At 30.8% G+C, this 62715-nt stretch overlaps 3 protein-coding genes and 1 pseudogene across 3 annotated transcripts; 2 read left to right on the top strand and 2 right to left on the bottom strand.

Moving 5' to 3' along the window:
- LOC130808530 (formin-like protein 14) overlaps positions 1 to 492 on the top strand; it is a 5229-nt pseudogene extending 4737 nt beyond the window's left edge.
- An 11605-nt stretch (positions 493 to 12097) lies between these two features.
- Positions 12098 to 15827, bottom strand: LOC130807455 (transcription factor HHO3-like). The gene is made up of 5 exons (XM_057672660.1): positions 15315 to 15827; positions 14472 to 14770; positions 13637 to 13916; positions 13410 to 13486; positions 12098 to 12623 (listed from the first exon to the last, which is right to left on the bottom strand). The coding sequence occupies exons 1-5, from the start codon at positions 15436 to 15438 to the stop codon at positions 12330 to 12332; spliced, it is 1074 nt and encodes a 357-aa protein (XP_057528643.1). The 5' UTR covers positions 15439 to 15827; the 3' UTR covers positions 12098 to 12329.
- A 13212-nt stretch (positions 15828 to 29039) lies between these two features.
- On the top strand, positions 29040 to 37037 carry LOC130807454 (THO complex subunit 4D-like). The gene is made up of 7 exons (XM_057672659.1): positions 29040 to 29222; positions 29880 to 30138; positions 30954 to 31097; positions 31178 to 31246; positions 32105 to 32295; positions 34118 to 34165; positions 36255 to 37037. Exons 2-7 carry the CDS (start codon positions 29929 to 29931, stop codon positions 36424 to 36426), a joined length of 834 nt encoding a protein of 277 aa, XP_057528642.1. The 5' UTR covers positions 29040 to 29222; positions 29880 to 29928; the 3' UTR covers positions 36427 to 37037.
- Positions 37038 to 44543: 7506 nt separating this feature from the next.
- Positions 44544 to 54202, bottom strand: LOC130807453 (methionine aminopeptidase 1B, chloroplastic). The gene is made up of 10 exons (XM_057672658.1): positions 53899 to 54202; positions 53688 to 53760; positions 52283 to 52511; positions 49443 to 49604; positions 49312 to 49353; positions 47677 to 47748; positions 47513 to 47592; positions 46580 to 46677; positions 45985 to 46032; positions 44544 to 45010 (listed from the first exon to the last, which is right to left on the bottom strand). Exons 1-10 carry the CDS (start codon positions 53990 to 53992, stop codon positions 44865 to 44867), a joined length of 1044 nt encoding a protein of 347 aa, XP_057528641.1. The 5' UTR covers positions 53993 to 54202; the 3' UTR covers positions 44544 to 44864.
- Between the last annotated feature and the right edge of the window lie 8513 nt (positions 54203 to 62715).

Here is a 62715-nt window from a genome sequence, read left to right as displayed (position 1 = left end):
GTTATTAGAAGAGTTAGGTGAGATGTTTCTTGTGGGAAATGAACTTCCAAAGTTGACATATTATGCCAAAAAGCTCATGTGTCCTTTCGGCTTAGAGTAGCAGAAGATTCATGCGTGTCCGAATGATTGTGTATTGTATTGGAATGAAAAGGAGAACTTAGAAGAGTGTCCTAGGTGTGGTTTATCGCGCTACATGCGTAAAGGGGCTTGGGATGCTAAAGGGCCCCCGGCTAAGGTATTGTGGTATCTTCCAATAATACCTAGATTCAAGCGCTTTTTTTCTATAAAGAAAGATGCGTTAAATTTGAGGTGCCATGCAGATAGGGTGAAGAAAGGTCACTTGCTCACACATCCATCTGATTCTCTGGAATGGAAGAGTATTGATAGGTTGCATAAGACTTTTGGGGATGAGGTTTGTAATTTAAGGCTCGGACAGTGTACGAATAGAATGAACCCATTCGGCAATCTTAGTTCTCAACATAGTACTTGGCTAATACTATTAGTGATCTATAATTTGCCACCTTGGTTGTGTATTAAGCATAAATATATTATGCTTTTGCTTCTTATCTCGGGTCCTAAACATCCTAGTAATGACATTGATGTATATCTTGCACCTCTCGTTGAGGATTTGAGAAAGATGTGGGATGAAGGCGTTTCCGTGTTTGATGCATATGCTAATGAGGAATTCTCCTAGCGCGCAATGCTTTTATGCACCATTAATGATTTTCCGGCATATGGCAACTTATCGTTGGTATAAGCACAAAGGGAAGAAATCATGCCCAATATGTATCGATGACATGGAATCCACGTGGATTCCTAAGTGCAAACACGTATTCATGCACCTCGAAAGTTCTTCCCACGAGATCACCAATATCGTAAGAAAAAGAAGATGTTCAACTGGGAGGTTGAGGACTGTGTAGCTTGTCGACCGTTGACCGGTTATGAGGTTTATGAATATGTTAAGGGAGTTGAGACTGTATTTGATAAAACAGGGCAAGTGCAAGGGGTGAAGACCGATTATGGAAAAAAGAATCAATCTTTTGGAAGCTTCCATATTGGAGAGATCTACAGGTTAGACATTGTCTTGACGTTATGCATATAGAGAAAAATGTATGCGATGCCTTACTCGGGTCTCTCATGAACATTCCGAATAAGACAAAGCATGTTAAGGCCGTGCGAGATTGGTTTGAATGTAAGGGCCTTCGCCTGGAGTTGTGGGCACATGTTAAAGTGAGTAAGAAAAAAAATAGAGCTGATGTAGTTAGTGGCAGTAACAAGGGAAAGGGCGGTAAGAAGAAGATGAGTAATGAAAAAGTTTATTTGCCTCCAGCTTACTACACATCGTCCAAAGCAGAGAAGCGGGCCTTTTGTAAGTCTTTGTATGGCATTAAGGTTCCATCTGGGTACTCATCCAACATGAAGAGATTTGTGACCCTAAATATGTTATTACCGAGCTATGTTCGTTTTTCAACACAATTTATAGTAAAGTTCTTGATCCCTTTAAACTTGATGCTCTTCAAGTCGACGTGATTGTAACTTTATGCAAGTTTGAAATCTATTTTCCACCTTCTTTTTTTGACATAATGGTTCATCTTATTGTCCATCTCGTTCGTGAGATCAAGCTTTTAGGTCCAGTTTTTTTAAGGTGGTGTTATCCTTTTGAAAGACACATGGGTGTTTTACAAAACAAGGTGAGAAATCCAGCACAACCCGAGGGGAGTATGATTCAACGCACTGTGAGCGATGAGATTAGTAACTTTATAGCCAAGTTTTTGGCCATGGAAAAGCCTATTGGACTTCCCACCTCTCGACATCAAGGAAGGCTTGAGGGAAAAGGAACAATTGGCTCCAAATCGATCACACCTCTTCGAGACAGTCTTCTACAAGCACACTTGTATGTGTTGCATTATAATACTGAAGTTCATCTTTTTTAGTGAGCATTTAGATATATTGTGTGCAAAATATCCTTGTAAAGGGGATAGGGGATTGATGCAGTTGCATAACAAGACGTTTATTGATTGGTTTCATAATCGAGTAATAAGTGAAGAACTCAAGGGTGTATTTGAAATTGTTAAGTGGTTAGCTTTTGGTTTAGTTTTGTGCGACTGAACCACGGTTCATTCGCCCAGTTTTTGCGACTTTTTTTTATAAAAAAAAACACTGATTCAAATCGATTAAAGTACGTATCGGATCCGATTCATAGTCGCTTTTTCGTTAGCCATAGATAATCGATTCCAACTAACAGCTTGTTTAAAATCAAAGAACGTTTTTAGAGAGATAGTACCGTGTTTGAATTCGTATATCATACAAGGGCGCGTCTGAAAATTCAATATATATAGGTTGCGATTTCGGGATTAAAGTGATAATAGTTTTATGAAGTGCGATTTACTTTGTTAAGCAAGTTTTAAGTCCAGTGGCAAATTCGTAATTTCATTGGGAGTGGCGATAAAATAAAAAAGGTGACGATATTTAATAATACCCATTTTTTTATAAACAAATAAATAAATAAATAAAGAAGAATCCAAATGGTCGGAGTTGGTAGCAATAGTCAACTCAACTAAAGAAGCCACATATTGGTGCAAACCTGTCCTAGTATAAACCTAAGAGCATAGTTTGACATAGCCGACATTGGTAAATATAAGTACAACTTACTCTAGTTGATAAGAGAAACCAGTTTATCTTGCATTAAATATTCAAATAAACAGTTTTATGATAAGATTATTTTTTATTAAATGTATTTTAAAACGAGACGGCTTCATATAAGACTGACTGTTTATTTTGTAGGTCTTTTTATGGTGAAGGGAGGATTAGTTAGAAGCACATTGTTTTTTTCTTGGCTCTTTCAATTGTAACTTCATTTAATTTCTTGTCTTTTTTGTTCATCTCCAAATTCTAATATAAACATGTGTTTTTGATGTAAATACTCCATTCTTTAATTTTGTTGGTTTATGAGTTAAAATATATTCACGAGGATATTGTTTTCGATGTATTGAAATTTAATATACATTTTTTATACTATTTTATGAAAAATATTTATAGATATTAAAACTTGAATAATGCTTTTAAATTTTTGCAAAAAGAAAATAGAATAAATAATATGAAACAGGAGACAATAATAATTAAATTAAGTTTATGAAAACATGATGTAATCAAGTAATTCATTGTCATTATTTTCTTAATAAATTATGCCTCTTATCACGATAGAATTAAAGATTTACTATTTATTGATTTTGAATTGTAATAAACTATATTAAAATAAAATGTTCATTAAATCATGCATATCTCTTTAATAAAGGACATAATTTAATCCAAAGCCAAAATCCCATCATCAATCCATCGCTAAAGTTATTTAGCGACAAACTTAGGCCATTTGCCGTCGCTAAATATCCACATTCTTTCTATTAATTAAAGATCATCCTATAAATATTTATTTTAGTGAAATTGTCAAAAACTAGATAAAAATAAATTATAACGGGTTAATCGTCCTTTTCCAAAATTAAATGCAGTTTTTTAGCTACTATTATTGCTACCCATGTGAATTGTGAGAGTCTACAACTGCTCAACCCTTTTTAGTTTTGGAAAAATTGTCTAAAATAATTCTACTTTTTCATGATTTTTCTACAATAATCTCACATATTGATTAACCACAAAAAATTCAACTTTAGGGATATTTTTCGAGAGTAAACTTAGGTAACTCGTTGATCTACTATAGCAAGTTTTATATTTTTAAAAAAAGATAAATTAAAACAAAATATCGAAAAAAATATTAAAAATGTCCAAAAAAATTTTATTTTTTTATCGTTCAAATTTTTTTGGTAAATTTTCAAAATTCTTCTCTAATTTTACATTAATTTTTCAATTTACTTTTTTGGCGAATTACCTACTATAGTAGGTCAATATGTTACCTAAATTTACTCTAGGCAAATACTTTCTAAAGTTGGAATTATTTGTGGTTAATCAATAGGTGAAATTATTGTAGAAAAATCATGAAAATATTAAATTATTCTAGGTAATTTGTTTATAAATGAAAATTTTGATTTACAAGCTAATGCATATCTTAAAATTCCTAAATGGAACCCTTCTATCGGGAAATTTTTTAGATTAATAAACTATAAGTTTAAATAAAGTGAGGTAAGATCATATTTGATTCGCGGAAATTGTTGTCTAATTTGACCAGTTAGAAGTGGTGGCTTATAAAAAAGTTGTTCAAGCCAGCTTTAAAGAGATGTTTGATAACAATTATTTGTTGGCTATTGAATGTTTATTATAGTAACAGTAGGTCAAAAGTCGAAGCCAATGAAGAAAGCTACTATAAGTAATTTTTAATTTTAACTTTTCAGCTACTTTAAAAGCTGTTTACCAAACATGCATGTTTTTTAACTGTTTGACTAACCAAAGCGTCAAAAGTCAATTAAAATGTCAATAAAAAGGTCAAAAATATACCCTTAGAGTCAAATAAATTTTTTTTGAAAAACTACATATAAATTTTTTTGTTCAAACCTAATTTTCTTATAATCTATATTTTTATACACTCTTTGTTCTTTTAAGTTCTTCCACTTTGGGTTTTTCACACATATTAAGAAAAAGAGAATCTTTGATTATAGTGGGTATTATTTTAATTAAATAGTTGTGTGAAGTAATGATTATATTGAAAGTATGAGAGAGAAAATAATTATAAATAAAAGAAAAGGGATACATTAAAAGAAAAGAGGAGAGTTTTAAAGGATAAAAGTGTGATAAAACTTTCTAAAAAATAGAAAGTATTCTAAAGTAAAAGAACTTATAAAATTATCCGTTATAATAAGGTGGAAGAATTTAAAATAAGGGAGAGAATATTAATCTGACTGAGACAAAATCTAGTTGTCGTTGCGATTCTTTACGAGGCAATGTTCTCTTATATTCTTAAAAGCCGTTTATATAAAGTATTTTGAAGTACTACGGTCTACAATGACTATTTATGAATCATGAAACCATATTCACACGTCCCACAGATCCCTATGAGCTGCCTTTCCAATTTTTGAAATAGTACGGCTTTATTAATAATGGAAACAGGAATCTTATTTTGTTTTACTTTCACACTTCTATTATTTTTTAAAATAATGTTGTGCATTTTTTCTATAATTTGTGAGTGTCCATAAAATAAAAAGAACAAGGAGATGAACGCATGCAGCTTGCAAGTGAAGGAAATTGAAAGATAAGTACTCAACCAAAAATAGTATTGTAATTTATTTTTTATTGAAGACAAGTTAAGTTTTAAATAAGTATAATCAATAACATTATGTTAGCAATAAAAAAAATTAGAGATTATTTGTTTGCAATACAAATTCTATAGAAATTTTAAATTTTATAGGAATATTAAATTATTAGAGAATTGATTTTTAGACTTTGGTTGATTTGACAAGATAATTAAAAACTACATAAATTTGCTCCAATTTACTTTCTTACTTATCCTATTAATTTTGTTATTATGTCTATGACTTTACTAGTATAAAACCCGTGCGTTACATATTATTATTGTAAAATTATAGTAAAATATATAAAATGTAATAATACATTCAAAATGTTTATAACTATATAATAGCTCAATAAATAATTATAGAATAAAGTAATAAAAAATAAGAAAAATTACCTAGAATAATCCAACGTTTTATTGATTTTCCTACAATAATTTCAACTTTTAAATAATCATGAATAATATTAATTTTAGGGTCACTTACCCACGAATATTGTTGTCCAAATGGTAATCAGTTTTTACAGATTAATTGTTAAAAAAAAGAAAAATAAAACAAAATATCAAAAAATAAATATTAAAAGTTAAAATTAAAAAAAATTTACTTTATTTCTTTTTAATTTTATTAAATTTTTTCCATTTTTTTATAATTTAATTTGTATTTACTTTTTTTTATGCAAAATGACATGTTGTGTAGATAAGAGCTTATCTTGGTACATTCTTTGCAAACATCCCTTATATTTGGGATTATTATGTTTTATCGGAAGTTGAAATTATTGTAGAAAATCAGTAAAAAATTTAGATTATTCTATGTAATTTTTCCTAAAAAATAAAAAATATTATTTCATATTAACATTATGAAATTATAGTAATTTAAAAATGTAATAATAATATATTTAAATTAATATAACAACATAAAAACTCAATAAATGATTAAATAATAAGGCAATAAATAAATAATAAAAAGTATAGTTGCATATTATCATTAAGAAATTACAGTAATTTAAATAAAATGTAATAATATATTTAAATTTTTTATAACACAATTACTCAATTAAAGATTTAAAGAACATAAAAAACAAGTAAAAAATAACATTGTGTATTATTATTATGAAATTATATTAGTTTAAATAAAATATTATAATATATTTAAATTTTAAAAATAATTCATTATGAACAAAAAAATATACTGCACTAAATATTTTCATTGCAATTATCAAGAAAATTTCATATTATCACTAAAATATTTATTCTGATTTTTTTATTTATGCTATTCTGTATTAAAGGGAAATAGTGAAATTCTATGCCTTTTATTATAAAAATATCTAATCATTTTGATTGTATGATTTCAATCACCAAAAAATTCATTTTATTATGAAAACTAAACTCTATTATAGAAACAATCTAATCATTCTTATTGTATAATTGCAATTACTAAGAAATTTTCATAAACTAATTATTCTGACTGAATATTTTCTTTTAGGAGTATTTTGCATTAAAGGAAAATAGTGAAATTCTATGCCTTTTTTTATAGAAACAATCTAATAATTCTGATTGTATAATGGATGCTGTAAACATTTTCTCATTGTATAATATATTTTGTAATTATTTTATGGTTTTTATTATAGAAAGTTGAAACAATGTAATTAATTTTGCAAACATTGTATTAATTTAAATTACACTGCAGATAACTATAAAATTGCCACGTCAGCTTTGATTGACCAGTAATTTTGCTTCATTAAACTGCCATTTGTCATTTAATAGCAAAATTATAATATTGTATGATTGTATAATGTATGTTGTAAATATTTTCTCATTGTATAATATATTTGGTAATTATTTTATGGTTTTTATTATAGAAAGTAGAAACAATGTAATCAATCTTGCAAAAATTGTATTAATTTTAAATTACATTGCAGACAACTATAAAACTGTCACGTCTATTTTGATTGACTAGTACTTTTGCTGCATTTGGCAAATGGCTGTTAGATGTCATTTGTCATTTAACAGCAAAATTATAATATCGTATGATTGTATAATTATCTCTTTTTTAGTTTTATTGACAAACTGAATATCTCTTTATTGTTTATCTCTTATTTTTAATTTTATGATCTAAATATTTTAAAAAAACTAAATAAACATATTATAGCAAAATTGGTGTGGTACAAATTAGTCCTTTATCGCATGTTTTTACGATATTAAATTTAAATGAAAAAGCTTTCATATTATTATATATCTTCCGTTCCACTATTTTTGCTATATTTATTTTTTACGTAATTTAATGTTTTCAATTGATAATTTTTATATTGAACTATACACATTTAAAAATTATAAAAAAATTATTATTATGAAAGTATATGATTAGACGATTCAAATAAGATCTCACTTGACTATATTTTTTCTTACCATAAATTATTTATATAAAATAAGCTTGAACAATGAATAGTGTCGATAACGAAAATATAAGAAGTATTTTAGAATGAAGGAAGCATGTGAAATGATGCAAGAATGAAGGAAAATGACAATTAAATATGAATATATGATACCATGGTGTGATCTTGAAGATCTTCCAATACAAAGGTAAAGAAAAACAAAAACTGTCCCAAGTTAGGGCCTACTTAGGTTAGGTCATCTGGATATTCCCTTAGATTCTAAGATTATTTTCTTTATTATCAAAGATGTTAATAACTTTGATTTTTTTATTTTTTTACTCTAATAACATAGGAATAAATACTATCTTGCTTTTTGGAATCCTTAAAGGGCCATTTAACCTTTCATGTTTCCAATAGCCATTTCCACAAGTCATGCCATCCTCTCCAGCATTTCTTTTTTTATTTTATTTATAATTATTTGGGGAATGCAATTTCCACAATTCATGCCATTCTCTCTAACAAGCCTTTCCAAATTACAACCCTAACACAAATGCATGATTTGAAATTGATTTAATTTGGTGTGTTCACATATAATCAAGTTGAGTTGATTGTCTTGTCTGAATTCATCTATTATTTAGTTTCTTTTATAATTTGAAATCCTTATAGGTACTAGCTATAAATGTTTACCTAGGGAGTAGATATATAAGATATTATTTAACCATAATTATTAGTTTAACTTTTTGGTGATTATTATTTCAACGAGAAATTATTCATCATAATAAAACTTTCACTTTAGTAAGTTAAATTTTCAACTATTCATACCATAATGATAGCGTCTTATTTGGATCTTAGGCTATTTTTTATCACTTAGAATGATAGATGGATGAGATCAACCCATGAGTTTTCGCAATCCATCCAACACGACCTAATCATATTTGTTTTCTTATGAAATCTCTTTTAAAGTTTTGAACATGAACCATGGATCAGTGTCGATGTTTTTGAATTTTGTTTCTACCATTTGATTATCTCACAACTTATTTGATAACTCTTCGTTCATATATAGACATTGTATTAGACGTTTAGGTTATGGGTTTAAATATCATCTAGTTCTCTTTACAAGTGGAATAATAAAAATAGAGAAGCTCGTGAAATACTTTTAGTATTATGAGGGGACGTGATAAATAAAGTACTTCTATATTTTAATAACATAAATATTATAGAATTTCAAACATAACTTAAGCTTTTAGTTAAAATATGTGGTTACTTTACATATACTACATTATAATGAGGGTTTTTATATCAATAAATATAACCTAAAAATTACAAATGTCTCAACCACTTTATAAATTTAACCTAAGGCTTTGTATACCATATATACATAGTTAACAATTTACCCTTATTTAATCAATAATCAAATCATAAATTCAACTTAAGCAACTATTTTTTTTATATGTAGTAGCAAGTTAATTTGTAGCAAAATTTGGGAGGAAACACATAAATTATTCACTTTGTGTTATGGGGTTTACTATATTCTTTTTGGTCATAAATTTTACTAAATTATGGTATATGGAAGAAGTACATAGAAATATAATCATTCTCTTGTGAAAAATAGTATAGTAGAGTATCTCTCTAGCTGCTAGTTGAAATGAAGATAATATAAAGAATGATGGAATATACTCCCATTCTACTGGACTAGAGCTAATGGCTATATAGAATAATATTCCAACCACAATGAAACAAAGAAAAGAAAAATGCACATTTAACATAATAATAATAATAATAATAATAATAATAATAATAAAAGGAATATTCGTCTTTAGGGGCTGTACATAAAAATTAATAAATTTTTTTATCATTAATAATTTAAAATTTTTAAGAGAATCTAATTTAAAAATTAAAAAATAATTAATATTTTATATAATGATTTTAATTTCCTAAAAAATAATAAATAATAAAATAATAAAGTAAAATTAAATACTTATATTGCCAAAAAATAATTTAAATTAAATACAAAATTATTTCCTATATAGTCCTTAATTTCTCATAATAAAATATACCCTTTTAGTAGGACACTGGAATATTCCAAAGGTGGGGGCCAGCCCACAATATGAGTAGTAATGTAGAATGTCCCTCGCTAACAAGGCACAGCACAGCCTCTTTCAATTTTTCAATTTAATGAATGGGTTTGACGTGACATGGAACGCTCCTAATCGTTTGCGTTCTTGCTTCTTCCATTCTTTACGCACCACGTTTCTTTTTAAAAATATATATTATTTTATTAACAAAGTTGACCGAGTAAACTAAAAGATTACTACTCTGTATTTTTTATTATATTAAAGAGGAATTGAGTTAATTTTATGAAAGTGATAATAAATAATGAGACAAAATGAATTATGTCGATTAATTAAAAGAGAGTTAAAATGTATGAATGAGATTGAAAGAAAGTAGTAGGTTATTGTCCAAAAACAGAAATATGCGAATTAAGCAAGATGAACCAAAATGAAATATGATGCAAATTCAATGCGACAATGGAAATTAATAAGAATCGAATTCAGGATGTTACTAGTAAAAATCAGTTATTGTTCAACGGAGATGAAACTCAATTTTCCTTTAAAGGGATCCATCCAATTATTTTTAATAATTTATTCAATTTTCCTTTAAAGGGATCCATCCAATTATTTTTAATAATTTATTATTTGAATTTATTTTGAGTTAAGTCGTTTTTTGATTTGCGAATTAAATTACTATACTATACCATCACGTTGATTTTGCATCATTTTTTAAAAAAGAAATGATTGAAATTTAATATAAATGAAGATAAAGATGTGAATAATATTCAAAGAAAAATGTAGATTAAGTTTCAAATAAAGAAACCAGACATATGAGTTGGATAGACGAAAATAGAAAATAAGACATATGAGTTGGATAGACCAAAATAGAAAATAAGACAAATCGAGTGATAAATGGAGTATATTCTTTTTGACTTCTATAGAAGAATTATCATAATTTTTTTTAGTTCATTTCCTTATATTTACTAAACAACTTTTATTTTTACTTATGTGAACATATATTAATTGATTTTTTAATATTTATTAATACTTATCACTTAATTATTCTTATTTTCACCTTAATTATAAACGAATCTTTTATTAACAAATCCACTCAATCAGAAGTTTAAGATAATGATTGAAACCCTAGAGAATACAATACATTTTATAACGTCTTTCATTCAAATATAGTAAACTCCATAATATAATATAGTAGTCAACGTCACAAAAATTACAAGTCCATCAAACTCTAATGAAATATTTAGCACTAAATATAAAGAGAAACAATGTTACTCTATTTATACTTTTAACCCAACAAAATCTCATATAAAACTTAAAAAAAACGCGATTATATAAAAAATATATCTTAGAATCTTCAAACATTAATTCAAATTTTTATTATAAAATAATATTATCACTAATAGAAAATATGCCGCCACAATATTGAATAGGCCAAATTAAAACTGACCCACAAAACTCAAAACAATGGAAAGAAGCTACCCTCAAAAGAAAATTTGTACTCGCAATGAGCTGTAGACCGCAATATAGGCCATTCAACTTCAAAACTGAATGACATAAATTTCAAATTTTCAATAGATACTTTCTCTACTCCGATAAACTTCCTCCCGCTCTTTTTTTCTTATATAAATTTAATTAATATTTTTGAGACATATTTAGAAAATAAATTATATTTATGTGAGATTTTGTTAGACTTATCTTAAAGTATACTTTTTTATTATGTATTTTTTATAATGTTTTATTATGTGTATTTAGAGATATGAGGACATAAAATTTACTTTGAATATTGTGTAAAAAGTAAACAAGAAGAACAAAAAAGAACAAAACAAACGGTACATATAGTTAATATATTATTCAAATTTATTATTGTTAAAATTTATTATTCAAATTTATTTTCTATTTTTATATTTTTATATTACAGTTAATATATTAGAAAAAATATAGTTAAATGAAATCTTATTTGAATCATTTAATCATGTATGTTTATAATATTTAGTTGTGCATATTTTATGATATATATGATCAAAATCACTAAATAATATTTTCTCTTATTCATCCTAAATGTCTCTTTTTTTATTTGGTCGAGTTATCTTAAATGTCTCATTTCTAATTTAGATATGTTAATTTTACCGATTTATCTTTATTAAACTTAACTTTTTCAACCATAGACCTTGACCATAGTTTTTTATGAGCAAAATAGACTGGGTATGGTGATGCTGATGATGAAACTTAACTTTTTCACATCTTTACATCTAGTAACTCTACTTTACCCCTATTAAAATTAAAAAATACTAATTTTTACTTTCACATATTTGACCACCTTTAAAACGATGAAAAATCAATAGTTTACATTGGATAAATAGAAGAAAGTAAAACATAATAAATAGAAGAAAGTAAAACATAATAAGTAAAATGAAACGGAGTAAGAATACGATTATTCCCGAAATGCATCAACACAAACTATCAACAAAAACAAAGGATATACTTCAAGATCGTAGAAAAAATTTAACTCCACTTATCCTTATCTGTCTCGTTATTCTACCATATAATTTCCTCATCATACAAAATATTACATCAAATTTAATTTATTTCCCAGGAATAATAAAAAAAATCGATACAAAATCTCTAGCAACAAATTTTTGTCCACTATGAAAAACAACACTAATGTGTATGAGAAGCCGAAGATGTATGAGTAGAAGACGATGTTGCAGGAGAATTGCTCCTGGAATGAGTCTGTTGTTGGCTATGTGCCGATGTTTGTTGGTGCATTGTGGGTGGTGTGGCCATGGTTGCTATCGGGGCGTATATGCCACTCGGTGCGGCAGTATCCCCTGCGGCATATTCTTGCGGCGGCACCCAAATGCCGCCCACTACTACGAATTGTGGAGCTTGAGGGTTGGCTATCGCATTATTGGTAATGCCTGAACTTGGTCTTCTTGTATGTAGACGATATTTCTGTAATGGACTTTAAATAATTAGTCTTGTAATTATAATTGTTTTATAAGAACATGATTTTTTTAAACGATAGTCAAACTTAATTAGTATAATATGTAGGGGCCGAGTAAAATTTGACAAATTTATTAAAGGCTCGGTGTAAATTTAAACATTATGATATGTTTCTGTTTCTAACAGAAATTATGCATCTCTAAACACTTAACATATACTACTAATTTAATATTAAAACCTCTAACTTTGTGGGACTTTGTGCAGTTAAACAAGTTAAACATGTTCAAAACCTCCTTTAATAATAGGATCAAGTTGTTAATAAAATTTACTATGACAATAATCCCATACTTAAAACATTTAAATTTGGATATATACAACACTTATACTTCCACCAAAATTTTAATCTAACTAGATTAATTAATATAAATACTCTAAACTTGTAAATTTTAAAAAATTAATTTAAAAATTCTTAACTTCATTAATTATGAATATAAATACTTTTTATTATTTTGCCACGGTTTAATAAATTTGAAACTTTTTTTTTGAATAAACTTGAAACCTTAGCTTATGATTGTTAACATGTGGAAAAATTATAAAAAGGTATTATCACTTGCATTTTGTCAAACCTCATTGCTATCATATAGAATTTTCATTTTATGATAATTAGATGTTTTTAGAATATTAAAATTAAAATAATATCGATTAGTAGAGAACTTTAGAATGGAATAAACTTTTTAATTCAATTTTTCAAAAAAAAAAAAAAGCAAAGAAAAAACTCAAAAATAAGAAACAAACCTGTAAATGGCTTTTAACTTCATCATTAGTAAGTCCATCAACCTTCATCAATTCCCTAATTTGTTTAGGAGTAGCAACTGCAACCAAATCATTCAATTAATCAAAACATAGTTCCCATACATATACAATTCAATCACAATACCTATTTAGATAAATAAATTAATTAAATAACAATATAAATTAAATTATATTCTCGATAGCAATCTCAAAAGAACAAAAAGACATACCATGAGAACCACCAAGTTGCTGAAGGGCATGTACAAATCTCCTATGCAATTCAGGAGACCAACATCTCCTAGATTTTCTTTGTCCTTCTTTTTCCTTTTTATTAGCACCATTACTGCTATCAGGTGTTTGTGCACTTGAACATGTTGAAATATTAGTCTGTTTATTGTTTTCATTTCTATTTCCATTGTTTATGTTCTTCTCTTTCTCAAATGGATGAAATGCACCTCCATTACCATTCCTCTTCACTTCTATTACTACCACTTTTTTTGGTTGTTCATCCTATAAGTTTCAAATTCATATATCGTTTTATAAGAAATAACTCAATAAATTAACAAAAATACATCAAAATGATTTTACATAATACGGCTATAATAAAATAAACTATTCGGATAATACACTAGATCCCACAAAAAGGGTTTAGAGTAATTAAAAATGAAATTAAGAGAATTTAATCTTCTTTTAGATAGAGCAACAAAAAGTAAAATTAATAGAATTAGGTTTTGTCTCGGTTGAATTTAGTATTGTCCTTTTTATATAAGATTACGTGTTTAATTCTCACTAGAGTAATTTTATACCGTATTTGAGACTCTTTAATTTAGATATCCTTTAAAAACAATCATTTGTACATATTCAAAATGCATTTCAAAATTTTAAAAGTTAGTAAACATAAAAGAATATAGAGCTAATCTTAGATCGGTGAGACAAGCTCAAAATAAAAAGTGTATATGCTGAAAAATTGTATTAATTTATCTAGATAAAAAGTGCGTCTCATGATTAAACTCTCACATGTAAGAATTTGTAAAGAAAATATGGGGTGATTTAGAGAAAACTAACCTGTTTTGGAGTGGTTGGATCTGGGGTTTGGTTCCATAACTGAACAGATCTAAGCCAATCAGATTTTTTCCCAGATTTCTCATTAAGATTATCTAGATTGTTGTTTAATGATTTATCTGATTCATGTTCATCCTCATCATCATCTATAGAATTACTCCTTTTAATAGGGATAAATTCTTCCAAAATAGGACCATCACTTGTTGTTTGTTCAGAGCATTCAGAATGACCATTCATACACTCTGTTGTTGGTGTTGTAACTGTTGTTGCCTCACACAATTGTTGCTTACATGCTTCTATTGCTGCATCCCATAACAAATCACCAAAAATAATTATTACCCAAATACTAAAAATAAAATATTAATATTAATTAAAAGAAAAGAAAAATAAAATTCAAGGGTCTCCCTATCCGCAACCTTCCTATCTAATTCGATAGTTTTGTTGAGATAGTTTATCCCACATCGACAAATTAAATATGGCATGTACACTTTATAAGATACTAGAGACCTTTTTTCCATTGTCATATGCTTTTAGATGGTATATATTTCCTTGGCACATGAGGTGTATGCATCTTGTTTTTCGTGGACATTCATAACAAGTCCAGTCTAATTTAACATATTTTGACGTCTTTCATCCCACCCCATATTCTTATAATAACATCTATGAGCGGAATATTGGGTATAACATTTCATTTCTACTCGGTTCCTAGACTCTAAGTCTCAGATCATACTATGAGCGGGATGTATCGGGTAAAAAATGTTTTATCACTACTCAGATCATGATCATAATTTATATAAGCAGGATGATAAGGGCTCGAAAAAATGAAAGGAAATAAAATAAAATTACCTTGAGAAACAAGTTCAACACAAAGAGGGAGTTCACGTTGAAAAACTTGAATTTTTTTCCTCTCTTCTTCTAAAGCATTGATATATTGTTGACTTTTTTCCAAATTATCTCTAAAATCCATCATTTTGGTTTAAAAATGGAGTCCAGTAAGCTTGTTTTTAAGGCTAAAATTATGAAGAAAAAAAACCCAAAAATGGTGGGGTTGAAAGTAAAGAGGAAAATAAAGGGATCTAAGTAGAATCGAAAGAATAAACTTCAAAAATTTTTAAAATTTTGTGGTTTTAAGTTGTAGAGAGCAAAGTATCAAAGTCGGACCGTCGCATAATATAGTTGAACACCAACGAATCTTTTATTTTCACCACTTATGTTAATATGGCCTTTGTTTGGTTGTGAATAGAAAGAAAAAGAAAGAAAGGGTAGCTTTATAAGAGGTAGCTGAATATTCCAGGTTTTGATTCCTTTTCGTCCTTTTTTTTCTTTGCTTAGTTGTTCATGACGTTTCTTATGGGTTATGATTGTTGACGTGAATATAGAAATCTATTTTCAATTAATTATCCATTAAGAACATTTATGGAAATTAAGCTCACAAAATAAAATTGTGTGGATAGCAATTAGCGGTTTATATATTTGTAGTCATTGGTGGTACTTTTCCGTCTCATGATATTCGTTTCACTTCTCATTTTGATATGTTTCATAAAAATTTGCTCGATCTCTATTTTTGGTCATGACTACATTGCTTTAAATATTTTTTTTCTATCCACATATTTTTCTCACTATTCCATAAAATATCACCTTATCCATTTTTAATTTTCTTATTCATTGTCAATGGGGCAATTTTCATAGGACGAAGGATTAGTTGCTATAAGATATTTAGATGTTTAGTTAGTTGTCTAAATTTAAATTGTCAATCGGGCAATTTTCTTACTCATTGTTGGAGTAAATTTTGTTAAAAAAATGTACAGATAATTTTTAAAGTATTTTTGATTTTTGAACGCTATTAGTTGTAAATTTCTGAAATAACTAGCTCTACTATTAAATAACGTTACTTATATTGCAACTTAATTTACTAAACAATGATATTTTTTATAAAGCATTTTAGTCTTATTTAAGTTTAACTATTAACAACTACTTAAACTGCTATGCTGAATATAATCGTATATAGTCAATTCACAAGTTCTTCTATGGGATAAATATATTATTTTATTATATTTTAAATATGTGATACCTTTTAGTAGAATTGTTAAGCAAATCATCAAAAAAACACATTCCATAATAGAAAGATTTATAGTAGAAAAACTCTAACGAGATAGTATTGTTTGTTACACTTTGATAAAAAAAATTCAAATTTTTTTAGATCAAACATAAAGGTATTCAGACCATGAACATTGTAAAGGATTTACCTTCCTCTTAGTACTCTCTTTCCTCCTTTAAGCTATCCTCTTGAATGTGTAGAGGAAATAATATTCCTCTTGGTCAAGAGGATTGGTCTTGATCCTTTCCATGAAGAGGATGGAGATGGGAGGAAGAGGATTAAGTAGTACACATGTCACAATCTCATTGGTTGTATTTAACTACTATGGTATTATTTAAAACGGTTATTAAAAAACGGTAAAGTAAAATTTCAAAATAATTTCACCAACGGCTCTATTTTTTTTCTCTATAAAATGAACATAACTTTGCCTATATTTCACACACTTCAATTTTTTGTGTGGGTTGAATTTTTACGAATAGTAATCCGCTAATTAATTAATTATGCAAATTAATTGGCTAAACAATATTTATTTTTCAATAATTAAACAAATTACAATTATTGACTTTGGTAATAAGTAAAAGAATGTGTAGTGGGTTATGTGAGTAGGAGTGAGAAAGTGAAAAGAAGATGAAAGAGTACACCCTTGGATGTTGGACAAATTAAAAGAAAAAAATGAGGAAGAGGATGTAAATAGTGAAAAATAATGTGCAGGAAGATGTGTCAAATGGAGAAAAAAATAGAATTGTGAAGAGGATATATTTGTCCTCCTCATTGTTCATGCTCTCATGGGGGCAGGTCGATCTAACAGGTTAAGGGTCAGATCACTTTTAAATGAGTCTTTAACGAGTCGTGTTGATGATGAGTCGAATCATTAGTGGACTTTGATGTTAGTTAGGTTCGGGTCGGGTCATTGTTTTGTAAATTTAATTTTTGATAATCATACTTATTAATTAGAATGGATGTTTTCAGAAAAAAATATATAGTTTTGGTTGAGATGGAGTTTTAGGCAAATGATTGGGTTTATTTTTAGATTTTAGGTATATTATATGGAAAGTAGTAATACTACGTATTTATTAGTCTAATCCAGATGAATGAAAGACTTAATCACAATAGAATATACTCTTAATTTGATTAGTTAATTAAACCCTAAATGCTAAGATAAAAGAATCACGAAGCTAGCCGTACCCCTAAGACATGAAGAATCTCACAAGGCATGATTTCAATTCTTCACGCCGCGTATGATTTGGTCCTATCTTTCCCATTGTTTTTGGGAATGCTTACCATTTTTTTATTATGACAAAATATTAGATTCTTTCATTACATTTCTGGTACTTCATTGTTTGACCCTTGCCCTTTACTAAGAGCCGTTTTATAACTTTGGCGAATTGTTCAGTTTATTATTAGACCTTAATTTGGATTACTTTTTGTTTTCTTCCTAATCCTAAATATTATTAATATAATAATCTTCTCAACTCAAAATTATAAAATTAATTAGTTAATTAGTTTTAGTAGTTAACTCGCTCATGTTTTAATAAGTGAATTACATTTTCTCTTTCTTATTTGTGTTGCTCAAGCCTATTTCTTAAACTCTATTATGATATCAGAGCTTAATTGTTTTTATGCCGAAGATTAATCACAAATCAATGGTCAAAAAGTCTTTAATTAGATGTTTATTTTCAATACAATTGTAATTTTTTAGTGGGCTACAATTCTAAGGACATTCACATGTGAGAAAGACTGATGGAGTGCCCATTGTTAACCCACATGCCCACATGCAACTTGTATCATATAAGAGAAGAACTAGTATTGTGAGAGACGTCTTTCAATTGAGTCATTCTTTAGTTGGAGATTGAGTAGTCGGAAAATTTCAATTTCCCAATAATTTTCAATACCTATAAAATAACATTTTAACGCCAATCCGATTGAGTCGGAAATTGAGTTGAAAACAGTAGAAATGTAGAATGTACGTTGAAATTTCCGACTAACATCATATTAGTAGGACTTTAGTCATAATTTTCTATTCACATATTGGATGGTAGAAATTCAGTTGTACATTCTAAACTATTTTATGCTAGTCGAAATTTTCTGTTGGTATGCCAACTTTCTTTTTATAGTGAGAGGAATAAAATAGAAGTAATCTTTAACTAGTAATTTTCATCTTATATATGTATTAAACTATATGATAATGATTAATTAATATATAATATATGTGACATATAATAAAGCATAGCTTATTATTAATTTTAACTATATAGTTCTCCAAAAAAAATTACTTATATATTCAAATTATTTTGTTATATTTTTATTTTATACAATAATTTATCTTATATATTTCTATATCAGTTTCAATAAAATAAAAAATTGGTGCGTGGACAACAACATTTCAACCATTTGTTCAACAACTTTAGCCTATAATTATGTTTAACCTTCTAATAAAATCTCGAAATAGTAATGTGATGGGGCATAATTAATGTTGATGAAAAAATTAATTAAATGGCTCGTATATACTATGTAGCCATAAAAATACGTACATAAAAGAGCTCCAAAAATCTTGAAGAGCCATTAATTAAATTTGTTTCTAGTTCTTTTATTGAATATATAATTGAAGTAGTCTTTGATAATGAGAAATAATATGGAATTACTCGATCAGCTAGCTGGAAATCATGCAATCAGCAATCAAAGATGATAAAAGCATGATTTTGATTTTGTCCTTATCCATTTTTTCATGTCAAGATATTTCTATCAACTTATTCCATGATCAATTTCTTGATTGCTACCCTCTCTTTGTATCTTATCGTTTCATTTGGGTTTTAGTATTATACAATGGTAATAAGAATAATTTGTACCGTATTATTTTCTTGGAGATTACAGATTAATTTTTTGACTGTTAGTTGTTAGTTGGAAATTCCAACTATTTTACCCACTAAAATTAAATATCAACTTTGTTTGTTTCGATTGTATGTTGAAAATAGTCGGAAATTAGTTGTTATAGGCCTATACCGACTGATTTTCAACGGTTTTCGTTAGTCGGTGTAATGGTGTTTTTTGTAGTGCTAATGAAACTTTGATCGTGTAAAGTTTTTTTGTTTACAATTTTTCTATTTACAACATAAAATGAGATGATAGGAGGAGAATAAGCATGATCATTTAATTTGTTAAGAGATTTTCCTACCAAAATAACATTATATTTCATTATCATTCTCACCATTTTAATACCTACTATCAAACGGACCACATGAGTTTGCAACCATTATCATTTTAATCTGTCTCATTCCGTTAACTTCGCTATATTTCTACTTTGGATAATGATTTCTTTACTTTTTAGTTATCATCCACGTACTATGTTCTCTTATTTAATTTTATCAGAATAATTTAATTATTTAATTATTTTATCAGCACTAATTATGTATTAATTTAATTAATTTGTTTTGATAATATCTAATTGAAACGATTTTCATTCTTATGATAATTGCCCTAGAATAAGAGTAGATAAGATTTGATACATCAAATGACGCAACTTTAAGTTACTCCTACAAGAAAGGTATTTTTAGTATTTTGCTTCCCAAAAAGGTTGTCATGATATTTTGTATGCATTTTATAATTCATTTTCTCTTTTCCGTAAGTTTGGTTGCTTCAAGTGATAACTGACAATTTCTCTTATTATATGTCATTTTCAATTATTTTTAAGTGTAAACCCAAATGAACTGTGAAGTATTTACTAGTTTTTCCTCACAGTTTTAGGAACTCTTCAGAGTATTAATGATCAAACATTTTATTTTTGCGAAAAAAATAATATTTACAGACAAACATAATTTACAGTAATAATTAAACATCTTAAACCTTATACTTTCTCCATTTTAATGTACTCGCACACTTTTTATTTTACCGTTTCTTATTACTTACTACTAAACTATTTTGGGCCAAAAAATAATTATTTAAATATCTATTTTACACTTACTTTACATTTTTCCTGCTCTATACATAATTAATTTTTACATTTATTTTTTTTTACTGAAACTCACATATTTTTCCTATAGAGATTCTCCATAATTTCTTGATTCTTCTACAAAATTGAAAATTTTAATGAAGCAAACTTTTGACAACAAAGTAGTTATCATTACAAATAATAGTAATAATACTTCATCATATTATTGGCTTTTAAGTCTCCTATTTGTAATTTTACTCTATATATAAATCACTTTAAATTTTTATTTTATTTTTTATCGGCATCTATAAATTAAAATATAGTTAAGAGTGAATATATTTGATACATCTCTATATTAATTTCATTAATATCACCTTTTTATAATTTTTTATCATGCACAATTAAAAAATATTTAAGATTGATATAGTGAATTTAGAAGTGTGTAGAAGCAAACAAGACACTTGAAGTGGTTAGGACAAAAGTACAAAACAAATTACGGTTCTAATTGTAAGTAGTTTCGTTTTATGTATGACAATAAACTCTTTACTAGTAAAATTTATTGGACAAAACTTTATAAATTATTTTGCAACACTTAAGTCACAGTGAAATTAAATACAAGATTATAAGCGCCCAAAACATTAAAAAAAAATCAAATTTAACCCGACCTAAAATTAAATTTTGACTTAGTGAAATATTGACCCAATATAAACCTCAACTAGATTTGACCAGCAACCAAACCAACTTGAATCAAATTATTAAATTACCTAAGAAAAAACTGATCAAACCTTATAAGATCCGACCCAAAAATTGGCCTACTAAACAAATTTATATTCCTAAAATAGTCTCTAGGCTCAAACACCATGCATCAAGTTTGTACACATGAATCAAATTGCTGTAATCACAAACTTCATCAATGTTGTTTATCTTCCCATCCTTTACCTTTTGGGTCCACTACATTATGATACCTTGAAGGTTTATACTTCAATTAAAGCTGTAATGCCCTATTCTAATTCATTGTTCCTGGATCCTGAATTTTTATTTAGAACCCATATATATATATATATATATATATATATATATATATATATATATATATATATATATATTGTGCACTACGTACTATTTTATCCCTGGAAATGGAATATCCTCAAAGTGACAGAAGATACACTCAAAGTCAATGTCAAATATGAGAATCTTCCTTGTGGCAATTTGCATGCAACTCACCAGTAGAGTCGGTCTATATATTTATATTTATGGACCTTATTACATGTATATTGATTATAAAGTGTGGACCGTTTAAGTAAATTTAAGATTCATTTAAAAAAAAACAGTGAATTTAAGAAGAAAAAAACTTAATAAAAGAAAAGAGAAATTGTCGAAAATAATTTAATTATTCACTTATCTATTTTTGCTATGTATTTACTGTAACATAATTAGTGATATGAATCACTACATGTCCCACCCCTTGGATCATCAGGACCCCACCATCCTCTTCACACTAGGTATGTTGGGAGCAAATACATCTTAAAGATGTGATTATTAGAAAATAATCAATATGTGACATGCATTATTCATAAAATGAGTAAAAAATATTAGATTATTTTTAATAATTTTTCTAAAAGAAATGTATAGACAAGAAGAGAAGAAAAAATAAATTTGTTAAAAGAGTTAAAAAAAAAATTCTAGTCAAATCGAAAATCTATAATTGCATCAAATTCACCAAGACAAATTAAAATAATCAATTAATATAGCAAATTAATTAAGACTGATGAAATTTTGTTTCTATTAAGCGGTAGGCTAGTTTATCTTTACTGCAAGACGAAGAGAAAACTTAATTATCGTTTTATTAGACGGTGAAAATTTAACCCTTTTCAGTTATTATAAGGACGTGAGAGAAAAAACTCTCAACCAATATACTACCCGGAGATTCTTGACGGATGAAGTACTTATATGCGGACAAAATGCCACAAATCATCTATCAGCTAAGGATCAATTCAGAACTAATGTTGTCATGCAACTGTCTTTGCAAATTATATATACGGGTGTTTTGCAAATTAGCTTATTGAATAATTTTGGCTTATTTTGATATAGAGGGTTGGGTGGTCAAACCAGTTAATGTTAGTGTTTGGTGAATTAGCTGGTTAAAAGTTAAAACCGCTTATTAATACAAATAAGCTATTTTTGAACAAGCTGTTTATAACAACAAGTTTAAAATCAGCTGGTTAAACTAGTTAATAAAATCAGCTATTCAAATCAACCACTATAATCAGCTATCCGCTGTCAGCTAGAAACACCCTCGTAAAATTAAAAGCTAATTGGTTCTAGTTGATTCAATTAAGTCTATAAGAAATAAGATTATTTTCTTTACAAATTACAAGTGCAGTGGAGACGAAATGCTGGTTTTTAATTATATTCACATTTTAAGGGGATAAATATATAGACATACTAGACAGCATATTCTGCTTATATACCTGCCAATTGCCATTACAACTACCCAATACATTTTAAAATTTTTTATTATTAACTTTTTGAAAAGTTGGCATATGAGGGTCGGTGGCTCGGTGCAAGCTATTCAGAAAATCGAATTTTTTCATCAATCATTAATGATAATTGGTAAAATGGAAAATAATAAATTTAATGTTAGTAAGTTTTAAACCTCTAATTCATAAAATTAAAAAAAAAAAAAACACATCATCAATTAAGTTACGCTTGATTAATGAATTAAAAGCTAATTAATTTAATTCAACTGTTTTTGAAATATAAATCTTTGTATGTTGAATTTGCTATATTTGTAAACTTTTCTTTTGAATTTTGAGTTGGATTAATGGGAGAATAATACAATAAAAATTAATGTACGGATAAATAATTGAAAAGTTAATAAATTTTTTAGAAAATAGATTTCACTTTCATACTGATGCAAATTTTAAACGTGTGGAAGCATCTTTGTTAGTCATATATTATTTTTGTTAGAAAAAAATAATTACGAACATTTCAAATATAGATTGATGGAGCCAAGGAGAATTGGGGGTATATTTGTCCAAGAAAGTATGGGACTTGGGAGGGAACGGGATTGTATGAAAGGGATTAGTGGGGAGAGTTTTAGACAGCTAGGGTTTATAATTTTAGCGTCATCAACGTAAGCAATCAATGTATTTTGTTCATAGGAATTATGATCAGAGTTTGAAGATGGATTGAAGACAACAACTCATACTCATAAAGAAGGAAGCGGACAGAGAGTCTCTCGACTCGAAAAAACCAATTTCATGACTTAAAAGACTAACTTTGAGGTTTAAAACTTCAATTTAACTTTAAGTTAGGATGGCCACACTTTAAATTTAGTCTTTAAAGCATTGAAATTGACATTATAAATTTTAAAATCAGATTTTAAATTTTAAAATCGATATAGTAAAATAAAAATATAAAATTTATTAAGCCTTGCCCAGTCGTATGACTTAGATTGTCTCCCAGAACCTTCAATCAAATATAATTATACAAGAACCATGCTAGCAAGCCTACCATTTTTCGTTGATTTATTAATAGTGGGCTCTGATTTTAAACCATTTCAACCCAAAATGGCTGCCCATTGTGCCAAATAGAAAGGGCTCAACTACATTAGTTATGTCATGCTCGATACCTAACTTCTGATCTAGATGCTACGGCCAATATATCCCAACCATTTTCAATTTCTGAAGTAAATAAGTTTATTTTAATTTAAAGATATATAAATGAGCATTTTTTAAATTATTTTCCAAAAAAGTGTTTTTTATTTAACTTATGATCTGTCGTTATTCATCATTTAGAACAACGAGCAAGTTCAGAGTATACTTAAAATATAAAGAAAAGCTTTTAAGAACAAACTATTTAAATGAGTCGGTCAAAATGTCAACATGGAAATTTTATTCGTTGTTACTAATAACAAACTTTTTAATAAGACCATTTCACAATAAGACAAGTTAATTCCAAGAGCTCAATTTCTTAAAATACAAACTCACACATTTTTCAACTAAATTGTCTCCATCTTAACTTTGATTGTTAGAACCTTAATTTCGTAGACCCAAATCCCAATTATTAATCAATTAATCAACTAATGATTTGGATTCGATTAAGTTTGACGCACTATTTTAGGTCAACACAAATTCTCATATAAGAATGTTTCACGATGAGTTTTTTTCTATTGGACTAAATCCAATGTATAGTATAATTTTAAAGTGATTATTTTTCACCTTAAAATAATCACTTATAATTTTAATTTTAGAGTGACCACTAATAATTTTATAGTGATCACTTTTTATAGTCTTTAAGTAGTCAATTAAAACTTTAGAATAACTTAAAGGTGATAAATTTTAGAAAACATTAATTATATGAGTCTGTTTTGTGATGAAACAATCTCATACAAGACTTCATGGGGAAATTGGAACAAAATAAGTTTTTTTAAAGAAGTCTCAAAGTGAGCTTGGGAAACATTTATTTCTCAGAATAAGTGTCTCCTAGTCTAAGCCTAAGGTATGATAATGTTCGCTGTTAGTAACAACGACCAATTGGTAGGCTGACTTTTTTGACTTAGTTTAAGTAATCGTCTGTTGTTACTAACAACGGGTCATATGTGAACAAAACATTAGATTAAGGTATATGAGAAAACAATTGTTTGCTATTAGAGTATTAATAACAACAGACCATGTACATTCAAAGTTATCGGCAATTAACTGATTCAAAAAAATCCGCCCAACAATCGCCCCCTGTTAGCAACAAGGACAATTACTTGACTGACTTTTTAACTCAGTTTTAGTAATCGGCCGCTATTAACAAAAGCTACTACAACTTTGGTTCCCTTACTAATTTATGATATATAGATTTTACAGTGCAAAAATATAACATAAGTTCAAACTATTGTTTTTCAATAAACTAATAAATTTATATTGTAATGTCATTACTTTTTATCTTTTATTATTTTACTTTTATCCTCTTTAGTGTGTATTTATATTTTTACTATCTTAATTTTAATAGTATTGTTTTTGAGACTTACTAGGGGAATAGTAGAGTCAAAAAGACATTTGGGTTTTTACAAAAGTGAAAATTATATGGAAGTTTTAACTCTAATTATTTAATATAATTTCTATTATGATTCAAGTTCATTTCAATCAATATGATATTAATATTTTCATAATATAACTAATCTTTTTATAGTAAATAAATTGCTTGTATATCGAATATTTGGCCCCTACTTCCAAATCCTGGCTTCGTCCCTGGCTGTTAACAATAGCTAAACATTACTATATCACTGACATAGACTGAGAGACACTTATTTTGGGAAATAAAAATTTTTCAATCTTATTTTGGGAGTTTTTTTTTTTGAAAAACCTCACTAATTCTTAAATGAGACGGTCTCACGGTGAGACCATCTTTATTGTGCTGACCTAATATACATTTTCAGTCCTAAAGTGATAGCTTTAAAACGATCACTTACGATCTTAAAGTAATCAATTAAAGAAATAGGAAAATTATATTGACCCGTCTCATAGTGAGACGACTCATACAAGACGAGTTGAAAAGGTTTATTTTCTTCAATTTCGACTTCATGGTATGCCAAAGCCTCGTGAGCCAACACAAATCAACGACCCTATTTGGAGGAAAATTTGAAGTCGTCATCATCATCATACCCAGTGTATCTCGCTCATAGAAAATTATGGTTAGGGTTTGGGGAGGGAAGACAGACGGCAGCTGTAGCACCCGAATTTCCTCTCGTCCTTTACGGTTTTGGTTTAGGGACGTGAGGAAATTCGGGGGTGTTACAGCAGCTCATACCCATAGAGGAGAGTGCGATCAAAGAGTCCCTTGGCTCGAGAAATGTCTTCAAAGAGAGATAAACCTGCAACTAGGGATGACGATGGGTATTGGACCTATTCCGGATTCGTAGATCCGTATCCGTTTTCACGAATCTGGATCCTTATAAAATGGACTCGGCGAATCCGGATCCGTTTAAATTTCACGGGTCCGAATCCAGATCTGAGAAAAATACCCAAACCCGGACTCGCGGATCTGAAGGACCCGTTTTATTTTTTTATATATTAAATTTATTAAATATATATAATTTTCTAATTCTAATTTTCCCTCCCAGACCCCAGTAGTCCTCCTGTAAGCCCAGGCACTCCCGAATCAAGTGCACTTGCTATATTTTCTAATTTTAATTCTAATTCTAATTTGCAATAAAACTATATTTATAGACTAATGATAATAATTTATTATCATAAGTCTATAAATATAGCTTTATTGCAAATTTGCAATCTCAACACCATTCAAAAATACAAAAAAAAAAAGCAAAAACAAGTCAGACCCGTTGCCATTCCTACCTGCAACTTACAAATAAAATAAGTAAAATACGTACATATAAATGAAGGAAAATTTGAAGTAATTAAGCAAAATTATATTTAAAAATCTCAAAATAAGCAATGGGAAAATTTATTTCCCAAAATAAGCACTTTTTGCCAAGAGCTGAGGTTTGAGTTCGCTGTTAAGATTTTACCTGGTCAAACAGGGTCAAACCTTTGTTCGCATTTACTAATAGCGAACAAAGGCTTGACCTTGTTTGATCAGGTTTCTTTTGTTCGCTGTTACTACAAAAATCTGGTAAAAAAAGTCTAAGTCTTTGTTTGCTGTTAGTAACAGCGAACAAAAAACTTGTCTTTTTTGACCAGCCATCTTTGCTTCTTGTTAGTAACAGCGAACAACCCAAACCTTAGCTCTGGGCAAATTGGGAAATAAATTTCCCCATTGCTTATTTTTTGATTTTTTTGCCAGTTGGTCTTAGACGAGACGACCCCATAATGAGACCGTCAATTTGGGCTGGCCTAGTTCGCGTGTATATCAATCTCACATGCTTTCTCTCGTTTTTTTTTTCCATTTTTGGACATTTTTCAATTTTAATCTTAAAAGTATTAATTTTGACCTTAAAGCTATAAATTTCAACTTAAAGTAAACTCTAAACAGATCAATTAACATAAAAACAAAATTTCAATTTTGACCTATTTGTGATTAATTTTGACGTTAAACTGATCAATTTCTACCTAAATATGGTTCTATTTCACAATTTGAGAATGAAGTTAATAAAAAGGTATTATTTTATCATTCTATGTATGAATTTTATACAACAAATAAATGTTCAATATCACTATCAATAATAGTGTTAAAACATTGTACAATACAAGTACTTTTATTCAATGCAACATGATGGTTCTAACGGAACATAAGAGTACTTGTACTCTTTAATCATTGATCAATAATAGTGATATTACTCTTTTCTCAACACGTTTATATATACTTGTAAATAGTTCAAATTGAATATGTTAATAGTTAAATTATGACACATAAATTGACAATTGATGTTTTATGATTTAACTCAAATTTGAACTTATAAGCTTCAATTATTGTTCTCAAAATAAGTATTACAAAGTCTATAAAGATATTGTATAGGTTTTAATTCAAATTTGATATGTTAATATTTAAATTATGACATATAATTTGACAATGATGTTTTATAATCTAACTTAATTTTGAATTTCTAATCTTCAATTATAGTTATAAAAATAAGTATTCAAATTGTATAGATATATTATATAGCATTTAGTTCAAATTTAAACCTTAATAGTTTTAACACTATTATTGATAGTTTTATTGACCATTTATTTGTTGTTTGAAATTCATTCATAGAATGATAGAATAATACCATTTTATATAACTTCGTTTTAAAATTGTGAAACAGAACTATATTTAGGTAGAAATTGATCAATTTAACGTCAAAATTGATCACTTCTTGGTTTAAATTGAGATTTTTTTTACTTTAAATGATATATTTGAGTATTACTTTACGTTGAAATTAATACATTTAAAATCAAAATTGATAAATACCCAGAAAATGAAAAAAAACAAGGAAAAACGTGTGATGTTGTTACACGCATGAATTGGGCCGACCCACTCTTAGTCTCAATTTGAGACGGACTCGGCTAAGTTTTGGGATTTTTTACATTTTTTGTTATTTCATTCAAATTTTCCTGTTTGGAGCCGATTGAACCGGCCTAGGTTTCAACCAGCCGCTAGCGAGAAAATTTGAAATCGTTAAGTTAAAAAATCAAAAAAATAAACCAAATAATTCAACTTTCAAACTTATTCCAGAAATATGCGTGAAATTACCAAACCTAAAAAGACAAAATAGCTGTTCGCAGTTAGTAACTGCGAACAGCTATTTGACATGTTTGTAGTTAGTAATTGCAAACAACATGCTCTACAAAAATAGGTCAAAACAGCTGTTCGCAGTTAGTAACTGCGAACAGTTATTTTGTCTTTTTTGACCTGTTCACAGTTAGATTTGAGATTTCACGCATACTTTTGGAATAAGTTTAAAAGTTGGATTATTTTTTTTTATTTTTTGACTTAAAATTTTAATTTTTCCTGTAGCGACATCTGAATCCAGCCCAATCTTCTTACCCACAGTGGCCACAGAGCGAGACTTGCGCGTTAAGGACTTCTCCTCGTATAAAAATAATCTATTCTCTCTCCAGCTTCTCCTCCGCTAGTTATAATCTTCTTTTCCATCTAGAGAGAGAGAGAGAGAAAGAGAAAGCGAGAGAAGATAGAGAGACGAAAGAGAATAACAGGAAGAAAACGAGAGAAGATCCAGACCTGCTGCTTCGATTGACGTACAACAAATCGAAGAACGCTTCGTGGCCTGTAACTCTTGGTAAGCACTCGCGATTTTAGGTTTTCCTTTTTGATTTGTTATGCGAAATTTGTCATCAATCTTTGATTTTGTTCGTTTGAGAAATTACTGATGAATTGTTTTTTTGGTCAAGTAGGGTTTATAAATTTTATTTTGTATTCGATTATGTCAACCTTGCGACAATCTGTTCTCTTATCCTTTAGGAGGCTTTTTGCTTATTCTTATTTAGGTTTTGTTCTGTTTGGTCGATTTTGTTCTTCGTCGTTTAACTTGATTTTCTCCGATGTTCGTTATATTGTATCGATTAGTTTATGTGAGTTTTAAATCTGGTAGATCTGATCGTTTCGTGCAATTGTGTTGACTAAAAGTCGATTGTTTGTTCTCAATGTTTTATGAAATTTCTTTTTTGTCATAAAGATCTCAATCACGGTGCACATTTGTTGCATAAGCGACTGCTATTAATTTTCATAGATTATTATTACCTTTTCGCGTAGAGAATCAGTGAACGTCATTTGTTATTTATCGTTGTTGGCTTTTGACGATTAGGTATGCGCTCATGTTATTTTTTGGGCCTTAAGACGGTGTACTATTATTTCATGCTATCATGAAAGGTTTGTTGTGTATAAACTATATAATGATTGGACTAATGTTGACTTCTTTATTGGTTTTGTTTTTCAGGTTTATCGCTTTACTGTCCAAGTTGCTGCTTTTTGAATCTCTATTCTATATGGATAAGGCTTTGGATATGTCATTAGACGATATTATAAAGAGCAAGAAAAGTGCAGGTAGAGGTAAAGGAAGAGGTGGTGCCCCTCGAGTTCGTGGAGGTAGAGGTGGTTCTTTTAGCGGTGGAAGGATGAGAGGGGTAGGAAGAGGGTCAGGACGACAGGGCCATCTTGGAGTTAATACTAGACCGTCATCTTTTGCTATAGCCAAGGCAAGCCTAAACTTCGGATGCTTTATGAATTCTTTTTAAAGTCTGGCATTTGCTTTAGGAGCTGTGGTTTATGGTGATCATAAAAATTGAAAATGCAAGCAAATACTCATTAACCTAATTACACATTTTGGAGAAAGTTTCTGGTGTACTCTTGTTCAGCACTTCTACATCATTGCTTTCCTATGGTTGATGTTATTTGATTTGGAAAAGTTTTGTTGCATCATTTTGAGGGACATCCAATGACCCATTACTGGAAGTCCTTTGCTGCATCTTAAAATTTGGTATTATCTTGGTCAGTGAGGACCGCTGCTAGTCAACCATACGATTCAGAACAGTCATTAATCCATATACTTGTTAGCGCCTTGGTAGTTTTATTTATTTTGACTCTAATTATACTCAAGAGGATTGTTAACTTGTATTGATAAAAATCTTGGGATTCCTCTCTTTTGTGGAAGTTGCCGTCCTACTTCAACATCCTTTGATGAGGAATTTAGTTCTATTCAGAAAGTGATCTCTTTAGCTTATAACTTATGTTATACAAATGCTTCAATCCTGCAGTTTCTTTCCACCTTCTGTTTTATCACCCTTTAAAATAAACCTTGAATTCACTTTCTTCTGGTCATGATATTGGCTTGTCTACTCTTCTCAATGGCTTATCTGGGCTTCTCGAATGTATTTGGATTGATCATTAGTAGTTTCTTTTACATTTTATATGAAAATCTCACTGACACCTCAAGAATGGCAAGTCATCCTTTTCTAGTATGCTGACTTCAACTTTTCCTCCACATGGGTCTGTTTCCCATTGGTATCACCAGTCTTTTCGCAGAAGCAAGAATTTCCCATGGCAACATGATTTGCTCGAAGATAGCCTTGCAGCTGTTGGAATACCCGCCATGGAAAGTGGTACCAAGTTATATATCTCAAACTTGGATGCTGGAGTTAGCAATGATGACATAAGGGTACTGCTTAATTCTTAAGTTTAATTTAAAGACCTTTGAGACTGGTTATTTTTGGGCCTGAAATTTGAGCTTGGAATCAGGAGCTGTTCTCTGAGATTGGGGAGCTGAAGCGTTATGCTATTCACTTTGACAAAAATGGTAAACCCAGTGTAAGTGACAATTCCAGCTTTCCCTTGTAGTCTTCCTTTATGAACTGTGTTTGAAGTAAAATATTTATGTGCATTTGGTGTTTGACTATGGTTTTTGTTTTCTATGCTATGAGACACAGAAAACGACAGTGAAATTTGACATGCATTGATATGTTGATTGTGCTGCACTTTGGTTTGTGACGTGGTGGCTTAAATGAATATTTCATCGAGTATTATGCCATCTTGAAAGTTCTGTGAAATATACCTTTTTTTTAGCTGATATGATGCTGGAGGATGCTTGTGATGAGAACTTACATGTTTCAATTTTCTTTGTTTCTGTATTAGAGTACGTAGATTGTTTGCTGTCCTTCTGTTGTTCTGTAGATGCATATATATTGCATTGGTTTTTGAATATTATGTTAATTGATGTGAAATTCTGCCTCTTGTGATAGTCGCTTACAATTCTTTTTTATTTTGTAATTTAGTGAATGCTTCCCCATTTGAGCATTGATTTGTGATTTTTAGATAAAAGGCCAAATATTCTTGCTAGATAAAGTTTATTGATGTTTTTATTTAAATTAAATGATTCATGCTCAATTTATTAATAACTATCCGTTGTCTATTGTGTCCTAATTTTCTTAATGGAAGTGTTGTATTTCTAAATTTCTTGTTTAATCTACTATGGTAAATAATAATATCAATTTTCACGTATTCATGAATACAAGCCTATGCTTCTCTGTCTTTCCTGCAAGATTCAAGTATGCTGTTTATGTTATCATTCAATTTCAATTTGTGGTGTTGGCTGGTTGCTAGATGAAATTTTTTGTGGGTTGAGAAATAATACTGATCTTATCATGTGGTGATGGTGACTGATTGCAGGGATCAGCTGAAGTTGTTTATGCAAAAAGAAGTGACGCTTTTGCTGCACACAAGCGTTACAACAATGTTCAACTTGATGGAAGGCCTATGAGGATTGAGGTTGCAAGCCCCAATTCAGGAGTTCCTGTGGCTGCTCGTGTAAACGTTGTTGGAGGGCCTAACGGAAAGGCAACAAGAAGAGTTGTTATGACGTATGCATTTGTTTTTTGGATCTTTCTCTCCCACTCTTTACATGTCTGTGTGTATATATATGTTTAAGCATATGTATCTATTAATGTATTGAATTTGTCTTGCTTGTTAGATTTTTGTTTGTTGGTCAATGTGTCTGTCTATTTGTACACTTCTGTTGAAATTTCACTATGAGGCACACTTACTCTGCAGTAGGAAAATGGGTTTCCCATAAGTGTATTGCCGCTTTTATAGGTTGTGGTTCGATGTTATTTGAGTGAAAGTAAAACAGGACAATACTTATTGTTGATTTAAGTCAAGAACCCATGTGACTACGTTGGGGGGGGGGGATAATCATTTATGGGTATCTAAATCTCAAATAGGAAAATGGGGTAACAAAAACTTGAGTGATGTATTTTAGCTTTTGCCCGTTGTAGTTTTCTCATATTAGAAAGCAGCAAAGCTTGAGGAGAGTCAATAGAAATATATATTATGTATTAAGTGATAGTAATTTTGTGCAATTAGCACAGTTGATATAGCTGTAGGGTTTGCTGTAAGAGACATACCCATGTCCATAACCTTTTATGTACTGTCTCAGACCAGATGGTTTCTTATATTGTTTCTCAAGTATCTAGTAGTTTGGTTAAATGTTTGGTGGTTAGTATGTGGTTGGCTTTAAACTGTAATTACGTACGTGTTTTTTGTAGTACTTGGTTGATCTGATTATACATTATGATGCTTAAATGGTATTTCCTCTAGTAAAAACTTACAACCATAGGTTGACATGATTTTGCGAATGAATTGATTGGGATTCATTGTAATTGGTAACCTTTGGAAGCCGAAGATTAGATATCCACTTTGACTCTTGGTTCCCATGTATTCCTTTTCAAATTCTCAATCTAGAATTGCAACTATTGTTGATTGCCAATCCTGTATCTTGTATAACTAAAATCTTCGATGGAGAGCTCAAGACTTCTAGTGGAAAATGTTGGGATGTGGCCAACTAGTTGCTCATCACGCAAGATGTCCATATGCATCGACTTTTTTTCTTTCTTCTCGCTATACCAGTCTTGCTTCTTGAATACTTTGCTAATCTGAAGATTGTTTCTCTTATTAAATACCTTGCTCTTTGGTGCTTGGGGGTTGTTTGTTTTCTTGGTTTTCATTGAATTAAGTTGAATTAGTCTTTCATAATTTGGTGAATGGGTTATTTAAGTCTATTTTGGTTTTAAACCATACGAGACTTCAAATGAATTTATTGAACTACATGGGCAATTGGGCATCTGTGAAATACTCCATTTGTCCCATGAATTTCTCCCTAATTTCCTTTTCAAACTATTCAATGGATTTTGTTCCAAATGAATTTTTGTTTTAATCCCAATCCTTTGGGATTAAGGCCTTGACATGTTGTATAATTTTGACTCTTTTTACTCTTATCCACACATTTAACTTGCCTTTTCATCTCATTTACACACTTCTTTCACTTCCCCATAAAATATATATTTTTACCACTTTTTCTCCCTTTCCTTTACATGACGTTTACACTCGGGGCATATTTCATTGAATAGTTGGTAGAAGATTGTTCAATTCCAAACACGTGATTTGTTAGAACATTTTCATCATTTGTGTTTTAAATTCTTCCACTCACCATTGTACATTTTTCTAGTTTGCAGCTGGTTGGTTTTATGTAGTAATAAATAATAATAGATTATTCCTTGTTAGTCAAAGTTTGTAGCAGAAAATCTCTAGTTCCATTATCTACTTGGTATGAGTGTCATTTTGGATATTTAATTTTGGATTTATGTTATTTTTGTTTGACTTCACAATTATTTTCCTTTCATGCAGACACAATAATGGCCACTCAACTTCAGCTCAAATGAACCGTGGTGTTGGGTAAGTCATTCATATTATGAATTTTTATTTAGCTGTACCAAAAAATTAGTTTTCATTTCATTTGCACTTATTGTTCTGGATATTTTGTGGCCAACAGTTTTTAGGCAGACAAGGACTTGATGTCCACCCGTTTTAATCCTTAATCATGATTTTGGTATTGGTGAGATAAGCAGGGGATAGCTGGGTCGGTTTTGCACCTCATGAAGGTGGATATTGAAATTGCCAGTTTTCATGTTTTGGATTTCACAGACGAAGAGCCCTTTATTAATTTAGATCTGAAGCTCTTTATGTTGTCTTTTTTGACTTGCTTGGAATGGGGCTAAGAAAAATTACTTAATTTTGTTGGAGACTGAGTGGGCTTATTTTTTAAAGCACACCCGAAGGACGCCTTGGCACTAAGCACATTGAAGCCAACAAAAAACTGCATTAGGTAGTTTATGCAGCGATATTTGAAAGGCGTGCGCTTTTGACGCTGCTTGCCCTGGGCCACCTCAAAGAAAGAGTCATGAAATAGATGAGATTTTAACTACCAAGTTATAAAACAACTTGCCGACAAGATTTTATGTAAATTGACTTTAAAAGAATTTTAGTCCTTCAATTTGTGGAAAAACCCTAATATTTAATTTCCATTGCCCTAATGCAATTAAGTCGTTTCCATGTAGGGGTGGGGTATGGGGGTTGGATATGATGTATGCAACCTACCCTCCTTAGTGATAACACTAAGGAAGCAATTGGTTCCAATTGGCTCTTGGTAGCATACTTTATGTGCAACTATATATAAATAAGTACACATAATTTAATGAGCCATTTTACTACATTTTCCATTAAAATCCGAAACCAAAGAACTATTGATATTTTGTCCTATCGAAATAAGAGAAATAAAAGGCATAAAAATTTACGTCTTTCTGATTGAATGAATTCATTCCTAAATCAAAAATAATATACCTAGGTGTCTACTGACAATGGGGTTGGCTTTTTCTATGGGCGAGGCTAGATGAATCTTTGATAGTTGCAACATAGAACGCCTTATGTGGTGCATTTCAGCCTTAGCCTCATTAGAAGCCTATTGGATGCAGACACTCACTAGGCTTTCCTTTTCTTCTCTTCTCGTTTTTTTTGGGTAACTTGTTTATTTTTTGGATTTGGGGAGCCTAATGCACCACAACTAGAGCCTTTGCCTTGTGCCTCTGGGACGTCCGTAGGCGCCTCGCACCTTTATCTTTTGGATTCAAGTCTTCTCTATCTTCCATCTCTTATTTTCTGTTTCTTTAGTCTTCTTTGTTCTCTTTTCCTCTACTCTTTCCTCGATCTTCTCTTGTTCTCTCTTTTTCTTTCTACTCTTTGCTCGATCTTCTCTTTTATCTCTTTTTTTCTCTTTGTTTTCCTTTTCTTTGATTATATGCCATGTGTGACGCTTCCGGCTTTTCCATGTCTATCAAGCCCAACAGCAGTTGACCTGACACATTGCTCATTAGACATGCTTTATATCTCTGTTAAGTCTTACACTGGATCTTCTTAAATTTACAACATGAATTACAACTTCCAACCATGATAAGATTTACAGTTTTGAGAATTGTCATCATCAAAGTAGAAGACCCTCGCACTCAAAAGTCATCAATTGGTTAGCTGATAGAGATTGCAGAAGTTATGTCTCGTTATATTAGTTGGATGCTTCTCAGTTCACCCACTTGTCCCATTGATGGTTTTGAATGAATATATGAAAACTGTTGCGTGCTATCTGTATGTTCTACTTTTTAATGTTGTCCCCCGTTTCCTTTTTGATGTTCATACACTTTAACTGATTTTAAAAAATAAATATGCTTGAAAGATAAGCTACGTCATCTTCTGTTATGAAATCAAGTATGGTAAAGAATATTTTGTCTACTCTTTAGTGGACTAGAGAAGCTAGGGGTAGGCCCCAAGTGATTTTTTAGAACTTTTTGGTTGTTTTTTTGAGTTATTATTCATCGCTAAGATCTGGAGCAAGTGTTATGCAAGTATTAGTTTTTAGGTATCATGAGCTTATTTGTTAATATGTAAACTGTTTAATAATGTATTGATGTTGCTTGAAATGCTCGTGTTGATAAAGAACAAGAGGAGGATCAAGTAATGGCCAAGGACGTGCACAAAATCAAAACCGAGGCGCACGTCGTGGAAGAGGTAGAGGACGTGGTCGTGGGAAGAAGCAGGTTGATAAATCTGCTGAGGATCTTGACAAGGAGCTAGAGAATTATCATGCTGAAGGAATGCAAATTTCTTAATTGCATCAATGTCTGATACTGAAGTTATATGGTTTTCTGCAGATACTCGGTTGCTTCTAATTCTTGGATATGGTAGATGTAGAGTTTGCATGGAGATTTAGTTTGTTGGATTTTTTCTACCTTAAGTTTGATTGCTTGAAACAGATCTAAATCTAGTGTTCTATTTAATTCTGGTTGTATTTCTATTTTTACCATTACCCATTTTTCCTATCTTATGCCTTTTAAATTCCCTTTTACCGGAGAAGCAGACTCAGATATGCACAGTGCATATAGCGATGGATACATTATCAAATCTGCAGCGGTGCGCTGAACAATCTGAAAGCAACATCTGCTGGTCGAGAATTTCAGTTTAATATCACGTTAGAATATAGGTAACCTGGTATAAATCTGAAGCCGTAAACCTTTGTAATTGGTAGCTCCACTCTTTATGTAGTTTTGTAGCATTTTGCATTTACGTTCATCTCTCTTACATTTTGCTTAGCTAAAAACTAAATTTGTTAATTGCTTTAGACAGTTGGTACTTGATCAAGATGTGGGAATATAAATGAATTCTATAGAATTGTGCATGAACAATGCTTTTGCCTTAATAATGCTGTAGCGTTGTTGGGGTATTTAAGAACAGATTTTGAATGATATTGTTCATAGAAGAAAATTTAATTGGTGCAAACGTAAAAAAGATGAACAAGGTTGCTCAAAATTCAAATCATGCTTTTTACCGAAATTTCCAATCTTTTATTCTTTACCAGTGACTCCTGTTTGAACTTTCAGCTGATAATTTACAAATTCAATCCTGATAACTGAAAAAATTAGTTAAAACGCATCAACTAATTTAGGCTCAAATGCAAGTTTAAACGTTATTTTTTTTGTGAAGATCAGTGATATACAACTTATAAGCCAAAAAATGAAACGTTAAAACGAATTTATAAAAAAAGAGCACAAAATATGTCAACAATCAACTTATTTCCAAAAATAAGCGTCTAATTTTCAAACCTGCGGTTTGGTGTTGTTTGCAGTTACTAACTGCAAACAGAAGAACTAGTCAAAAAAGTCAAAGAGTTGTTAGCACTTAGTAAGTGTGAACAGAGCCAAAACCTGGTGAAACAGGGTCAAGCATTATTCGCAATTAGTAACTGCGAATAACTTGGTTTTTCCTCTGTTCGCACGAACAGCTTTTTGACCAGTTCAAACTAGCTGTTATATTATCAAACTAGCCGTTAAATCAATCTTCTGTAAATACAAAAAACCTTATAACTCAATTCATTCATTCATATTCACCGATTTATCGTCCAAAGTTAAGGTAATTTTCTATAATTTAGATTAATTCTTTATTGTTATTATTGAATTGAATTATTGTTGATTTTGTTAATGCTTCTAATTAGAGTCTTTATGCTTTTTCATTAATATAGAGGTAAAAGATACATTCAATGGAAGAGCATTGTCATTGTGGTTATAAAGTTGAATACGGTCGTGATTGGATCGATTTTGATCCTGGTCGTCAATATGTTACCTGTCCATTATTCCACGATTTTGACCCTAGGTTGTATTGGTTGTAACTTGTAAGTCATGAATAAGCTATGTATTTGTAATTGTTGTCAATGAATTTATGTTGAATTTTTGGCATCATTCTCCATAATTATTTAGTCGTTTTTGTTTGATGTATTTGTAATAGAGACATCATCATAAGTTTTTACAAGTCAATGTATGTTCTAGGGGGGATGAATCATCGTTAAAAGTTCAAGCATTCGTAAGTCAAAGCTTGGAGATTATGATAAACTAAATAAACATATATATACAACTAAATATATACAAATGTTTGAAATATACAACTAAATAAACATATATACATAGTCAATCAAAATACACAAAAACCTAACGCAAACGATCATCACCCTCATCTACCCTATCCAACTGAGTTGGTCTCCTACGCCTCCTACGGTAGTAAGAGGCGTTCGTGTGTCGCTCTGTTAGGGGAGGGGACTGGTATTTTGATGGCTGGGATGGCCCAGCTTGCAAGGTCCTCGCAACGCCACCGGGGTATGACAAGTCCATCTCCTCCAAATGAACGTCATAAGGAGGAGATGAGACGTGCACATCGGCGGTAGCCGATGATGATTCCGTAGCGACTTCAATCCATCGGTGAGTGATGAAGAGGAACCACGGCATGTAGTCACGTGTAGTAGGCGCGCCAACAGCATCGATTGGCACACCTTGGACTAGTAGCTCCAGTCTATGATCCCAACGAGCGATGTGGCACCCGTTGATCTCAGTCCAATTCGCCCTACCCTGATTTTTGCGCGAAATCAGGTGCAACTCGAGTTCAGTGTCACAAGGTGGTGGAATGCTTGTACCAACCCATATTGGCGGAGTACGCGCTCCGGTAGATGTATTTCGACAATGTCAAAGAATATGAGTGGCACAGAAGCCCTCCACACACCTGACTGAATCCCCGAGTGCTCGGGCACAGCTGTGTAAGCTTCGGCACGGTACGAGTTCCACAAAAACTATAATATATGTTATAAAAATGTAAATGATGTGTTATTTAAATTGCAGTAATGTTAATGAGTACTGAAATATCTACTTGGTTGGGTCGCAGTAGGTCTAACTGATCCCGGTAGATTTCTAGGCCGATCCCTATGTGTTTGCACGTTCAGCACGCAAAATTCCACCGTGATCCATATGCAACATCTGGTGGAGGTTGTTGCGGAGAAGCAGTTTCACCACGACCAACAATTCTGTAAGGTTGGCCAATCAGAATATGCTCCCACGCCCACATCTAACAATTGTAAATGTAATTAGTATGTCATTTAGCAAGTATAAATTAGAATTAAATGTTATTGTTAGTACCTGTAATATGGATAATGATCCTGTATTCTCCTTGACATTCTTCTTGGAAGCACCATAAAGCCTCCTATATAAGTATCCTAGGGCTGCGGAGCCCCAACTATACCCGGCGATGCGCTCCTAAGGGTCATCGCCGAGTATTGTCAAACATAAGATCTGAACTTGGTTGTTTGTTTTATCAGCAAACAAGACAACTCCTATCAAATATAAGAGGTACGCCTAGGCGTACCTCGAAATGGTGCACTCATCAGCACCTTCCGGGAGATGTAAGAAGGTATACACCAACTATGTACACCGCAAACCGCTCCCCCTAATGACATCTTCTGGAAGGCGCTCTCCCAAGATGCGGTGAACCATGTCACGCCAGCTTGATAGCGAGCGTCCGACGGTAGACACGGCACGTCCCTCGATGGGAAGCCGTGTTAGTAAGGCTACATCAAGCAGTGTGATTGTAGCCTCACCGAGAGGAAGATAAAAGGTGTGCGTCTCCTGACGCCATCTCTCTACCAGTGCTGTGATAATAGCACGTTGGACTCTAACGTACGCAATGAGGTGAAAGTCATACAACCTCGTGCGCTCAAGGTACGGGATGATCCTCTCATCGATCACTCATATAACAGAATCTGGATACCTAGTGCCTAACGTGTCTGTATCGGACACCTATGAAAATAGACATTTAAATAAATTATTACTATATTATCATTAGGTAAATGCAAAGTATACAAAACAGTATACTAACTTGGGCATCCTAAAGAGGAGTGCTCATGTGCTCAACCTACATAATCAAGACACTAGGGTCTTGGGGTCCTGGAGCTGCTGAATCCATCTCCTGTGCTACTGTGTTTGCAGTGACTTTAGTTAATATTACTATTATATAATTATGTATCATATATTTGTGTTATAACTTTAATATTATATTTTGTAGTTGTATCTATATGTTATATAGTATTATACTACTATAATATATATAGTATATTACTTAGAGTTACAGGTTCTAGTGTTGTGACCTTCACTCTCACAACGACGACAACTATTGCGTTTCTTTCGTTCTTCATCCATTTCATTAGCAATCCTCTTGGACTTAGGCCTTCCTAACCACGAATTTGATGTGGATCATGTCTAAGTTCAAAGCCCGTGTATTAAGGCCATGACCTCTTATCGATCATTGGCATGAAGCAAGGTTTGTATGTACTTGCATAACTTTGGGAAGTATAGCACGGATCCACAAACTGCTCATATGAAAGGTATCGTTTGATGCAAACAGCAAGTAGATGTGAACAAGGTAGGTGGTATATCTCCAGTTTGTTACATGTGCACTTTCTTTGATTTAAGTCCACATGTTGAATCTTACCCCCCTTGGACGATCCTCTATTTCCCCTCCCAGTCTTAACTTCGAAAACACCTCTTTAATAGTACATTGCGATTATCTCATGAAAGTTTGCCTTCTCGATGTTTCTATTGATAATCTTGGTGGCATGCGATGTGTACATGTGTCCTCAAAGTAACCATGCACTAGCATGTTCATGTCTTTGAGCGAAATAATCGTTTACCCGATAGAAGGTGAATTCAACTAGTGTTGTCAAAGGTAAGAAACGTACACCCTTCATCACATAGTTGAAAACTTCAGCTAAGTTCGTGTTAGTAACGCCCTACCTGGACCTCCATCATGACACAACGACCACTTAGACATCTCACCCACGTCATCAATCCAGAAAATTGCCTCTCGTTTTGCAGTCCCGATTGCCCACTCATTAACTTAGCTTGTTATCTTTGCTCAACAGTTCTACCAAACAACTTCTTCAGCTGAACATTACCCATAGCACGATTAAAGTTGCTAAGCAAGTGACGTAAGCAAAACCTATGATGGGCATAAGGTGGTTGCCACTCCGGCTCTTCTATGGTTGCTAAAATACCCGTGTGTCTATCAGAAATAACGCATAAACCCATCCTCTGTGTGACATGCTTATGAATACAAGCCATGAACCACGACCATGCAACTATACACTCCTTCTCAACCAAGGCAAACGCTAATGGAAAGATTTTATCACCTTCTTGGGCAATGACAGTCAATAAGGTATGACGATACTTACCATACAAGTGTGTGCTGTCAATGGCGATAATAGGTTTACAATGATTGAAGCCCTCAATGCAAGGTTTAAAAGCCCAAAAGACATATTGGAAGGTTCTAATATTAGGTCACACATATTCGCCCGTGTCACCGTCTTCCTTAAAAAACCACTCAACTACTAAGCCCGGGTTAGAATGTTGCAAAGCTTTTAAAAAGCGTGGAAGGAGAGAGTAAAAACCTTTCTAAGTTTCATATATGGACAACAAGGGTTGTTGCTTAGCACACCACGCTCACTTATAATTCACTTCTATACCAAAACGATCTTTAACCATCTGCCTAACGACAAATACCTTAATTGATGGGTCTTTGGCAATACAGTTTCTAATCACATTGTTAATGACAGAAGATGTCAAGTGAATGTGTTGAGCAAAGACAGTGTCATTACCCAAAACACAAGACCCATGCCTACCATTATACGCAACAATACGCCATGAAGATGAATATGAATCGAGCGTAGCCCCAAGTCTCCATGAACAGTCCCGCTTACACTTCAAGGTAAGAACGGTTCGGTTTGAAGTCTCCGTTCTATACTCCACATTTCTAGAATATGATACACTCTTATAGCTTCCAACAAAGCTTCCTTACTATCGAACATCATACCCTTCTCCAACTCCGCTTCTTCGGTGTAAGTGGTATCACATGCCCAAGTCCTCCAGGAGCTTTTCTCCTCATACTCATGTAAGACCCGAATTTTCTCCCCGGTCGGAAATTCAGGGATGTTACAACTCGTCTAGGGGGTGGACATAGGGCATAGGGTTTAGGAGCAACAATTGTAGGAATGTTGCCTAAGGTCATATCATTTGCTAGGGCATCCTCATTGATATCCACTTCATCCTCAGAAGGATCGTCAACGAGCTCATTACTCTCATTACCATCATCCCAAGGTTCCATCTTATCACTTTCTCCAAAGTTAACCACTGCATCACTTGAAACTTGATTCGTAGGGGGTTGGGAAGGAGTACAAGATGGGGAAGGAACAAAGGGATTTTGAGTTTCTTGAGTTGATATGGACATAGGCGTAGGATAAGGATTAGAAGCACCTACATTCCCTAAGGGTACTTCTTCTACGTATAACTCCAAAGAGGGTATTTGGGTAGAATTTGAATGCTCCCACATAGCATCTATAGCCTCATCATCCTCAACCGGAAAGGCTAGCAATTCTCCACTCATGTCATATTCAAAGCTTATATTTATGGTACTTTTAGTGGGGTCCAATTCAATCTTAGAACATATAAAACGTTTAAAGTGATTCAAATCCTATGTCTATCACCAACATAATGAACTTTGCTACTACTTTCTCGAATAGAACCATTCCAAAAACATACTATAGTGACACGAAATGATGTCATTTCTACATGAATACAAACAAAATGAACATCATCAACTTCATGCCAATACAAGTACATTATATTCATTTGATTATAATCTTTTTGATAGATAAAGTAATAAAGTACATAATGTAACTAAGTTCATACATATATAATGTACGTAAAATTCAACTAATAAATCAATTAATTACAACATCAAAATTTCTAATAATATATAATGTACATAAAATTCAAATAATAAATCTATTAATAAGTTCATAAATAATATTTCTAATAACAACATCAAAATTTCTAATAATATATGATTTACATAATATTCAACTAATTCAATATGCTCATCAACACCAATACTTCAAAAAACAACAAAATAAAGCTATTAAAACAATTAAACGTTACCTTGATCAGTTGTGGATGAATAAAAAGAGTGTAGATTTTAGAACTAGTGACCTACATTTGAGTAAATAACGAAACTTCATTAAAACCCTAAAAAACAATATATATATATATATATATATATATATATATATATATATATATAGTCCAAAAAACGCATTAAAGTTTACCTTTGCGCAAGTTAGAGTATCCCAGACTAAATTTAAAGTGCCAAATTGAAAGTGGAATGTAGGAATTGATGGATTGAAGGTAGTCCAAGAGTGGTTTTTGAAAGGGGAATGTCGAGTTTTAATAATTTAGGGTTTTGAAGTTGGGGAAAATGGGGAAGAAGAGACCTGCAGCTGTTATTATGCTCGATGGTGTTCGCAGTTATTAACTGCGAACAGAGTCAAACAAGTCAACAGGCCTGTTCGCAGAATCGCAGTTACTAACTGCTAACAGCTTCTTATCCTTTTTAAAAAATTAAGCAACTGTTCGCAGTTAGTAACTGTGAACGGCACCTAACCTCAAGTTTGGAAATTAGACGTTTATTTTTGAAAATAAGTTAATTATTGACTTATTTCGTGCTTTTTTTTTTTTTTTTTTTTTTTATAAATTTGCTTATCCATTTCCATTTTTCCTTATGAGCAAAGGCGAAGCCTTATAGCAGGCCCGACCACTTGGCTTACTTTTGTAATATATTCTTGCGACCTATTTTTCTAATTTGGTCCTTACAAAATGTTCAATTGTTGCAAATATGTTGTAATATTACTTTATAGATTTTCAGCCTTAATTTTTATTTTCTAGCTTTGCGTCTACTTGTAAGAGAAATATTTTTAGTCTTTTAGGAGCAAAATAAAAACTGATGCCAGAAGCAAAAAATTTCAATTGTCCAACAAAGCTGATGAACTGCAAAGTATATGGCTAAGTTTGTCATTACAACACATCCATAAAAAATATTGCATCCTCAAATCAATATTAGGTAGTGTAGCTGAGGATATAATCCTGCCATGCGTGTATTACGTTTCATCTTTAGTTATTATACTATATATATACATAATAAATAGGAAAAATTGTAAAAAATAAACTAACCTATGCTCGATTCGCTAAAAATAAATCCAACTATTGTTTATTTTTAAATAAACCCACTTATTCGGTACAATTGCTAAAAACAAACTTAACTATTGTTTATTCCTAATTCTTAACTTACAAAGAAGTTTTGAAGATTGTTATAAACAATAAGTCTTTATTTTTAGCAAATATACCTAGTAGGTAAGTTTATTTAAAAATAATTAATAGGTGATTTTATTTTTAGCGGATCAAGCATAAGTTGATTTATTATTAACAATTTACCCTAATAAATATATGATATATATGATGGATTGTCAATAACCTCCTTTATATTAGAGAAATCGACTTGATCTCCAGAATCAGATCAACTAGAGTTAGAACAATGACAACCATTAATAGCATATCTGGATATTACATGGAGAATGTCTGATTGAATATGTTGTATATAGCCTTACATATCCGTATACTGCAACATGAAATGTTCTTTCGTAGGGGGAAATTAAGTACAGAAGCTGAGTTTCATATGTTCCGATACTCACAGAATAATAAATAATATCTAGAATCGGAGAATATTAATAGTACCTGAGCACTAGGCAGAAATCCTCTTCCGACCTATCCAAAATCTTCTAATAATAAAAGATTATGTACACGAGAGCTTATAAACATACAAGCAACTTACACTCTGTAAAAAATTTGGTTTAATACTTGGTTAGGATTTCAGCACCAGTCTTCGTGATCAAGATGGTATGCTCAAATTGCGCTGCAGGACTGCCATCATCAGTAACAGTAGTCCAATTATCACCCCATGTAACACAGTCGATGCTTCCCAGTGTAAGAATCGGTTCTGCAATTGGAAGAGGGGTTGTCAATAAGATTCGTAGAATAGGAAGATTAGGAACTATAAGCCTTATTATTCGCTAATACAAGGAATTTGGTTAAATACAAGGAAATTTGATGATTAGGTTTACCTAATTCTATTTCAGGTTGTAAGTATTAACAAGTTTGTTAGGATAAATAAAATCCAGTATAAAATCTGATCAGTTGTTAGGAGGATTAAAGCTTTAGTATTGCAATTTCAAAAGAGAGAAATATAACAAGTTCTTATCTCAAACCATTCTTTTTTGATGTCCATTTGCAATGAAGCCAAAGATTTATAGATCTTGTTTTTCAAATAATATTAGACTACCATAAAATAAGTCTTAAATCACGTGCACTTTTTACTGGTGATATAATAGATGACCTTTACAATTAATCAATTATAGCATCAGAAAAAGGTTGTATACATCCAAGCTCGCAAACTCCCTCTATGGGGGAGCCCCATGGCAATATTGGGATAATGGAATGTTGTTGTAACTCTTTCACTAGTCTCTCCCCTCTAAAGTTCTGTTTCTCTTCCTCCCTCAACTTATGTTACTCATTCTTGCACAACTTACCGGGGTTTTGGATATTTTGGCTGACACTAAAGAAGCTCAATTTTACTAGTTCATCAACTCATTGAGAGATATGGTCATGGTATGAATAGATAAAAGCCACATCTATAGAATATATGCACACACAAAGAGAATATGCAATAAGTATATGTCTGATTTCTCGTTTTCGGCCAAACAGTCATAAAGAAACTAGTGTGCGGGTTGTGCAGAGACTGAAGCTCTTGAACCATCCGAGACTATTACTTAGTGTCGATGGCTAGCAACTCTTGATATGAGTGCGCAGCGTGGGTGTTCCAGCGTATTCATGAATGCGTATTCATAACACATTAAACAGCAAACTACATACTACATGCATTAAAATTCATACATGAACTATTGATGGTCTTACCTATGGTAAATGTTAGACCTTCAACCATTTCACCCGGACGGTTGTTTCCTGTCATTTTTGTACATGAAATAATTTCAAAGAGGTTATTGAAAAATCAGAGAAAAAGAGAGACAAAATGAAGCATTTAAGCAGGTATCAACTGTCAATAAATAAAAAGTTACTATAAAACTTCTCTTACAAGTATGAAATAGAAAAATTGCAAAAATATAACAGGCTAAAAAATCCAAACTGTGTGTCATTGGTGGAACATAGTCCTACTAAAATTGCTCCTAAATCATATCATTTCTCCTACACCCTATATCTTCATGCCTTTCTTTTCTTTAATGTTTCAAATTTAATCCTCCTTATTCCTTACATTAAACCCAACTATAGTCGATTGCCCACGCATTTTTAAAATCTATGTGCTGAGCCCTCAATGTTCCAACAAATATGGAAATACCAAGAAAATATATTCATTTCTCACGAAAATTCTATCAGACAGAAGTGCTATATTATAATCTATATACTTATCAAAAGATACAGAAAAAAATAACCAAAGAGCATGAGCTTCATGTCTTTTCCAATAAAAGGGAATCAAGATTTGTAAGATACTTACTGTGATGGTAGATAACTGGCTCGGAATGAAATACAGTTCCAACACCGTGACCAACAAAACGATCCACCACTCCATAATTATGCTTTTCCGCATGCTCACTTTCAAGAGTACGTGAAACATCATCGAGTAAACAGAACATTTGTAAATAAACTATAGCACAAATGGACACAAGTTTCAAAACTCAACATAGTTAACACGAATAAGAGTTGGTAAATGAAAACTAAACATGCCATGTTTTCTGTAAAATTCCCAGCCAAACTCAAATATGACATATGATGGGCTGTTGGGAAGAATGCAAAACAACCAGCCAAATCTGATATTGGAATAATGAGTAAAAAGATACATAACTTCCATAAGCCATTCCAGGATAAACTAATCTTCTAAGTGATCAGTTCACCATCAGTGTTTCCAACAAATTTTACCAGGGTATTGTAAAAGTAAACAGTAAAGTCTTGCATACTACACTTCGGAAAATTCAGCTGAGTAACAACTACTAATAAACCATTTAGCAAGCTGACTTTGACAATATACCAATAACAGCACAGCAGATCTATTAGAAAATCAAGTCCCCAGTCCTCACACTCCCCCCATCCCCTCTTCTGCAGACACAAACATGCATAATCATAAAAATCTTCAATGTTCAGCCTATATGTCAAGAGTGTAGACAGAAATCCCATGTTCCTTCTCTCAGGATGGTAACTAAACATCATTTGGCAATTAAATGTCAAACATTAGAGCTAGTATCAGAAAAGATTTGAGTTTAAACTCTCAAATAATAAGCAGAAAAGAAATTCAAACTCACAGAAAGCAATTATGTGACATTCATTTAAAGAGTTCATGCAAATATTAGAATAATAAAAAATGCTGTTTGACAGAGGCATATGAGCGACCAAAATTATCCCTGAATGACAAAGTATTGAAAATTCCAAATACCTGATCACCTTTCCAATTTTTCTGAAACTCACACTGTCTTTGCATACAGATATCCCTTTTTCTAAACACTCTTGGGTTACCTATTTTTAAATTAGGAAATATAAACACAGCTATTAATAGGAATAATTACAGAACATCTTACCCATTGCAAAGCAAAGATATACCTTCACAAGCCGTTTCATTTCATTACTGACATTGCCACACAAAAAAGTTTTTGATGTGTCTCCGTGATAACCCTGATAGAAAAGGAAACACAAAGAAATCAAAGTGAATGTTTCATAAAATGCCAAATTTGCTTCCTAGGCAGCATCAAATCTCATAAGATCTAACAAACCACGTCAACAATCCAAGAAACAGCTACTACGAGGTAGCCAGATGTGCACAAAGCAGTAAACAGTGTCAGTTAAAAGTTAAAATGCCAAGGGAAAGGGAATTGATGATCAAGCATTAGATAGCAAAAGAAAGAATAGATGATTGCTGATCTCCTGCCTTAATAATAAACATAGAATTCTGCTATACATATTCAAAAACTAGATAACTTGAGCACTATGATGAATGGAACTGGAAGTAAGCAATAAATAAAAAGAGGCATCATTACTGTATGCAATATAAAATAACGCACGCAGGTCATTGTACTGGGCTACAATAATTCTCAAACTGAATTGGTTCTTGCACAACAATCTCTAACAAAATATATTTTTTTATATTTTCTTCGATGCTCTTCTTTTGCTAGAATTACTTCATAGCCCTCTAAAAAAGTCTAATGTAAATGTGTGGTATGCATAGTGCAAAAACAAGTCCGCATCACCGTATTGCGACCGTATTATAAAGGTTTTGAGTTTACTGCGACCGAATTATAGGCTGCATTGACTGCAAAATTATCCGTATTGACCGCAATATCCGTACCGCGACGGTGACCGAAACCTATTTTTGCATTGTCATACATAACATTACCAGCCGCCCAAACATCAACCTTGTCCTTAAGGTGGGTAGAACGTAGCTGGAGCCACAACAATGGATGAAAGTAGAAGTTGTCGAAATAGCCCTCTTGAAAAGTCTTGTAAGTGTGTGGTATAGGAGGCCATGTCGTGCATAACATATTGATTCATGGAAAATTGCCTAAAGTCAATATTCTCTATGTTCTTTCAAATTCTTGACAATTTCAGTCCCATGAAGTTCTTTACACTCACTCTACTCCCCTCGTGGTAATATGCTTTTTTCACTCTTTGTCTTGCGTTTTAAGAGTGTCTTCCATTTTCTTCTTCCGCTTTTTCTCTCTGTCTTGCAACTGCAATGTTCATTCTTCTCTCTTTCCCTGCAACGTCATTTCCTCTGCGTTCCATCATTCTACCCACCACCAATTACAAGTAATCAATCAAAAGTCAACTTTTTGTGATTTGTTGAACTTCTTAGTTTGTCCAATCTCGTCTCAATTCATACATGCAAAATCATTTTCATTTGTCCGACAAGCTAGAAAAGGCCTACATTTGATCAAGCATTAATGTTACTAGACAAGATGAGTGCAAAGGCAACTCAACAGAATGCATACATCATCTGATCAAAAAAATTATCCAATGAAATCTTCCTTCAGCTCCAGTTCATCACAACATTTCATATCTATTTACCATTAAGTTGTAAAAACTAAGCACAAAACTTAATGCACCAAAATAGAATAGATGTAAACATCATAAGAGGATATAGCCACTTCAAAATCAATTACGAAAGTATATACTCAAGGGACTAGAAATTTAACAAAAAAGGCCAATAAAATTAATGGCTAAGGGAGCACAAGAAGATACATTCAGGTAAACGGTGACATCAATATTAATTATATCTCCATCCTGCATTGCAAAAGAAAAATTTTCAGAATAAGTTGAGAGTTAGAAGAGTCAATAAAACTAGAAAAAGGTAATTACCACAGTCAATGAACCTGTAGCTGACGAGAATCAGGTATACCGTGGCACATGCACTCGTTAACTGAAGTACATACGCTCTTTGGGAAACCACCGTAACCAAGAGGCGAGGGATAAGCTCCAGCATCAACAATCATCTGGTGTACTGCTTTATCAATTTCATCAGTTGTTACAGATGGCTGGTACAAATCAAAAGGTAAGCTAATAAGGTCCATAAACCGCCAGTAAAGAAGTGGTTGAAACGTTGATACAAATTACCTTAATATCACCAAGAACACGAATATTACAACAACACTAAAATTTGTGACACTGAACATATAGTTATTTAAAATCAGAAATGGAAGAGACACAAAATGGTGAATAGAGAAGCAAATGATGAAGTTAGGCAAGAAACAAATACTGCATACCCAGCTTTTGTTTTGGTGTCCTTTTTACGCAAATTCCCCTCATCATCACCACCTTAAAACGTTACTCTTCAATTAGGATGAGAAATACCCCAATTCATCAGCAAAAACAATGGTCAAACTAGGGAGGAAAGGGAAAACTAGGGATAACTAGATATATGACCTTGAGTAGGTTATATTTGCCCATCAGGGTCCCAAGAAATTGCGTAGTCATATTTAGCCTCTTATTGCTGTTGGACATGTCTAGTTTCATGCAAGGGTCACATGGTTAGCACCATTTCAGTGAAGGTGGTTTCACATCCGACTGCCAAAGTTGCTCACCAGCAAGGGTTGTTGGTGCTGCTGATGCTGAGTCCATTACAAGTGATAACAAATGCAAGTTATGGCATTGCAGGGAAAAGGTTGTTTTAACGGTGAACCACCATTTTCAATGATCGAGAGAATAGAACTTTTTCGGAGCGGGTGAATTACAGAAGGATTAGTAAGGGTAGCATCCTAATTATACCAAAAAAGAAAACAAAGTGATGAGAAAAAGAAATAAAAAATTCACCCTTATATATAGCAGTAAAAAAGCTCATCCTTCATAACCTTATTTCAATAGCTAAAATTATCAAATCTGCGTAGCACTTTCAAGCTAGTCTTGATACTTAGAGCATAGTTTGACATAGCCGACATTGATGAATACAAGTACAACTTAATCTAGATCATAAGAGAAGCCAATTTATTTTGCATTTAATATTCAAATAAACAGTCTTATGATAAGATTATTATTCATTAAGTTTATCTTAAGATGAGACGGCTTCATATAAGACTGACCATTTATTTTGTAGGTCTTTTTATGGTGAAGGGAGGGTTAGTTAGAAGCACATTGTCTTTTTTTGACTCTTTCAATTGTACCCTTCATTTAATTTCTTGTCTTTTTTTTTTCTCATCTCCAAATCCTAATATAAACGTGTTTTTGATGTAAATACTCCATTCGTTTAATTTTGTTGGTTTATGAGTTAAAATATACCCACAAGGATATTTTTTTCAATGTATAGAAATTTAATATACACTTTTTATACTATTTTATGAAATGTATTTATAGATATTAAAACTTGAATAATGCTTTTAAATTTGTGCAAAAAGAAATTATAACAAATAATATGAAACAAAGACAATATTAAATAATTAAAGTTTATGAAAACATGATGTAATCAAGTAATTCATTGTCATTATTTTCTTAATAAATTATGCCTCTTATCACGATAGAGTTAAAGATTTACTATTTATTGATTTTGAATTGTAATAAACTATATTAAAATGTCCATTAAATCATGCACATCTCTTTAATAAGGGACATAATTTAATCCAAAACCAAAATCCCGTCATCAATCTATCGCTAAAGTTATTTAGCGACAGACTTAGGCCATTTGCCGTCGCTAAATCTCCACATTCTTTGGTAGTAAGCTCAGCTGGGAGTTGGCACTAACTTACTTGTCATCATCCTTCTTAATTATTGTTTTTAATGCATACTTCTATTTATTAAAGAAGCCTCTAGCCTAATTTTAGTTTCAATTAGCAAGGTCCTCCGAGGATAAAGGGTGCTGTCAACAGGCACAGCAAGGCAACTGCAAAGGGCAGGAAGGCAACTGCGAAAAGGGGATGAATCAATTAAGTCACTGTGTTATGATTGTGAGTTTTGAGAAACCGGAAGTGATGACTTTTTTCGAATTCTTGGGTAGCAACTAGCAAGCAAAAAGAATTTTGTATAAATGAGTACAGGAATGGAAAAATAAATAAGGACTAGTAACTGCCCTCTCAAATGACAGTAGCTTGTAAGCATTGAGTAGATTTTGCCTTTTTGGAGTTCCTTGAATTCACATCTGTTCTTTTCATTTATGATTAGCTAAATTAAAGGGACCCTTGCGGCTCAAAGTGAAAGGCCAAAGTGCATGCATCATGCACAATACACATCATTATGGCAAAATACACTAAACTCTAAGGTCACACTATAGTGCAAAAATGTGATTGCAGCCACAAAATGATTTTGCAATTGTCGTGGTAAAGAGACAAGCTATCAGAAAAGAATTAGTAGGGTAAACCGGTAAAGTGTGACAAGGATATACATATACAACATAGCATTCTCCTTTACAATTTTAATCTATCAAAAAATCATAAGGGTGAAAGTAGTATTCCACTCAAAGATATGAGGAAAATAAGCCAAAGTCAAGATAACTTTTCAAAAGCATAAAGGCAGAAAAGTCATCAAGTTCTCAGTTCACGACTTTTATAAGGAAAAAATTTAACAGCTCCACTGGTCATCAAGAGCACATAATAAGTAGAAAATTTAGAGAAAAAAGCACACTTGGTATCCACTTAAATACATGACATATAATTTATAATAAATTAAAGTTTTGATTCGTTATAAATAAAATGCAACAACCAATAATTTATGCCAACAAATCTCTCACCTTAACCAAAGTTCCAGCATAATCCAGAACACGAGCTGCAAGTTCGCCAGCTTCCCTCATACGAGCAATACCATCAGAATCATGAACCTGATATTCCTTCGAGAGCTCAGGCAATTTAAGACCAACATAAGGGGGTTTTTGTATGTGATCAGGAACGGGAAGACAGGGTGATACTCTGCCACGCCTCAACGGTGGTCTTTTTACATAAGAATCTCGACGTTCTCTTTCCCTGCACAAGCATTAACCATCCAGTCAGGAGTACTGAAGCATAGACTATGTAAAAGGTCCATATTACTAGAAAATAGCAGCAAGACGTCTATCACATCTCCTCTAACCTCAGCCTTCATCAGTAGCCATACAAATATAATCTAGCAAGTAGCAACTGAGCTTGGAGGAATAACATAGTGCTTCCTTTCATTTTTTTTTTTTTAGTCTATTCTAAAAATTGTAGCCCTAGTTTCAAAGCAACAATTCTACCATGAATCATGACTGTACAATGCTGTGTTTTGATCAATTGTAATCATCCACCCAAAAATTAATAGTCAAACTCCCTCATCATCCATAATAAAGAAGTATGATCTTAGTAGAATAGTAGATGATCCTTTAATTTTACAACTACTACAAGTACTCTGTAAAAGGGTTCCATGTAATAGGGGGTTGTGCTAGTGTCATGTGCTTGGCACACACTAATTTAATTGATCAATTAGTTAGTTTAGTTGTTAAGTTTGTTAGTTGTTTGTTTGGCGGGAAAGTTGGTTAGTTGGATATAACCAACCTATATATAGCTTTCCTAGCTTGTATTGAAGACCAGTGAATGAATAACAAGATTACATTTCCTCTTATTCTCCTCTCTTCTCCTATCTTCTTGCTGTCTGACCCTTCCCATCTTCTGTCTGTCTGTCCCCTTCCATGCTTCTATTCCCTCTCTCTCAATTCTGTCTTCAAGAAGAGAATACAGTAGGCTGCATTGCTTTACCTACTGTATCATTCCACAAGTTTAATTCACAACTACTACAAGTTCAAATAAGACATAGAATGCACCTTTGTGTTTGGATAATATTTTAGGAAGGAAAGAAAGGGCAAGGGGGATTAATGTGTAAACTCCCAAATATTTCATTGTTTAAAGGAATTGTTTTGTACAAGATGTAAAAGAAGTTTGCCTTTCAATACCCTCCCCTCCCCTCCCCTTTGGGTATCCAAATAAGGAAATTGTCATCTCTCCATTACCACTTTCTTTCCATCCAAACATAGCATAATAGGAGAATTGCGTACATAAAATGAACATAGAACCACAATCTTCACAATCAATAAGTAAAATTAAGTTCTAATTGGACAAAAATAACATCATTACGAAGAATTTAATTCTAAAATTTGTTTTACAATTGAAGATAAGAACAAGGTATACCTCCGAATTCGCATGGCCTCCTCCAGTCCAAGCAACCTCTTTGCAAAAATAAGCGAAGTTTTCCTAAAGCCACCTAATAATGAAAAAAAACATCAAACAATTATTTCATAAAGATCTTCAAACATTCCAAAATCTTCAAAGTAAAAAGATTGAATACTGAAGACAAGAAGAATAATTTAATAATTTAAAAATGAAAAGGAAAGAAACTGACGAGAAGAAGGAAAGATGGAAGAAGATGCGGTTGGGATAACATCTCCATGAAAGGAAGAAGGGAGGTGAACTGAAGCGTAAGTAATTATCGCCATGCGAGTTACAGAAGATGGAGATTGGAGAGTAAACAAGGGCGGCCAGAGAAGATGATAGGCTAAGCTTGAGCTAGGCTTAGGGTCTTGGGGTTAGGGGTGTGTAAATTTAGAGATGGTCATATGGCTACGGATTTGTTCAATAACTAGTCCAGTTTCGGCTTGTTCTTGTTTTTTGTTTTGCAGGTGATTTTCTCTTATGTTATCTTATGTTACTCATCTTTCATTCTACTGCCTCTTTTTTTTTGGGAGTCTAAATTAATTGCACACATTCTCTTGTCCTTTACCTTGAAAGACTATGAGTATAATTTATTTGTTATCTCTCCCTTGGATTTTGATTTTGTACAGAATACTAGTCTGATGATCATGACTAATTGCAAGTATTATGAAACGGAGAAAGAAAATTCTTATTCATGTACTTGAGCATACATGTTTTGACTCGATGACTTAGTATTTATTTGATCTTATAATCGAATTCGACTGTAACTCTATTGTAAAAATAACTTATAATTATGTTAAAACTAACTTTTGTTTATAATATATTATTCACAAATTCTTGCATAAGACGGTCTCACCGTGGGACATGTCTCATATTTGGGTTAAATAGCCAATAATAGAAACTTTAAGCTTGAGACGGGCTAATTATGACTTGACAAAAAATAAATGTTAATTTATAGTTAAATAAATATTTGTATCATTCACAGTTAATTAATAGTTAGTATTATTATAGAAAAATTAGCGAGATATTGTATTATTTATGATAATTCTTCCAAGAAAATAAGGCATGTCCAATTCTAATTTCAGGTCGCAGGTTAGAAAAACAGACCCAAATGGTTTGCGTAGCAGCCAACAGTTGAAAATGGGCTTATGAGATTATGGGCCTCTTTTTCTCCCTTATATTCATTTGTTCTCTCTTGTCAGTTATTCCTCTCCTTTAATGTACTCCATTTCCAAACCTTAAAATTTAGGTATTTGCGAATTATAGTCTCAATACTTTTTTTTGAATTACAGCCTTCGAAATATCAATCTTTATTTCGTTTACGCCAGTTCATCAGATTCTGACCACTTAAGTGGTTAGAATTTTTAAGTTAAGTGGTCGGAATTTGGCGAAATGGACTGAATGTTGTAGACATGACAATCACAAATTCTTGTGAGAAACAGTCTTTTTAAGAGACTATTTTTAGTTGGACCGGCTTATTATATATTTTTTAAAATATAGTAAGTAGATATTAAAAATGATGTAAGTAGACATTTGAGATATTGAAAGTAGGCATTAAGGATACGGTAAGTAAGCATTAAGGATAATGTAAGTAGACATTAAGAATACGGCAAGTAGACATTAATCTTAAATGGATTGGATTTGAGACACGTCTCTCAAGAGACTAGCTGCAGGACAATTTGGTGACTGTAATTAAAAAAAAATTAAGTCGATTCCAGACTAAATTGATTTTAGGGATCATGGAGATAAATATTGCATTTTAGCGGGAAATTTGTTGCTTTAAGATTTTCAGTACTTAAATTTTGTGTTTCTAACCTATGTACCTTGACTGTGCATAGGTTTAGACAAAAAATTTTGTAATTATTTTAAATTTAATAGAAAATATCTTTTAAAAAAGATAAATGTAATAATTTTATTGTCTAAACCTATAAACCTGATACATAATAAAAAAAAAACCGTTTAAATTATTATAGCTATTTGTTATTTTCTGTGTATTTACTCAGCATTATCCTGACCAAATTTTAAAAACAAAGAGAATCAAATATTTCTAATGAGAATAATTAACTCAATGTTTGATAATAGCCTATATAAAAACTTACATTATTAACAAAAAATATATATATATTGGTGATTATTTCCTACGTATTAAATTTGGGTAATTTACGCTTTTAAAATGCCTACAACAAAATTTAATCTTACAATCATGATTCATGAGGTATTAAGGTCAAACTTTATCAACTAGTTCGCACATGTATGGAGTACTTGACTAAGTTTTATGTACTAATCTACTATATCATTATACTTAATCTTTTTTAAAATAATCTTTACATTTGACTCAAAAATCTTTTAGAGTATAAATTTGAGAAAAATATTGCAAATATTCAATGAGGGAGAAAATATATATATATATATATATATATATATATATATATATATATATATATATATATATATATATATATATATATATATATATATATATAAAATCATTAATTAGATATTTGGAGATACGTTAGACCCTTGAAATGTGGGCAATATCAAAGCTTATATTATTATTATTATTATTATGCATAATAATAATAATAATAATTAGTTAAATTAATTAATGCAACAAGTACTTAATCAATGGAAGATTAACCCATGAACTAAGCATAAGGCCGATTAGTCAACCATTAGACCTTTGAACATCCAAAAACAAGTACGACCACATATTTCTATTTTTAAATTAGGGTGAAATGTTTTATGTGTCTTTTCCTCATACACCACCATGTGGGTGGTAGACTGGTAGTTATGATTTGTAGATTAATTAAATTATACTACTTAATCTCTTTTGTTTAATTACTTGTCACTTGACCAACTTTCTAATACTACTACCAACTTGTCACATAATTTTTCTTTTTTTAATATTTAACAAATTATATATATAATATTTCCTTTCTTTTTAAAGTTTTTACATTTTTCTTTCTAGTCAATTTTCAAAGAGTATTTTAAGCCTTATTATCTTTTAAAATATTTTTAAAAAAACTATAAAAATATTTAAAAGATTTATATAGAAAGAAATCTAACAAAAATATATATTAATATTTTTAACTCACGTATAATCACAAAAAATTTAATTTAATTTTTCTCTTTAAATTTATAATATTTTTATATGGACAAACTTTTAGAGACAAAGGGATTAATTAATAAATACTTTAAATAATTTAAATATTACTCTTAATTATGATTGGATGACGTATCAAGTTGCCGTGATGTAGACTCTGACGAGGCCCTTTGTTGGCAGTCTATGTGATAATGAATAATTATTTTTATAGCTCAACAGAAATATCCCATTTGTTTGCATCTTGCTTAAGCCCTCCAAATTAATATTGAACTTAAAATTTTTATAGAAAATTAATTTTAATTAGTTTATTTGATAGAATATTAAAAGTGTATCAATTTCTAATCTCATAAATTTCTACTTTGAAATACATTGATTTTTTTTTTATTTAACTTCATTTGATTTTTTTTTATTTAACTTCATTTCTCTATTTATATGTGTAATTCTAAACATTTCTACACCTCAATTTTCATTCCACTATAATTTGTGTTTGGGTTTTTTTAGGATATGTAAGAAGAGAGACATTAATTATTGGTGCTATGAATAGACTTGATATTAGGAAGATTCCACATTTAATTAAAAAAAATGTCATGGTCTAAGCTTGAAAAAGAAATAATATGAAAAGAATATTTATGAAAATTCTAAAAATTTATTATTTGTGATTATCTAAATTTTTTTTTTTTAAATTCTCACTTAGTTTTAAAAAAGACAATTCATACTAACTTTAAAAAAGACATCAATTTACTTTCATGCTCAAGGTCTCTTTCTCACACTACCTGCATTATTATGAATTTTCCTTCCTTGCTCGTTAAACTCTTATCATAGTCGTTGATATAACTTATTAGGTTGATTTCGAGTTAAGCGTGAGACGGTTAAAAAAATTAAATTTTGTGTCACAATATTTACATAATTTTAAAATCTGGTTTACAGTCTCGTTCAATAATTAGTTCAGATAAATATTAGATTGTCAAATTTGTTTTGAATTCCTCCCAGTTCTAAAATTCTCAATTATTAATTACTCTTATAAATTATGCTTTCTTAAACTGTATTTTTTATCTTTTATTTTATAACAAATCTCTATTCCTTTCCATGTCATTCATTACTATAAAAACGAAACTTTAGCTTGGTAAAAATCAAGTTACTTGTTTTATAAATGATGAATTAATATTTAATCATTGTCATTTTAAAAAGAAATTTATTGCTCCTCAAGAATAATTCAAGTCAATTGTATTAAAGAGCTTCTCTTCTTATGTAATCTATTAATTCATTTGATTTGCTATATTTTTATTTTATTTTTTTATTTTAATTCGTTTTAATAAATCTATCAAATTTCTATTTTTACTTATTAGTCCATATTAACTTCTACTTTTTATATTCTCTCGCTTATTTTTAATTACCTTACTTTTTAAATTCACTAATTATTTAGTTTTTATGCTAAAAATCAATAAAATTAAACGACTACTAATAGCTAGCTTGCATTGGACGATATTATGAAAAAATAAAAATAGACAGAGAATCGACATCTCTTGACCATAATGGTTGACATTGCCCAAGTCATCTTTTTATTTTCTTTTTTTACGGCAATGTTCTTTTTTCGCAAGGAGAGGGCCCAATTTTTTTATCTTTTCTTTCTTTTCTTTTTTTTGGCCCTACTATATTCATGAGTCTCTAGAACCTAATTAGCAAGGGATACTCTTCCATTATATGTTTCACTTTTATTTTACTGTTTTTTAATGGTATAAAGTAGGGATTTTCGTACTCCATATACTTGATAAACGTATACGTGTCTTTATATTGAAAATAAATACAAATTAATAAAGAAAAATTATATGAGATTTTGTAGTGATTAAATATTGATATAAAATACAAATTTGATATAATTATTATTGATTACTATCATTTAGAGTAAAGTTGTATATAATCTTTAATTCTTTAATATATAAAAAAGTGTAATAAATATAAAATTAATTGAAATAAGAAGGTAAAATATAAATTGACATGGAGTAATACTCATTTTATTTCTTTAGTACAAAATCTTATACACACCTTTCCCGACGTCCTTCTAGAATAACTAGCTACTTTATTAGAAAAATTTTACCTATTTGTATTTTCTAAAAGTCCGTTAATCTTATGTGTGCCATAATTATTATTTTATGTGAAAAATACAAAAGGTAAAAAAGATAAATATTTAACAAATTAATAATTTTTTTCCATTAATATATATTTAAGCAATGAATAGATAACAAACCATTTAAGTCCAATAAAGAAGACAAACTCTTATAGCAACGAGAGGAGAGAAATTAATTCTTTTTGTAAATGGAAAAATCTTCTACATGTCGGCTAACCTATTTTCTACAATATATCACTATCATCATAAGTATTTTAAAATGTAATTAGCCAATGTCATTAAATAACTCCCTACTTTATTTAATGATATACTTCCTCTGTTTCATAATATCTGCTACATTTTCTATTTTTGACAATTTCATATTACTTGCTACATTTTCGTTTTTAGTAATAAAACAATCATTTAAAGTTCTACCTACCCCTATTTTTATCCTACTCTATACTCTATAATAAAATACTATACTATACTCTATAAAACCTAACAACCTATTTTTTCTTTTTCTTTTTTCAATTAACAATAATAAAATACTATACTCTATAAAATAAATAATCAGCTACAGTGTAGATCAATCACTTTTCTTAGTTCCCGTGCCCATGCAAATGTAGCGACTAAAACGGAAGGGTAGAAGTAAATAACAAAAATATAATGTCCGTACGCAAGCCCGGTAAGTTGCTAAAGTTAGGTAAGTGTCAAGTGTTTAGTGTGTACTGTGTAGACAGTATAGAGTTGGGATAGGCAGATCCAAATAAAAAAGAAAAGATGAACAGTAGAAAAAGGCAATAAAGATGAGATGAAATAGCAAATCTAGAAAATCCGGTGTTAATTGGTTACATCTGGCTAATATTTGTAATAAGACTGGTGACTGTTCTTATCTGGGCCATATCTACTTAGTAATTACTTTTTCCGTTTCATATTAATTAATTGTAATATTGGTAAAAATAATAATATTCATTTATCATTCTTAATTTGTGATTAGTTTTTAATTTATAGGTTAAAATATAGTCAAGTGAGATCTTATTTGATTCGTCTCATTGCAAAGATTATTAGTATCAAATTTTTATAATTTTTTATTATACATAATTAAAGATATTAAGGATTCAATTAATGCATTGGACTGCATGCAAAAGCAAATGTTGCAAGTAAATTGAAACGGAGGAAGTACGTGTTCCTTTGATTACGACATCTTCATAGTCAGATTCCTTTTGTTATCAGTCCCTCATTCCAGAAAGTCTTAATAAATAATGGTGATTTGCGAAGTTAACAAATACCTTTATATAGTGGGACTTGCTAGGGTGAGAATTTTGTGAATTTAATTTAACTTTTTTGATTTTATTTATTTTATCATTATTATTATTATTGTCTTTTTGTGGTGATTTACAAATCACGGTTATTGATTAGGAATTATTGCTCATTCCCTTTCTACTTTATATTTCTTCTTTGTTTCTATGACGATGATAGGAGGTTCTGATCATGTTCAACCGTATAGGGTCCCGAAAAATTAGAGGCCTCAATATTAAATTACTTACTATATATTAGGTGTTTAAAGATACAAAATTATTAGAAAAATATTATAATTATTAAAATTACACAAACCTTTTTTAAAAATTTGTTAATTTTTACTCTTAATGAGTGATGACGACCCCATTATGAAGTCACGCGTGTACTACTAATTTTTTTTAGTATTTTGTATATATTCACCCTTTAATACAAAAGTCTAAGGTTTTTGATTTTATTGGTTACATGTATGATAAGATAGCAATCTCATTTTCTGATTAATCCCAATTAGATAAAGTGGTTTGAGCATTTTTAGGAGTACTACAATATATCACTTTTAGTTATATATATATATATTTACAAAATAACAATCTATTTCAAATTGTTGGTTTTAATGATAATTATTATATGAAGTACATTTAATGTGTTAAGTAACAGAATAATAAAGTTAAGGCATTATTTAGTTTGCCTTAAAAAATTAAGTAATCAGTAAAAATTATTTAAAATTACTAAAAACTAATTTTAACCCATAACAAAAAATTAATTAAATCAATAAAAATTAGTTTTAATTAATAAAATCTAATTCAATAAGTATAAATTAATTTCAATAAGTAAAAATCTATTGAATCAATTAAAATCAAGTGAACTAACATAGCCTTGGAATGGTGTGCAATGGCAATGACGATTATTTTCAAGAAATACATGAATAATAGTGTAAGGTATGTATTGAATGGTGAAGACAAATGTTCGGATATGTGGAAGGCAACATTTGATTTTCTAATTATAATTGACCATCATCAAAGTTCGATTCTAAGTTTATTTTTTTTCACAATGCAAGTCACAGATGAGATGGCTTGATTGGTATAAGAAGACGTGTCATGATGCTTGTTTGCTAACGACACATTATTTTTGTAGATAAGATTGGAAAGGGGATGAATGCTGAGTTAGAATGAAGGAGACAAGACTTAGAGTCATAAAAGTATAAATTAAATCGGAGTAAGACTGAGTATATGAATTGTAACTCTTAAACAAATGAAATAACGAGAGACACTGTAAAGCAAGAAACAATATACACATACCGTCTTAAAAAACTAGATAGCAGCAACAAACCTCTACTAGTAATTATGAATAAAAGTTAAATTTGATTCAAAAATAAATAAAATATTCAATTGGGTAAAAATAAATTGAAGTGAGTAATGAGTTACGTGAACTCCAAAGTCGTGATTGTCTACTTCTAGATGATGGCCCTTCGTCGGAACAGTTTGTTTACTTTCTTAAAAATATTACTCCACTTTTACATACTTTTATTTTTATAAATTAGATTTTAAAATGTTTTGCCACGCTTGCAAGGATCCATAATCACATATGTTTATTCCACTAGTAATAATTAATTAGTAGTAAAAATACAATATCTACAAATGACATAGCTGGCTGCCAACAACTCTTTCTCATTTCTGATTTCATCACATGATTCAAATTCAAGATTATAAAAATCATTAAACATTAGGCGTTTATTGGTTCATTTGTTTTTATTTTTAGGTTATTTTTGAGCTCATAATCTCATTAATTATAACCTTTTTTTTTTCTCAAATAACACAGTATTACGGTGAGATTATTTTTATTAGGCTGACACAATATACACGTACTGTCTTAAAAGAGTCACTTAAAACCTTAAACTGATTACTTATAACCTTAAGATAATAACTTATCATTTTAAAGAGATCAAATAAATAAATTGGAATATATAATCTGTCGTTATCCAACCTTTTTCATACTCTAATCATAACTTCTTTGAACACATATACCAGATATGATGACGAAAATTAATCCATCATTTAATTATTAAGAAAAATAAAAAGGTATACAATAATTAGGCAGCCACATGAGAATAATACAATGCATGTATGTATGGTACATAGGGCTTTGATGTCAAATATATGTAGCCATCAGATTATGTCGAATGGCTTCTTGCAGTACAGACAAGAAAGAAAAACTGAGCTTTTATTTTTATTTTATGGAGTATAATTTATGTCAATTAATGTTTATATTTAGTAATCTTGATAATTAAAATGGGTTATAGATTCTATAAGATTTTATAACTGCATAAAAATATGTCAACGTTTTGTCATGCATGTATCTGGACGATTGCTTCCACTTTACATGAAGTATAAGTTGTATGTACAATTAGTACGAATTTCTATATATATATGCTATACATACAAATAATGTGTATATTTCTTGATTATTGATCAATATTATTTGTAGTATACAATGTATATAACGAG

Source organism: Amaranthus tricolor, chromosome 3 (genome assembly GCF_026212465.1).
Source record: "Amaranthus tricolor cultivar Red isolate AtriRed21 chromosome 3, ASM2621246v1, whole genome shotgun sequence".
Lineage (NCBI taxonomy): Eukaryota > Viridiplantae > Streptophyta > Magnoliopsida > Caryophyllales > Amaranthaceae > Amaranthus > Amaranthus tricolor.
Note: the sequence above shows the minus strand (reverse complement) of the source record. Positions and strands in the feature narration are given on the sequence as shown.

Excerpts from the sequence above, each read along its gene's own strand:
- LOC130807455 (XM_057672660.1), bottom strand. The coding sequence starts at position 15,438 with ATGATGGATTTTAGAGATAATTTGGAAAAAAGTCAACAATATATCAAT. Across the intron at positions 14,771-15,314 it reads TGTTGAACTTGTTTCTCAAG|CAATAGAAGCATGTAAGCAA; the intron begins GTAATTTTATTT and ends TATGGGATGCAG. Across the intron at positions 13,917-14,471 it reads ATCCAACCACTCCAAAACAG|GATGAACAACCAAAAAAAGT; the intron begins GTTAGTTTTCTC and ends TGAAACTTATAG.
- LOC130807454 (XM_057672659.1), top strand. The coding sequence starts at position 29,929 with ATGGATAAGGCTTTGGATATGTCATTAGACGATATTATAAAGAGCAAG. Across the intron at positions 31,098-31,177 it reads TTAGCAATGATGACATAAGG|GAGCTGTTCTCTGAGATTGG; the intron begins GTACTGCTTAAT and ends GCTTGGAATCAG. Across the intron at positions 31,247-32,104 it reads ACAAAAATGGTAAACCCAGT|GGATCAGCTGAAGTTGTTTA; the intron begins GTAAGTGACAAT and ends GACTGATTGCAG.
- LOC130807453 (XM_057672658.1), bottom strand. The coding sequence starts at position 53,992 with ATGGCGATAATTACTTACGCTTCAGTTCACCTCCCTTCTTCCTTTCAT. Across the intron at positions 47,593-47,676 it reads AAATGAAACGGCTTGTGAAG|GTAACCCAAGAGTGTTTAGA; the intron begins GTATATCTTTGC and ends ATTTAAAAATAG. Across the intron at positions 46,678-47,512 it reads AAAATTGGAAAGGTGATCAG|TGAGCATGCGGAAAAGCATA; the intron begins GTATTTGGAATT and ends TACTCTTGAAAG.